The 71,637-nt window shown below is 43.5% G+C and overlaps 4 protein-coding genes across 9 annotated transcripts; 3 read left to right on the top strand and 1 right to left on the bottom strand.

Moving 5' to 3' along the window:
* Positions 1–13,448: 13,448 nt before the first annotated feature.
* calr.S (calreticulin homeolog S) lies at positions 13,449–22,390 on the top strand. Its single transcript, NM_001086627.1, is given in 10 exon segments — positions 13,449–13,582; positions 16,219–16,320; positions 16,468–16,671; positions 16,958–17,052; positions 17,943–18,152; positions 18,259–18,372; positions 19,653–19,796; positions 19,990–20,082; positions 21,014–21,854; positions 21,982–22,390. Coding segments are annotated over 9 exon segments (1,254 nt in total). The 5' UTR covers positions 13,449–13,488; the 3' UTR covers positions 21,212–21,854; positions 21,982–22,390.
* A 3,944-nt stretch (positions 22,391–26,334) lies between these two features.
* Positions 26,335–46,262, top strand: LOC108703483 (tetratricopeptide repeat protein 39A). Of its 3 annotated transcripts, XM_018239631.2 has the most exons (18): positions 26,339–26,712; positions 28,998–29,099; positions 29,542–29,673; positions 31,073–31,128; positions 32,371–32,438; positions 32,964–33,028; positions 33,797–33,896; positions 34,207–34,272; positions 34,373–34,481; positions 35,308–35,375; positions 36,405–36,464; positions 36,633–36,794; positions 37,521–37,612; positions 38,656–38,776; positions 41,443–41,554; positions 42,488–42,602; positions 45,455–45,571; positions 45,855–46,262. In XM_018239631.2, the coding sequence occupies exons 1-18, from the start codon at positions 26,684–26,686 to the stop codon at positions 45,973–45,975; spliced, it is 1,695 nt and encodes a 564-aa protein (XP_018095120.1). In that variant the 5' UTR covers positions 26,339–26,683; the 3' UTR covers positions 45,976–46,262. The 3 variants fall into 3 exon arrangements, with proteins under 3 accessions (XP_041444833.1, XP_041444834.1, XP_018095120.1); XM_041588899.1 differs by lacking the exons at positions 45,455–45,571; positions 45,855–46,262 and adding an exon at positions 43,576–44,153 and having other exon boundaries at positions 26,335–26,712; XM_041588900.1 differs by lacking the exon at positions 29,542–29,673 and having other exon boundaries at positions 26,337–26,712.
* A 745-nt stretch (positions 46,263–47,007) lies between these two features.
* Positions 47,008–50,242, bottom strand: LOC108703484 (growth arrest and DNA damage-inducible proteins-interacting protein 1). The gene is made up of 2 exons (XM_018239634.2): positions 49,819–50,242; positions 47,008–47,514 (listed from the first exon to the last, which is right to left on the bottom strand). Exons 1-2 carry the CDS (start codon positions 50,163–50,165, stop codon positions 47,220–47,222), a joined length of 642 nt encoding a protein of 213 aa, XP_018095123.1. The 5' UTR covers positions 50,166–50,242; the 3' UTR covers positions 47,008–47,219.
* A 128-nt stretch (positions 50,243–50,370) lies between these two features.
* dand5.S (DAN domain family member 5, BMP antagonist S homeolog) lies at positions 50,371–69,090 on the top strand. Of its 4 annotated transcripts, NM_001098726.1 has the most exon segments (4): positions 63,647–64,113; positions 65,803–67,013; positions 67,714–67,806; positions 68,293–69,090. In NM_001098726.1, coding segments are annotated over 2 exon segments (654 nt in total). In that variant the 5' UTR covers positions 63,647–63,744; the 3' UTR covers positions 66,088–67,013; positions 67,714–67,806; positions 68,293–69,090.
* Positions 69,091–71,637: the final 2,547 nt, after the last annotated feature.

The following is a 71,637-nucleotide window of genomic DNA, read 5'->3' as shown; positions in this document are numbered from 1 at the left end:
CCGTTTTGGCCATAAAAAAACCTGAAAATTCTAATTCGAAATTCAACCCTTGATAAATCTGCGCTTGAGAGTTATTGCTACTTTTTATTACTTATCTTTTTTTTCAGGCCCTCTCCTAGTCTCTGAAATTGCAAACTGAATAAAAAGCTAAATAACTGGAAAAACCACAAATTATAAAAAATGAAAACCAATTGCAAATTGTGTCAGAATATCCCTCTCTACATCATGATAAAACTTAATTTAAAGGTGAGCAAACCATAAGTAGCCTCTAGGCTGCAACCCCCACTAATAGCCCTACAATTTGGGACAATGAGGATTATAAAACGTTATGAAAGGTTATTTCTAAACATCAATAGGTGAAGGACAGGCTACCTACAGACCTTTGGACACTTTGATACTACAACTAAAGCACCTGGGGGGGCATAATCCAGAAGGTCATAGGTTGCCCATTTAACACAGATAAGGGATCCAGAAACCTTGGTTGGTCTGGGGGTCATTTGTCTGCTGCCATAGAAATAGATATATAGACACCAATTTTCTTAATTATATGTACCTGACATCTCACAAGCTGACCTGGATCTACCCGGCTACCCTGATGTGTGCCCCAAATGTAACCTAGACCAAGGTAACGATATGCACATCATTGGGGAATGTCCCAGGATTCAACAGTGCTGGGCAGAGATTCTGACTTTTACTGACACAACCAGGACCTCCATCAGAAATCACAGGGCCCCATACGACAACATTTCCTGGGCCCCCTGGGCTGCGCCCACCGCAAGCCCCACCTAGAGGTCCGCCCTCCCCACCCTACAGGTCCGCCCCACCACACAGTAAAAAAACAAAAAAAATATTGGTGGCTAGGGTTCCCACATGTTAATAAAAAATAAAAAGATATTGGTGGTCAGGGCCCCCCATAAAAAAAAACATTTGTGTCCAGGCCCCCCCCATTAAAAAATATTGGTGGCTAGGACCCCACATGAGAAAAAAAAATTGATGGCCAGGCCCCCCCACACATTATAAGAAAATTGGTGGCCAGGGCCCCTTAAACATCCATGCCTTCCAGAAGTTAGCAGCTCTCAGAAAGATGAGGGGCCCGACTAATCAAGTAAGTGTGGCGTGGCCGGGGCCCCCCTTACCCTCAGGGCCCCCTACAACTCTCCCCCCTGTCCCCCCCGATGGCTGCCCTGAACACAACCCTGGCACTTCCAAGGATACACTCTCTGGCACTTTGTCTGCTGGGGCACAGAGAAGAACTTTCCACTACAATTAGTAACAGGCTATGCAACCTTTTATCAAGCCTGGATTACTTCCCCCAACAACCCTGCATCTAAACCTCCCCCTGCACTCAAACTTAACACACAACTTTAGACAGAGCACCGCATTTGAAATAGCTTTTTTACTTAAAGGATGTGGGGCATTTCCCCAGGGGGCAGTTAGCCTGGGGGGAGGTCTAACTGGGGTGGTGGGTACACGTTTTTTTACAAATAGGTTGAATTCTCCTTTAAACGTATGATCCTCCACTACATGACCTACCAGGGAAGCCCATCTCCTACCTTTCTTCTTTCCTCCCCTTCTCTAAACCTCTGTCCTTCCTCTCTCTCCCCTTTCACTGTTTTGTGTCTTGCCTCTTTTGTATATAAATGTTCAAAAAAGCAATAAAGAGAATCTTTCAAAAAATAAATACTGAAAGGCACACCAAAAGGACAGGTCTGGACTGAGCTTCACAATAGGCTCTGCCACAGGTAGAGTTGCCACCATTTCTGGAAAAAAATACCGGCCTTCCTATATATTTATCTTTTTCCCCATTTATAACATTGGGATTAACCATCATTTTTACCAGCCAGGCTGGTAAAATAGCGACCAGGTGGCCACCCTAGCCACAGGCCCAGTAAGGAGTGTTTGTCTATTGCATCTTAGAGCAGCCCCTGTTGCAGATTGCCAATATGGGCTTGAGTCTAGATCAGTGTGGGATTTTAAAAGTTTTGGATTGAGTCTGCAAAAGCTATCACTATGCACCTTCCTAGCCAAATAGCTGAAGTTGCTACAACATTTTTATCATGGATTGTGCAACTTGAGGGTCGTTGCCCTTTGTATGGACCTCAGATCATTGCTGTTTGGAGAACTGAACTCAATTATGGAGACCAGGCTCATAGAGATCTTGATATGTAGTGGGAATACATACAAAGCATTTGATGAAACAATGCCCTGTACAGGATTTATAGGAAACATCCATTTTTAAGAAGTATAGTTGCGTAAAGAATCTGTATGTGCAAGAAGCTGAGGTCTGATAAGCCATTTAGCCAATAAGTGTTGCAGCCCCTAACAGTTTCCTGCAGGCCTCTAATCTCTATCCTTTGGTTTCCCACCTCCCGCTACATCTTAAGATCTTGCACACCCCGTGGCTTTTGTTGCAAAATGACAGTTGATGAAGAAGAGAAAAAAATGGTGTCCCATTGAGCAAGCTTTTTCTTTTCTGTGACTCTTGCCTTATTTGCACTGAGAGGTTAAGGTGCATATTCCGTCCAAGTGGGACAAGGAAATTCAGTCATATACTTCATGGTTATATGTGATCAGTCTATAAACAACATACAGTGGAGTAACAACTGGGGGAACAGAGGGTGCAAGTGCTGCACTGGGTGGGCCCAGCCAGAAATTCCCTGTTAGCCCTGCAGCACTGGTGGACTTGTAGTGGCAAGTCGATGGCACCGGGAGAGGTTGGCCTGGGGCAGTGGTGTGGCCTTATTATTGCTCATTTAGCCCCTAGGCCTGAAAGCCTTTATTTACACCACCATAAGAAATACAAACCAAATTAACTGAAAATCTTGCTTCTAATCTGTCCAAGTTTAATTACAGAGTGGAAATAATGGTTTGACTCCAGTGAAATATGTCGAATATAGTGGGTCCCAAAGCCCCCGCAGGAATAGGCTTCTTCCGAAAACACTGCGGTAGAAATTGTAACAATAAGCCGGATAAATATTAAGGTCTGAGCTGCTCATTACACAGTTCACTGGCCAGTTCATTCCTTTTTAATTTCTATTTTTCTAATGTGGGTTTGTTGATCCTACCTGAAAATCCTACCAGTTCTCATTTTTAAAGACCAAGTAAAGTAACAACAAAATAATAGTTTTGAACATCACCTGCGGTTTGACCCAGCACAACATTATGCTTAACTTATGGCTGTCCGGCTGTTGTAAAGTACAGGTATGAGACCTGTTGTACAGAATGCTCTGGTTCTGGGGTTTTCTGGATAACAGATCTTTCCGTAATTTGGATCTTCATACCTTAAGGGGCAGATGTATCAAGGGTCGAATATCGAGGGTTAATTATCCCTCGTTATTCGACTGCCGAATAAAAATCCTTCGACTTCGAATATAGAAGTCGAAGGATCTTGCGCAATTCGTTCGATCTAAATAATAATCATTCGATCGAACAATTAAATCCTTCAAATCTAACGATTCGAAGGATTATAATCCATTGATCGAAGGATTATCCTTCAATCATAAAATTGTTAGCAAGCCTATGGGGACCTCCCCCATAGGCTAACATTGGCCTCAGTAGGTCTTAGGTGGCGAACTAGGAGGTCGAAGAAATTTTTAAAGAGACAGTACTTCAACTATCGAATAGTCGAACGATTTTTAGTTTTAATCGTTCGATTCAAAGGTCGTAGTCGATGGTCGAAGTAGCCAAAAAAAAGCATTTGAAATTCGAACTATTTTTCCTCTATTCCTTCACTCGAACTTAGTGAATGGGCCCCTCAGTCTACTAGAAAATAATGTAAATATTAAATAAACCCAATAGGCTGGTTTTGCGTCCAATAAGGATTAATTATATCTTAGTTGGGATCAAGTACAAGCTCCTGGTTTTATTATTACAGATAAAAGGGAAATCATTTTTAAAAATTTGGATGTTTTGGACAAAATGGAGTCCATTGGAGATGGCCTTCCTGTAGTTCAGAGCTTTCTCGATAACAGGTTTCCTGATAACGGATCCCATACTTGTACAACTCTCAGCATCTCAGTAACAGCCCATGGCTGCATTAGGGCATCAGATATAAATTGTTTACATACCATGTCTATCAAACCAGCCTTGTTTCCTCCCCCCTTCTCTGTATCTTGGTTTGGGGGGTGCTGTTCTGTGTCTCAAGAGCTCACTGGAGTGAAAAAATGTCAGGGGACAGAGGGATCCCCAAATAAAAGGTGTTTGATTGGTAAAGCTTCGTACAAAGGGAATTAACCATTGAGCCTATAGTGATCGTCAGATTTTGCAGGACCCGGAGAGAGGAACAAATATTTGCAAAAGTTCTCAGGGAAGCAATGAATCCATATTTAATGCTTTTTTTTAATCCCCTTTAAATTGAGAACCAATACTGCAGAGCCACACCCCTGCATTTAGCACACACCCTTTTTGGGTGATCCCAATACACTTTATATCTTTATCATGTCACACTCAAAAGCTGGTCTGTGGGAATAAACAGAGCATTATTAGATAAGCCGTGCAGAAATACAAGAAGGCTGTTTTAGGTTAGTGCCCATAGCATACCTCCCAACTGTCCCGTTTTTCGCGGTACAGTCATAATTTTGACAACTCAACCCGCAGTCTTGGATTGTGTAAAGGAAACCGTTACTCACCGGCAGGGCTGGTCCTATCAAATGTGGGGCCCAATTGGGACCATGTTGGCGGGGCCCCTAGACAAAGTGTTGCTGGCTACTGACACACCAAGTATTTAGGAAAATAAGGGCATACAGGCACAAAATAGAAAGGAAAGGGGCAGACAAGGTAACATAATAGGGGCACACAGGGTAAGAGAGAGAGGGAGGAAATAGGAGAGTGGACTGGGCCAATTAGTTTGGGGCTGGGCCGATTCAGCTTGGGAGCAGGCTTGGTTGGATTGGGGGCAGGCAGGGCCTATCAAGGTTGGAGGAAAGCTGGGCCTATGAGAGTTGGGGGCAGGCTAGACCTATGGATTTGGGGATGGGCTGGACTCTCAAAGTTGGGGGCAGGCCAGGCAGCATCATGTGCTGAGGGAAATATTATCTGTGCTGCCCTGTGGTGCGGGGCCCCCCAGAGGTGCGGGGCCCAATTGGTCCAATTGGCCTAAGGCCGGCCCTGCTCACCGGCATGCTTCGGTCCAAGATGGCGGCACCCTGTTCCTCCATGTGGATCCTGCTGGTTGCAGCGTCTTCTTGTCCGCCGATTGGTCGCCAGCTTAGTAATGGACGCCGTCGTCAGAACAGGCGCCAGCATCTGAACGCCAGCGTCAGGACATCAACATCATGACGTCCAGTTTTTGGCGCCAAAACAGGCCTATTTAAAGGATCTTGAACACTGCAACATTGCCCAAGTATAGGTTTCACTTTGTGCATTCCTGGGTGCAGTGCCGGGCCACGCTGGGCAGCCCCGGCAGTCACGGCGCCTGTGCGCATGCGCGAATATGCGCTCGAGTGCGCATGCGCGAATTCCTGCCCATGCGCAGAAGCGATGAGAAGCGCGAAGAGAAAAGAAGGGAACCGGGCTTGGGGTAGGAGACAGAGAAGGTACGTGCCTGGCGCCCTCCCAGCTTTGCGCCCTAGGCACGTGCCTACTCTGCCTACCCCTAGTTCTGGCCCTGCCTGGGTGTGACTGGTATTGTTATATTGATTTCTATGTACCGACCTTTGCCTGATTACCGTTTTGACCCTATTCTGCCTAGATTGACCCCTTGCCTGAACTCTGACCATTCTATTGCTGAAAACCTCTTGTACCTTGAACTTTGTTTGCTTGAACTGCCTCCTCCTTGGTCCGCACTCCAACTGAGCCTACGGGCCTTTACAGATTGTTACTGGAATGTCCCGACTTTCTCTTTGATCTCCTGCACTGACCAGCCAGAAAAAGACACAAAGTTTCTAAAACTTAATTGGCTTTTGACAGAGAGCCGATAATACATGGCAGGTGCACTTACAGTAGATACTTTTGTAACAAATTAAGATAAGTAAAAAAGCAATTGTAACAATTTAAGATAAGCTTGCAGCTTAATGGGCAATTCACCTTCATTAGCAAAACTGTAATAACACATAAAAACCAGAAATGTGTTCAAACTTTCATAACCTGCCAAATTTTGTAAAATAAACATGAAGCTTTTGTGTGGTTTCTAAACATCAAACCCAAAGTTAGCCGTGGCTATTCAGCAATGATTTTGGGCAGGTCACCAAGGGAACATGACCAAGTGATGGCAAACATTTGCTCCTTGGGGCCCGTGCAAAATTGTCGGCACATGGGCACATTCATAGCCCTATGTCGTTTTTGGCTCAAGGGAATTTCCACTTGATTTAATCAATATCCCAATGAGCGCTGAACAGAAATTGATATTGGTGAGAAATGTCTTGGAAGTTGCAGTTTTTTCCCCCATACATTGCGCATACAGTTCTTTTTACCCTTCTTGTTCCCTAGTTTGCATATGCAAATTATGGTTTGATTCAGTTTGGGATTGGACTAAATCCATATAAAATATTCGGAATTCGACCAAATCCCTAAATAGTGGATTCAGTGCATCAGTGTTAGAGAGAGAGTTAAAGATACCATACAACTGTGACAGTATAGGTATTCCCCACACTAAGCACAATTCAGCAGGAACAGTCCCTAAGTTTGCTCATAGTCTGTACAGAGAGATCCCATAAAACTATGGTAGCATAGGTATTCCCTGTACTAAGCACAATTCAGCAGGAACAGTCCCTAAGTTTGCTCATAGTCTGTACAGAGAGATCCCATAAAACTATGGCAGCATAGGTATTCCCTGTACTAAGCACAATTCAGCAGGAACAGCTAAGTTTGCTCATAGTCTGTACAGAGAGATCCCATGAAACTATGGCAGCATAGGTATTCCCTGTACTAAGCACAATTCAGCAGGAACAGTCCCCTAAGTTTGCTCATAGTCTGTACAGAGAGATCCCATAAAACTATGGCAGCATAGGTATTCCCTGTACTAAGCACAATTCAGCAGGAACAGTCCCCTAAGTTTGCTCATAGTCTGTACAGAGAGATCCCATAAAACTATGGCAGCATAGGTATTCCCTGTACTAAGCACAATTCAGCAGGAACAGTCCCTAAGTTTGCTCATAGTCTGTACAGAGAGATCCCATAAAACTATGGCAGCATAGGTATTCCCCTGTACTAAGCACAATTCAGCAGGAACAGCCCCCTAAGTTTGCTCATTATCTGTACAGAGGCTCTCAACTATGATGCACACTTGGATGTTTTCCTTGAACACAGGGAAGATCAAAGAAAATTGTTCTTTTTTCTCTTCCAGCAGAAAAAACACCTGTGACATTGTTTTACTTTTACAGGCAGGAACAGCCCTTAGGGTTTCTCATAGGCTATATGTATATGCAGCATTGTGCAATACAACAATTCAAAAATAGAATATACTGTATGTATGTATATATATATATATATATATATATATATATATATATATATATATATATATATATATATATATATATATATATATATATATATATATATATATATACAGTTCCATTCAAGAATCAAGTGCTCTGCCACAGAGCTTACAATCTAACATCCAAACACATCTATACTCTATGTGTGCAGTATTTCTACATGTGTCAGATTAAAAAATTAAAATTAATTCTGATTCTGGATTAGGGGGGCTTGCTCACTACAAACTGAATTCTAGCAAAGGCAAACTAACACACTACAGTGCTAGTTAAATAAAATGGCAATTGGTGCAACCTAATGTCCCTTGAGGACCCAAACACAATTCCAGCCCAGTACCATATACTCCTTAGTTTGTGGCTTTATTTTGTCAGTAGCCCATGTTGGATGACACGGAGCAGCCTTGGGAAATACACTCCACATGTGAGTCAGTTGGTGAGTAGCAGAATATTACATTCAATTGGCTCCCATCCCACAGATCCTTTTTTGTCTTCCACACTCAAGATCTGATTTAAATAAATGACTGCAGAGGAGTTTACATACAGTATCCACTCACATGATGTGACCTTACCTGTATATCAATGGGATATGCTGGCAGAGCCCTATAGTAGATAAACACTGTAGCGTATTTCTCTTCCATTGTGTGGCACAGAATATGGCAATGGCACTGCCAAGAGAACTTGTTCCATCATAATCCAGACCTTTATATCATCCAAACCTCCTCATCCGGTAGCCAATGCCAGACCCAGACTACTTCTTGTTAAAATTCTATTTAAACTCATGCATGAGGCACATATTGATCTCTGTCCAACACCGAACACAGATTCAAATACGAAAATCGAAGTACCAGTGTGATTAGGAGATAAATATGCCCCAAAAGAAATGACACATAAGGTCCGTGTAGTCTACAAGCTGATTTGATTCTCTCTGGCCAGTGATCACATTGTAAGAGAAGCCTGTAGAGTAAAGGTGGCCATAGACGCACTGATAATATCGTGCGAACCAAAATTTTGTATGATATTCGGTGCGTGTATGGTGGGAGACGAGCCAACCGTTATCGGCAGAAGACTTGGATATTGGTCGGCTCATGGATTGGGCTGGCCAGAAAATTTCGATCGGGCGCCTTTGAAGGCACCAGAACATCGACCATTGTTAGTGCTGAATCATCAGTTCCAGGTAGAATTCTATTGTTTCTATATGTATATCTGACCATTCAGCTCTACACGTGTGTATTGAAACAAAAGATCTTTCCTGGAAACTTCTTTTTCCAGGAAAGATCATAATTTTAACATTTATGGCCACCTTAAGGATGGCATCTAAAGGCAGATCCAACTCTACTAAAGGGATTTATAAGCCTGTATGATTGTTAATTGATCCTCGGCTTCCAGAAACTGGTCAGGCAGTACACTGGTTTGTCCCCATATGTGGTGCAATAAGCTTCATCTTGAGGTGGCCATACACAGGCAGATTAAAGCTGCCGATATTGGTCCTTTAGACCAATTCAGAAGCTTATCTGCCCATGTGTGGGGGCTCCCGACGGGTCCTCCCGATCTATATCAGGCCAGATATCAATCAGTCAAGTTTGATTTTTTTTCTACGATCCTGGAGCGCATCAGCTAGTTGATGCAGTCCTGTGAACCCTTGGCGCCCATTGTAGCATTGTAATCCAATTCACCCGATATCACCCAGCCGTTCGTGGGCATATCGGGTTAAGATCCGCTCGTTTGACGACCTTGCCAAAAGAGCAGGTCTTATAGTGTATGGCCACCTTGGTGTGGAGGAGGCAAGTCAGCAGATAATATTGAACCTTGTAGAGCCAGCTTAAGGCCAATTATAGTGGAAAATAAAATAGCAGCATACAAGTCTCATTGCAAGTGGAGATAACCCATGAGATGTAGAGCGTAAGGCAAATGACATACTCGGGTGCACATTTTTGGACCATAGTCCTACCCCCTTGTGCACACTAAACACATCAGTGTTGTCTCAGCTGGAGGAGAAAGGGCCACAAACACCTTCAGACACACAATAGACAAGATGGGGGTGCGGCTTTGTTTATTCAACAGAGAGCAGAATGCAAAACACAGCAACACTAGTAGCAACTTACTGCACTGAAAACACATTTCTGAAACTGATCTACAGCATCTAAATAAATTGTAATTTGTCATTCCGTTTTGTTGTTACAGGTCCCTAAAGAACTTCCTACCCTTTTATTATTTTGGAAAGTGTCTGTGACACTCACATGCTCAGTGGGCTCTGATTGGCTGTTGAGAAGCTAAGCTTAGGGCTCGTCACTAATTATCCAGCAGAAAATGAGCTTCCCTGGCTGTAATATAAGCTGATGCTACAGGTTTGCTGATTATTCAATTCTGATGCTAATTGCACTGGTTTCTGTGCTGCCATGTAGTAATTATGTGTATTAATTACTAATCAGCCTTATATTGTGACATTTCTATTCTATGTGTACTGTATATTGTGAGTGGCTCCCTAAGCTCAGTAAGTGAGAGCAGCACAGAGCATGTGCAGTGAATCAGCAGAAAAAAAATGGGGAGCTACTGGGGCATCTTTGGAGACACAGATCTTTACTGCTAAAGGGCTGTGGTTGCCCAAAACATAATGTACAACATTTCTAGCTACTTCTTTAGTTAAGCTTTAGTTCTCCTTTAATATAAAATGGAACTACTTCCTGTAAGATTGCTTAGCCTGTAATGTAAGTTGGAGTGGCATAACTTGATGTTACTGGGCCCCACAGCAAAATAATTTGAGGGGCCCCCAAACTCTCAGAGGTTGTCCTGTTTTACCAATATATATCAAAATTACTCATTATGGGGCCCCTATACCTCCTGGGCCCCCCTGCAGCCGCAGGGTCTGCTTCCTCCAGGTCTGGACTCGGAATCAAAATAGGCCCAGGCATTCCAAGCAGACAGAGGCCCAAACAGCCCCCACCAGCCCAGTAAATACTGTAGTCACTTTTTATGGCAGTCCCTCTGGCATTTGCCAGAACCAACAGATTGCCAGTCCGGGCCTGGCTTCCTCTGTAGTTACTGGCAGGTTTCAAGCCAAATTGGGCTGGTTTTAAAAATTAGTAGTGGATTTTAAAAGTCCAAACCTGCAATATACGGATTTGGGCTACTTTTTAAAGTTGCCGGAGTTTGGGACTTTCAAAACCCGCTGAATTTTTGAATGTAAATTAAGCGTGCAAGCCTGCTGCTGGGGAGCAGTGAGCAGATCAGCACCTGCATGTGTGTATATATATATATATGTGTGTGTGTATATATATATATATGTGTGTGTGTAAATAAATACAGAAATCTATCCCAACTTACAGGGACATTGTAAAAATGCCCTCTTTAATTTATGGAAAATTCCAGACACTTAATTGATTTGATAACCTTATTGTTTTACTTTATACACTAATGCCCTTTTTTCAGTGTACAAATTAGGCTATTTTTGGGCTATTTTTAAAATGGCTTTTGGCTACTTTTTCGTTTTTTGATAGCCTTTGGCCGGTTTTAAAATATAAACCTGGCAACCCTGCAGGAGGAACAGCCAGTAAGGGGTTATGTAAGGGTAGGGTATGTGTGTAGGGAGGGAGTTATGGCTGTTGATCTGTTTACATAAGGTCCAGAGTCCATTGCTTAGAATTTGGGGCTTTTGCTTCAGGGCTGAGCCATTCAGAAAAGGGGCAGTACAAGACTGGACAAACAGAGGCTTAGAGAAGGGACATGGGCCAGGGGCAAATGGGCAGAAGGACTAGAAACTGCTATTCCTTGGGTCACTTTGAGCTATCCCCCCCCCAGTCCCAATTAAAATGGACCGACTCATGAAATGAGAGAAATTAAACCATCTGAGAATGTTGTTAAGCTACAGTCTGGCATTGGCGGCTACACTGCCTTGGTGCCGTGTCTTACTGCTCAGTCACCCTCACAGTCTGGTGGGCTCTAGGGTTGCCATCAGATGGCCAATATTAAAGGACCAGAAACATCAAAAACATTTTTTTAAAAAAGTTTGTTACTATACATCAAAAAATAAACACCAAGACAAATAAAACTTTGAAATTGCAAAGCCTTTATTAAGAAATAACTTATCGAAACTCCACTTCGGCTCCTGTTCAGAAAAGGTGACAGGGCGACCATCCATTGTGCGGCACTGGATTTCTCCTCCCTGGCTATATCTCCTTTTGTACTGACAGCATGTGAAGCGGCTGCACCTCCATGTAGGTGTTGTGTCGGAAGGGTGATCACATCAAACTCTATGGAGCAGTTGGAGTTCTTCTGGCACAGTTGTTCCCGGACGATCTTGGCCCCAATACTGATCTCACCGTTATCCTCCCGCATGGTGAGCAGACGGGAGCTGCAATGTTTGGAAACCGCTGTTCTAGAGCTAGAGAACAGAACGCATTTCCCTGAACCCCCTGAAATCGTGGCTTGCCCGAAATGTTCTCCAGCAGCCACTGCTTTTCTCATACACAAATTCTGCTTCAGCTCAGCACATTATTTTCAAAGGGGAGTATTAAGTAAATACAAGGGCCAGAATTCCCCCATACACTCCCAACAGACAGCTATTTATATCTGTGGACAGGGGATGTGTGCAATAGAGAAGCATGGCCCGATCTTCTGAATGGAGCCGAAGCCTCATATCCAAGCGCACAGACAAAGAGGAAGCATGTTGCCGACACTTTAGGGCAATGTCATACCGGCTGTTAGAGCCAGGAACCCAAATTCTGTTTGGTTCCGAACCACATTGCAGTGAGGCAGCTCCCCTCTGCAACATGCTTCCTCTTTGTCTGTCCGCTTGGATACTGGGCTTCTGCTCCATTCAGACGATCGGGCCATGCTTCTGTATTGCACACATCGCCTGTCAGATATAAATAGCTGTCTGTTGGGAGTGTATGGGGGGAATTCTTAGCCCCTGTATTTACTTAATATTCCACTTGGAAAAGCAGTGGCTGCTGGAGAACATTTCGGGCAAGCCGCGATTTCAGGGGGTTCAGGGAAATGCGTTCTGTTCTCTAGCTCTAGAACAGTGGGTTCCAAACATTGTAGCTCCCGTCTGCTCACCGTGCGGGAGGATAACGGTGAGATCAGTATTGGGGCCAAGATCGACCGGGAACAACTGTGCCAGAAGAACTCCAACTGCTCCATAGAGTTTGATGTGATCACCCTTCCGACGCAGCACCTACATGGAGGTGCAGCCGCTTCACATGCTGTCAGTACAACAGGAGAGATAACCAGGGAGGAGAAATCCAGCGCCGCACAATGGATGGTCGCCCTGTCGCCTTTTCTGAACAGGAGCGGAAGTGGAGTTTCAATAAGTTATTTCTTAATAAAGGCTTTGCAATTTCAAAGTTTTATTTGTCTTGGTGTTTATTTTTCGATGTATAGTAACGAATCTTTTAAAAAAAAATTTTTTGATGTTTCTGGCCCTTTAATAACAGGGGAAAAAGATAAATAAATAGGAAGGCCGGTATTTTTTTTCCAGGAAAGGTACAACTCTAGTGGGCTCAGGTAACAGAGCAACCTGTATATAAATAAATGTTAATAATAAGAAGAAGAACCTCAGTCAGAAGTCTTGTGTGAGGAGGAATTAGGGGCCAATCCCCTGGCTGTATAAATCATGTAATACACATAATACTGGGACTCTGCCTATAAGTATATCGCATACACAGAAACCGCATGAGGAAGTGTAATACAAACAATTAAAATGATACAGATATTTATTTAGTGCAACCTAACCAGGACCACGTGACCTGCAACAGATCACGTGTTCCTCCCTACAATTTTTTTTTCCCCGTCCAACCATCTCACGACTAGTAGGAGGCCCCTGCGTGTTGCACGGTCATTGGTCACCGGCCGGACCAATGAAAATCAGCCATCTGTGTGCCCTGAATGGCAGTGCGGCCGACCCAACCAGAAACGGACACCGGTGCGGCCCTGGCCAATGGAATTGAGGAGGGAGGGTGGGAGCGGCGTAGTTATATAAAAGCGATTGTCGCTGGTTGCGAGGTTCTTAGTGGTTCCCGGACGCTGTGCTTGACAGGTCTCCTGAAGGGGTATCATCATGGCGCGCGCTGCCCTTCTCGTCCTGCCGCTCCTCGCGGCTCTGTGCATCGCAGAACCCGCCGTCTACTTCAAGGAAGAGTTCACTGACGGAGGTATGGGGGGACTTAAAAGGCTGAATGTGATGATTACAGTCATTATGGGATAGTAATTCAACTGCAACTCCCTGCATGTTCCCCAAGGGACCTCCTATGGGAATAGATGATGTAGCTCCTCCTGGATCCTTGTCCTTAGGGATCTTCTACTAACACAGACCCCCTCATTGGCCAGGCGATCTCTCCCTATCACTGCTGCACTACAACTCCCACAATCCTCTCCTGTCTAAAGGGGCTAATAGAACTACTGATGGGTGGGAGGATTGGACACTGATCCCTTAGGCATTGGACAGATCGAAAGCTGCTGCTTTTCAGATCTTTCACTAATACATCTCATTGTTTCTGTCTTCTGTTCATTAAAGGGGAACTATCGCAGAAAATTACAATTTAATATAAGCTTCATCACACTGAAATAAGAAACTTTCTAAATACAATCAATTAAATATTCTGTACTGTTTCTGAAATAATCAAGTTTATCTTCACTATTCCTCTCTCAGCATCTGTTTCTCTTCATTCTGTCTTCATGCAGCAGTTGGGTGTCAGATATTCATTGACAGTTAGATCCAATATATCTTATAGGGGGGCTCCTTTTGCCTAGAAGATGTATTAGAGCTCACTCTATTAAACTCACCAGACATCATGTCTCTCTACATGCAGGATTTGTGCAAAAGGCGGTTATTTTGTTTGTACTGGAATCAGTTATTTGAGTGAACTCTAATACATCTGCTAGGAAATATGTACAAGATATATTGGATTATTCATGTGCCTTTTGCACAAATCCTGCATGTAGAGAGACATGATGTCTGGTGAGTTTAATAGAGTGAGCTCTAATACATCTTCTAGGCAAAAGGAGCCCCCCTATAAGATATATTGGATCTAACTGTCAGTGAATATCTGACACCCAACTGCTGCATGAAGAGAGAATGAAGAGAAACAGATGCTGAGAGAGGAATAGTGAAGATAAACTTGATTATTTCAGAAACAATGCAGAATTTTTAATTGATTATATTTAGAAAGTTTCTTTTTTTAGTATGATGAAGCTAATATTACATGTTTATTTCCACGACCGTTCCCCTTTAAGTTGGATCCCAGAGGCTTTTGGCATAATTATGGTTTGAGGTGAGGCTATGGTAGAAAACCCCTAGTTGCTAGAGGAGTATCTTGTGTAGTTGGCTGGGGGCGTCGGTTCTAGAGCTGGAAGCAGCGGTCTCCCTGCAATGATCAGAGCAGGGGATGCTGGGAACTGTAGTTTGTATATAAATTGTATTGATATAATGTATATTGTGGAGAGGGTGCTGTTGTACCTATAGGCACCCCATGACTGATAAAGAATGACGGCAAAGCAAGGGCACCCTGTGACTATTTAAACTTGCTCTGGTGCAGATCAGTAGGGTGGGTGTTCCTTGTCTTTAACTCTCGATTGTGTCACCAGTCACCTTGATTGTGTCCCCTGCAGACCAATCTAGTGGATCCCCTGCCATCTGTACAAATATAAGTTGGGCCAAACAGCTGGAGGAGGCGGGGCTCTATACCAACACGGGTCCTGGGTGTCAGTGTAGGGTGCTGGGTATAATGGCGCAACACTAATCCAATGCCGGGAGATAGTGGGAGAAGATTACTGGGCTGCACTATATGTTGGTGCTATAAAAATACATGCCGGGACATAGTGGATGCTTTAGGATCCTTCCTGGTGACTCTCCACGTATTTGCATCTTTAAAGCCGGCCCTGCAGATTGCTGGTTGTCTGCTGAACCTTCTGGAAGCAGCAGGGAGGAGGCGGAGCTGGGGGTTAATGGCTGGCTCTTCCCCCTCCTCCCGTCTGTACATAAGGAAAGAGAAAGCAGAGCAGGAGGGTGGTGACGGGGAATGCTGCATACCGTAGAACCCCCCCCCCCATTTGAGTGTTTTGGTTTTTTTTCAGGGGACCAAGAAAAAATTATGTAAAAACAATATAAGCACAGTAGTCTGTTTTATTTTGAAACACAATATTTACTGTGTTAATAACAAGGGTTAAAGGGGAAGGAAAGCTGTGGAGGAATTTTATTGCCAACAGATTAGCTGCAATAGTACAAGCTATAAAACATATATATATATATATATATATATATATATATATATATATATATATATATATATATATATATATAATTTTTTTTTTTTTTTTTTTTGATATGTAATATTAATTCTGTAGATTTTTTTGCCATATCTGAGTAAAAAGCTCTAGAAACTCTGTCTGTTTAGGATAGCAGCTGCGGTATTAGCTTGGTGTGACATCACTTCCTGCCTGAGTGTCTCCCTGCTCACTCATAGCTCTGGGCTCAGATTACAGCAGGGAAGGGAGGGAGAGAGGAGCAAACTGAGCATGCTCAAGCCCTAGCCCTGGAGGTTTAAGCTGAAAACAGTTAGTCTGATACAGAAGCCCATGAGTACACAATAGAAGGAAAGAAATGCTGTTTTTCTTTTGACAGAGGACTCAGAGCAGCATTACTTTGAGGGGTTACTGGTGTATTTATATAGATCTTTCTGATAAGGCTTACTTAGTTTTAACATTAACGTCTCCTTTAAGCATTGCAGCGTTAATGTTACACTATGGGGGGCATGTGGACTTTAACAACTCGTATGTTTTTCTCGATCAGATGGCTGGACGCAGCGCTGGGTAGAATCAAAGCACAAAACTGACTATGGAAAGTTCAAGTTAAGTGCCGGGAAGTTCTACGGAGACTCCGAGAAGGACAAAGGTGAGTGCGCCCTCTGCTGGCGGGTGAGTGTATTGCTCACTTTGTTCTTATGTAGATGGTGGGGAGGCTTTACTGTGTTCTTTTGTATTCAATTCTATATATATATATATATATATATATATATATATATATTCCCCCCTTGCCCAGGTCTCCAGACAAGCCAGGACGCCCGCTTCTATGCCATGTCTTCTCGCTTTGACTCCTTCTCCAACAAAGATCAGACCCTGGTCGTTCAGTTTTCAGTGAAGCACGAGCAGAACATCGACTGTGGCGGTGGATACGTGAAGCTTTTCCCTGCAGCCCTGGAACAGACTGAAATGCACGGAGAATCCGAGTACAACATCATGTTCGGTACGTGTGTCTCGTGGTGAACTTGGAACCAGATAAGGAACGTTTAGGCACGTTAAAGGGACACTGTCATGGGAAAACATGTTGTTTTTCAAAACACATCAGTTAATAGAGCTGCTCCAGCAGAATTCTGCACTGAAATCCATTTCTCAAAAGAGAAAACAGGTTTTTTGTTTGTTTTTTTACATTTAATTTTAAAATCTGACATAGGGCTAGACATATTGTCAGTTTCCCAGCTGTCCTTTAGGGGTTAGTGCTATTAACGGAATTTCTTTTCTTTTCTGCACAGGCCCTGACATCTGCGGCCCCCCCACAAAGAAGGTGCATGTTATCTTCCAGTACAAGAAGAAGAACCTTCAGATCAACAAGGATATCCGCTGCAAGGTGAGTGCAAATGCCGACCTGGACATAACACTTTACAACTTTTAAATGCAGCAATTATAGATAATTTTTTTTTTTTAACTGGGAAACTGCCTGTTTTTGGCAGCTTTAATCTGCCTGTGTATGGCACTTTATCTAAGGAGTATACGTTGCATACAACACTTAAAGGGATACTGTTGTGGGAAAACATGTTGTGTTTTTTTTTTTTTTTTAAACACATCAGTTAATAGTGCTGCTCCAGCAGAATTCTGCACTGAAATCCATTTCTCAAAAGAGCAAACAGATTTTTTTTTTATATTAAATTTTGAATTCTGACATGGGGCTAGACATATTGTCAGTTTCTCAGCTGCCCCCAGTCATGTGACTTGTGCTCTGATAAACTTCAGTCACTCTTTACTGCTGTACTGCAAGTTGGAGTGATATCACCCCCTCCCCCCCCCCAGCAGCCAAACAAAAGAACAATGGGAAGGTAACCAGATAACAGCTCCCTAACACAAGATAACAGCTGCCTGGTAGATCTAAGAACAACACTCAATAGTAAAATCCAGGTCCCACTGAGACACATTCAGTTACATTGAGTAGGAGAAACAACAGCCTGCCAGAAAGCAGTTCCATTCTAAAGTGCTGGCTCTTTCTGAAATCACATGACCAGGCAAAATGACCTGAGATGCACCTACACACCAATATTACAACTAAATACACTTGCTGGTTCAGGAATGTAATTTTATTTTGTAGAGTGAATTATTTGCAGTGTAAACAGTGTCATTTAGAAATAAAAATTGCGACCAAATCCCTTTAAGCTTCAGTTGAAAAGGGAAAGCCAAAACATTTTCCCCCCCTGTAATTAACATGGTTGACCTGTGCACTGAGCAAGCCTGTGATTTCCACCCTAGGATGATTCTTTCACCCACTTGTACACCTTGATTGTGCGGCCAGACAACACGTATGAAGTGAAGATCGACAACAGCAAGGTGGAATCTGGCAGCCTGGAAGATGACTGGGATTTCCTGCCCCCCAAGAAGATTAAGGACCCCGAGGCCAAGAAGCCGGATGAGTGGGACGAGCGCCCCAAGATCGATGACCCAGAAGACAAAAAGCCAGAGGTCAGTCAGTCTCTCGGTGTGACTCACATTATACAGGCAGCTGGTACTGATCAGTTTGGTTGTAGAATCTCTAATCTTAAGCGTCGTGTTTCTTTTTGGGTGTCAGGATTGGGAAAAACCTGAACACATTCCAGACCCCGATGCTGTGAAGCCTGAAGACTGGGATGAGGAGATGGATGGCGAGTGGGAGCCCCCTGTTATACAGAACCCAGAGTACAAGGTAACCATTTACAGGCAGCAGCTAGATTGTGCCTCGTACTGATTGGCTTGCACCATTGTGTGGCTCTGCAGTGAGATATAATGAATAAAGTACCCCCTTTTGTAAAATATAAGGATATTCTAAGTCACCGAGGAGTTCCATGAACATATGAAAGCACATGGGCGAGTGCTCTTTTTACAGGTCTTGGACCTATTTATTAAATGCAATTTCCAATTGGTCATGTAACAGTGACATCACTAAGCACAGATTTTAACCAGTGACATCACTAAGCCCCGGTTTTTACCAGTGACATCACTAAGCCCCGGTTTTTACCAGTGACATCACTAAGCCCCGGTTTTTACCAGTGACATCGCTAAGCCCTGATTTTAACCAGTGACATCGCTAAGCCCCGATTTTAACCATTGACATCGCTAAGCCCCGATTTTAACCATTGACATCGCTAAGCCCCGATTTTAACCATTGACATCGCTAAGCCCCGATTTTAACCATTGACATCGCTAAGCCCCGATTTTAACCAGTGACATCGCTAAGCCCCGATTTTAACCAGTGACATCGCTAAGCCCCGATTTTAACCAGTGACATCGCTAAGCCCCGATTTTAACCAGTGACATCGCTGAGCCCCGATTTTAACCATTGACATCGCTGAGCCCCGATTTTAACCATTGACATCGCTAAGCCCCGATTTTAACCATTGACATCGCTAAGCCCCGATTTTAACCATTGACATCGCTAAGCCCCGATTTTAACCAGTGACATTACTAAGCACCGATTTTTACCAGTGACATCCCTAAACACCGATTTTTAACCCATGACATCACTAGGCACTGTTTACAAGAATATAATTTGTAAAATATTCAAGGCTTTTGTATAACACCCAAAAGCCATAAATTTCCTGTAAGTGATATCCTTATAAACGGCTTAGTGATGTCATAAGCTATAAAGGAGCTTAGTGATGTCATTTTTGTCACATGACTCACTAAAACTAGTGTATAAAGTGCCCCTTGTTGAAAAATTTGAGCATATTAGAAGTAATTTTGGAGTTCCATTACTTGCATAAAAGTACTCTGCCTTCAGCCTTGTGCTTTTATATGATCATGGAATCCCTCTGTGACGTGTAATATCCTTATATTATACAATAAGGGGCACTTTATTCATGTATATTAGGTCTGCTGTGGTTTGGTCCCTGGATCTTTCGTTTATTCTATATATTCCATTCCCAGTGAGAATGAACATTATGTGACATTTGTGTTGATTGTGTGACTCTTATTTTAAATTGCCAGGGAGAATGGAAACCCCGTCAGATTGATAACCCAGATTACAAAGGAAAGTGGATCCATCCAGAGATTGATAACCCAGAATACACCCCTGATGATACTCTGTACAGCTATGACAGCTTCGGAGTGCTCGGCCTGGACTTGTGGCAGGTAACTGAATGGCTTCCAATGGGATCCAGTTCTGTAGCTCACTCTGCTCTATCTAGACTCTGGGGAATCCAGATTTAGCCAGGGGTATTGTATATCTTGTGTGAACGAACTCCTAGATTTAGCTGGAGAATAGGGAACGGGTCTAGTCCTGTGCAACTTGCTACTTTCCTCACAACTTTCTTTGCTCCGGCAGGTGAAATCTGGCACCATTTTTGACAACTTCCTGATGACCAACGATGAGAAACATGCAGAAGAATATGGAAACGAAACCTGGGGGGTTACAAAGGTATGGGCTGTTCCATTTTAAAGGAGAACTAAAGCCTGACTAAAGAAGTAGCTAGAAATGTTGTACATTATGTTTTGTGCTTCTGTACCAGCCCAAGGCAACCACAGCCCTTTAGCAGTAAAGATCTGTGTCTCCAAAGATGCCCCAGTAGCTCCCCATCTTCTTTTCTGCTGATTCACTGCACATGCTCTGTGCTGCTGTCACTTACTGAGCTTAGGGACACACTCACAATATACAGTACACATAGAATAGAAATGTCACAATATAAGGCTGATTAGTAATTAATACACATAATTACTACATGGCAGCACAGAAACCAGTGCAATTAGCATCAGAATGGAATAATCAGCAAACCTGTAGCATCAGCTTATATTACAGCCAGGGAAGCTCATTTTCTGCTGGATAATTAGTGACGAGCCCTAAGCTTAGCTTCTCAACAGCCAATCAGAGCCCACTGAGCATGTGAGTGTCACAGACACTTTCCAAGATGGTGACCCCCTGTGACAAGTTTGAAGTCCTGGATCATTGCTGCTATTGACAAGCTCAAACTTTAGCCTCGTGCAATAAGTTCACTATATAAAATGACATTTTAGCCACATTCATTTTAAGGGTTTAATTCTCCTCTAAGGGTCAGAATGCTGCACCAATCACCATTTTATTTCACTGGCACTGTAGTGTTAGTTTGCCTTTGCTCCATTTGTAGTGAACAAGTCCCCATTATCCAGAATGAGAATTATTTTTGGTTAGAACATCTCAACTTAACCCCATCCGAGCCACACTTCTCCTTATCTGATTATAGGGGCCCGTCTCTACTTTGTGATATCAGACAGCAGCTGGTACTGGTTGCCAATAAGCTGTTGCCATGGCACAAAAGTGGTTTTGGCTTTGGATAGTGCCACCAATTTACCATTCTCATCCCTTTTCCCAACAGGAAGCAGAAAAGAAAATGAAGGAACAGCAGGATGAGGAGGATCGCAAGAAACAGGAAGAAGAAGAGAAGACGAGGAAGGAGGAAGAGCCACAGGAAGAGGAAGATGAGGACGATGATGATGAGGAGGAAAAAGAGGAAGAGAAGGAAGAAGAAGAGGAGGAAGATGAAGAAGAAACACCTCTTAAAGATGAGCTTTAAAACCATGGCAGCTTGTAGCTGTCGCCCCAATCTGGCGCTCTCCCCTTCCCTGGGCTTTCATATCTTAGATAGGAGAGGGGAAATGGGATCTTTCTGTCTCTATGAGACTCAAATTTATATATATTTTTTACGGTTTTTGTTTTAACCCTTTATAGGAAGATGGGCAGTCAAATCGCCCGTCCCCTTTCCCCCCATCTCCTCTCTCCTCCACCTTTTGGTCTGTCCCATCAAGTCTCCGATCTCGTCTCATGATCCTTTTCCTCAGTTCCACCACTGCAGTAATTCTTTTGCCTTCCTCAATCGGGAAAGATCCCTTGTGCTGAAAGCCACGCCCATAGATCTGGTCTGGCCAGTTAAAATTCATGTCCGATTGTCCAAGTACTATCTGGAAATAGCAAGGTTCTGGCTAGCCAATTACGTTTTAAGGTTCCTCCTGTAATGCAGTATCAAACAAATCAGTGTTCATCTTTTAAAAGAAATAAATAAATGATTAAAATGTGGCCACTCATGTGTTAAGAGCCCAGCAAGTCTTCTCTGTGTGGCGTTGGTTGCCTGGTGAGGAAGTGTTGGTTTTAATAGTTGCTCTGGGGGCGGCGGCGTCTGTCGTTCTGGGGGCGGCGGCGTCTGTCGCTCTGGGGGCGGCGGCGTCTGTCGCTCTGGGGGCGGCGTCGTCGTCTAGCGCTCTAGTCTATACTGATGGCTACATATGTCCTTCATTTTCCTATTAAGGTACCACAATGCTGCATTTGTAGCTGATAACTTGGGTTAGTTTGGGTGAAACGGGTGTATTACTTTTTATTTTGAGATTGCTTACAGTGGTAAATCCAAGCCTGCAGACGCAGAAGTACCACTCCCAGCTCTTTGGTTAGTACAACAATAGCCAATGGCTCACAGGCTTGATATCTTCCTTATAGTGTTTGATTACTTTGCTAAACCTGCAGGTTATTACACAGAACAGCCGCGGCCCCTCAATCTGCATTTCAGACAAGTGTTATTCTGCCAGTGTTCCCTTTTAGTGTTGAGGGGGGTTCATTCCTTTTATAAAGACCACTGTCCTCCAATCCCAGTTTGATTTACGCCTCTAATTTATATTGTGGCAGGGCTCATCACTGGAGCCTCAATGGCTTTTGTTTTGGAATGTACAGATGTTAAATTTCTAATTAAATATGTTCGTGTCCACTTTGCTTGTCTGTTTTAGTTCTTTTTGTGTTGGGGGGAGATTTGGGGTGAGTGCTTATTTGTATAATGATAGGGCTTGTGCCAATGCCAAAAATATATATATATATAAATAGGTACTTAAAGGGATACTGTTATGGGAAAAAAAAAATTTTTCAAAATAATAGTGCTGCTCCAGCAGAATTCTGCACTGAAATCCATTTCTCAAAAGAGCAAACAGATTTTTTTATATTCAATTTTGAAATCTGACATGGGGCTAGACATATTGTCAATTTCCCAGCTGCCCCAAGTCATGTGACTTGTGCCTGCACTTTAGGAGAGAAATGCTTTCTGGCAGGCTGCTGTTTTTCCTTCTCAATGTAACTGAATGTGTCTCAGTGGGACCTGGATTTTACTATTGAGTGTTGTTCTTAGATCTACCAGGCAGCTGTTATCTTGTGTTAGGGAGCTGCTATCTGGTTACCTTCCCATTGTTCTTTTGTTTGGCTGCTGGGGGGGGGGGTGATATCACTCTTACTTGCAGTACAGCAGTAAAGAGTGATTGAAGTTTATCAGAGCACAAGTCACATGACTTGGGGCAGCTGGGAAAGTGACAATATGTCTAGCCCCATGTCAGATTTCAAAATTGAATACAGTATAAAAAAATCTGTTTGCTCTTTTGAGAAATGGATTCCAGTGCAGAATGAATTCAGCAATATAACGTAAAGTTAACTTAACCAGTACCCGATAGCAGCCAATCAGATGTCTTGTCTCATTATTTGAACAGCTGATTTAATAATGAAGGTGAGTGACGGGATTTCGGGACTGTAATACGCATTTAAAGTCACACACTGGTCTGCGTGATTCCCATGTGACTGAGAAGTTGGCAGTTGAAGCTAGAAACTGCCGCAGGCTATTGGGTAAATGTGCCAAAGTGGCATCTCCTCTAAACTGTGTCACACGCAGGAACCTCTTTCTGTGGTTTTTCCCTTTATTTATTGTAAAGAACTAGTTAGCTGCCGTGTGACCTTTATAACCCAACCCTAACGAGTGCAGGGATTTCTTACAGACAATATCCAGTTTCCAGACATGTCATGTGTTTCCAGTGTTCTGCAGTTTGCTTTCCTCTGACTGGCGTAGCTTTCTGATCCTAATGCTGCAGCCGTCCAATGAAAATGAATAGAAAACCGCACAATAACTGCATACAAGTGTAACAGCGCCTCCATTAGAAATCACAGGGGCCCGTACAACAACATTTTCAGACCCTGGCCCCTGAGCCCCACCCCAGATCCCACCCACATCACAGTTAAAAGACCACACATCAGCAATAAAAAAGGTAACACCCCCACATACAAGTTATAAAAAGCTATTGATGTTCAGGGCCCCCTCATAAAACTGTGGTGCTAGGGCCCCTCCTAAAAGTTTTTCTTAAAAAAAAATTGATAGTCAGGGCCCTCCGACAAGTTAAAAAAAAAATAATTGGTGACCAGGGCCCCCCTATAAGTTAAAAAAAAAAAACACTGGCACCAGGGCCCTCCATAAAAGTTTTTTTAAAAAAAAAAAAAAACATTGGTGCCAGGGCCCCCTTTACAAGTAAAAAAAAAATTGGAGCCCCAGAGAATATGTTTTAAAAAAAACATTAGCACCAGGGGCCCCCTTACAAGTTAAAAAAATATTAGGGCCCCAAAGAATGTTTAAAAAAACATTGGTGGCAGTGATCTATAGAATATTAAAATAATACATTGGTTGCCAGGGGAAAAAAAACCACACATTGGTGCTCAGTAGAATATAATTTGTGGCTTCAGGACTTCAACTTCGCCAATTCAGGACTTAAATTTCGGCTGTTTTCATGATTTCGGGTCTTTCTGCAGATTCAGGACTTAAATTTCGGCTGTTTTCATGACTTCAGGTCTTTTTTCCGCTTTGGGACTTCGGCTTCGGGTATTTTTGTGGCTTCGGGTCTTTTCGCTGATTTGGGACTTCGTCTGTTTGGCTTTTCGGCACTTCTACATTTCGGCTGTTTGGGATGTCAGAAGGAGGCGGCACTGTCAAGGGGGGCCAGGCTCTTTCGAAAAGTTCAGCACTGCCTGGGCCCCCTTTAGGTCCGGTACACTTGTGCCCCCTGATGGCAGCCCTGCCCATAGGATAGGGGTTTCCTAGGCCCCTGCAATGCTGAGACTTGTATATTAGTTATTATATATATATACAGTAATTTAGTATAATTAATCTCCCAATAGACTGTGATAGCAGCAACCTCAACATGATTCTCTGCGCAGTCTGTTATTGCACCTGTTCAACAGGTAATACCTGAAAACAATGTCCGCTACAATGGACTATCCTTTATAAAAGGTAAATTAACCCCAGGTGATTTTTTTTTTAATAGGACAATGGGGCCATGGGGTGTAACAATTGCAGAAGCAGATCCTGGTGGGCCCGGACCATGAGGTCTGATCCCCTATAGCTGTTACAATTCCCCACCCCCATAGCCGCTCTTTTACCTACCGCAGCACCCATAAAAGGTGTCCCATGGGCAGGGAATAAAGGGTTAGTCCAACTAACTCCCCAGTGAATCCGGTTTGGGGAGTTAGTAAACAGAGAAGTGGGAAAAAAAAGAATAAAGGGAAAGTGAACTATTTATTTTTAGTTTCTCTATAAAGGACAAGTAAAGCTGTGTCGGCATCTACAGACATAATGCATGAAAGGTCATTTCTGGTCATTTTTGGGATGGGTTGTTCTTACAGAGCAGTGAGTTCTTCAGTGTGATGATACACATCAGAGCCCCAAACACCCCCTCCTTCACGACCCCAGTCCTCCAACTTTAGCCCAAATTACCCAGTTCCCTCCCCACTCCTGACTGATGCAAGAAATGCAGGTATAGTGGGACTTCAACTCCCAGAATCCATCACTTCACAATGGAACAAGGAGGGATTGCTTGATACTGTGAGCCTAAGGAGGGTGGGGAAATGCTCTCAGTGAGCCCTCAGACTGTCTTGGCTTCTTCTTGATGTAACAAAATGCATTTATATGTATGTATATTTATATGCATGTGACGCCACTTTTCTACATAATCCCAACTGAATGAGCCTCATGATATAAAGGGGGAATATTTGCCCATTACGGGTAGGGGAGGGGTGAGAAATTTCCCAAAAACTCCCAAAGCTAATTTCAAATGAGTTATTTATTATTCAAAGTAAATCATGAGTTGTGACTGTTTTGTTGTTTTCTCAAGCTTATTGCAAATACTGAATGTCATTATATACAGCAGCCTGCTCTATAAATATACTCTCCATAATACTCAGTCCCATTATACAGAGAGGAGAGATCATTATCAGGGTATAGATACTCAGTCCCATTATACGGAGAGGGGAGATCATTATCAGGGTATAGATACTCAGTCCCATTATACAGAGAGGGGAGATCATTATCAGGTATAGATACTCAGTCCCATTATACAGAGAGGGGAGATCATTATCAGGTATAGATACTCAGTCCTATTATACAGAGAGGGAGAGATCATTATCAGGTATAGATACTCAGTCCCATTATACAGAGAGGGGAGATCATTATCAGGGTATAGATACTCAGTCCCATTATACAGAGAGGGGAGATCATTATCAGGTATAGATACTCAGTCCATATACAGAGAGGGGAGATCATTATCAGGGTATAGATACTCAGTCCCATTATACAGAGAGGGGAGATCATTATCAGGGTATAGATACTCAGTCCCATTATACAGAGAGGGGAGATCATTATCAGGTATAGATACTCAGTCCCATTATACAGAGAGGGGGAGATCATTATCAGGTATAGATACTCAGTCCCATTATACAGAGAGGGGAGATCATTATCAGGTATAGATACTCAGTCCCATTATACAGAGAGGGGAGATCATTATCAGGGTATAGATACTCAGTCCCATTATACAGAGAGGGGAGATCATTATCAGGGTATAGATACTCAGTCCCATTATACAGAGAGGGGAGATCATAATCAGGGTATAGATACTCAGTCCCATTATGTTTGCTTATTTTATTTAGCACTATGTCTAAGTTTCAGAACTACAAATCCCATAATCCCTGCTTGGTTGCAGCAATTTGCCTGGCCAACCCTCCGCCCAGTGTTTCTATGACTGTGGCATTTCTTTGTGGGGGCGTGGCACCATTCTACCTGCATTCCCCACGTGTCTGTGGGCGGTGCCCAAACCTGTACGGTCTTGTTTAGCTGCTAGTTCTGGGCGTGGTCTTGTTGCCCCTCCCTCCTTGACAGGTGTCAGTGGGCGGGGCATTTTACTTTGCCAGACGCTGTAGCAGCAACATGAGTGGGGAGCCGCATTCTGGGCACAGGTAAGTCGTGGGCAGTGCCAGCCGGGTCTGGAGTGGGAATCAAAATAGATCCTGGCATTTCAGGGACCCAGAGACCCAAACAGCCCCCAACAGATACTGTATTGACTGTCTATGGCCCATTACAGCAGCCCCAGAATCCACAGATTGGCAGCCCGGGCCCGGTGCCAGCTGCTCATCCTTTCATTGGGTGGGCTCTCATGTAGGTGGGGGGTAATACCTGACTCCCCCAAACCTGTAAGTGCTGCTTTTGGGACCAGCAGGAGACAGTGGGGGAGGCACATTGTTAGGGACAGGTTCCCTGGATACCTTTCTAAAGCTTCTGTAACATTCAGTTACTCGGCTCCTTTGCTGGTTACACTTCCCAGCGTCCTCTATTGGGGGTGATGGGAGTTGCAGTTCCCCACCAGCCAAAAGTGAGAGCTCACATTCCCCCCAGAGATCGGCAGGGTAACTCTACCCCTCGCTTTCATTCAGCAGCATCTTCCCTCAAAACCTTTCTGTCTGACCCTCTCCAATTATATTAGAACTACATCTCCCACAATCCTCCCTCTCCTCCTCTACATTTCCCAACACCCCCTGCTGCTTGTGGGAATTATAGTTCAGCAGCAACTGCACAGCCAATGCCTTTGTATCCCTGGTGTATATGTTTTTATCTTTTCCCTATTTCTGTGAATTTGGCCAAATTCTGCGAGTTTTTCCCGTACTGTCTTTATCTTCCCTCACTATTTACTTTCTGTCCAAACGCCCATCCCTGCCATGACTACTCCTTAACTGATTTTCTTGTCTAATGTTTATTAATGGAGCCTGAACCATGTGCCCAGATTCCCACCTTGTACCAACAGTTTATACAATTCCTCCTCAAACATTTATAGATCACACATTAACCTGGGGACAGTGTCAGCTTTGTGCTTTATACTGAGCTGGGAATTCCTAATACGATCAATATTCACAAATCTTATAGACATTATTGTGTGAGAAGCTGTTTTTAAAGAACTGAATTTTTTAGCAAGTGCCTTACTGTCCAATGTTAAAACTTCTTACAATGATTCTGGGTTTTAATTATAATATTATAGTTATGTATTTTAGTATAGCTCAGTTAAACCAGTCTCCTGGGGGTATAAAAGAGTTTGTTAATAATTCATCTGATACTCTATTTCCCTATTCTACTTTACTCCACCTTTTCTAAATACAATACTCTAGCAGACAGGCTGATATCGAAATCATTTACTCATTTCTAATGAATCAATTAATTTACACTACAAAAATGTATTAGCTAGAAGTAATAAGTAATATAGGGACAATAAGGCCCTCGGGGGTGGGGTTAGTGGAATAAAGAGTTACAGGGACAATAAGGGGCTCAGGGGTGGGGTTAGTGGAATAAGGAGTTACAGGGACAATAAGGGGCTCAGGGGAGGGGTTAGTGGAATAAGGAGTTACAGGGACAATAAGGGGCTCAGGGGAGGGGTTAGTGGAATAAGGAGTTACAGGGACAATAAGGGGCTCAGGGGAGGGGTTAGTGGAATAAGGAGTTACAGGGAAAATAAGGGACTCAGGGGTGGGGTTAGTGGAATAAGGAGTTACAGGGACAATAAGGAGCTCAGGGGTGGGGTTAGTGTAATAAGGAGTTACAGGGACAATAAGGGGCTCAGGGGTGGGGTTAGTGGAATAAGGAGTTACAGGGACAATAAGGGGCTCAGGGGAGGGGTTAGTGGAATAAGGAGTTACAGGGACAATAAGGGGCTCAGGGGTGGGGTTAGTGGAATAAGGAGTTACAGGGACAATAAGGGGCTCAGGGGAGGGGGTAGTGGAATAAGGAGTTACAGGGGCAATAAGGGGCTCAGGGGAGGGGTTAGTGGAATAAGGAGTTACAGGGGCAATAAGGGGCTCAGGGGAGGGGTTACTGGAATAAGGAGTTACAGGGACAATAAGGGGCTCAGGGGTGGGGTTAGTGGAATAAGGAGTTACAGGGACAATAAGGGGCTCAGGGGAGGGGTTAGTGGAATAAGGAGTTACAGGGACAATAAGGGGCTCAGGGGTGGGGTTAGTGGAATAAGGAGTTACAGGGACAATAAGGGGCTCAGGGGAGGGGTTAGTGGAATAAGGAGTTACAGGGACAATAAGGGGCTCAGGGGAGGGGTTAGTGGAATAAGGAGTTACAGGGGCAATAAGGGGCTCAGGGGAGGGGTTAGTGGAATAAGGAGTTACAGGGACAATAAGGGGCTCAGGGGTGGGCTTACTGGACCCCCATTATTAGGCAATAACCCAAATGTATTGTGTTCTTGCAGGCCCGCGCTGGATCTCTCCCAGGATCTCAGTGACTGTATGGAAGCTTTAAATCTCTTTTTGATGAACCAGTTTAATGAGAGTCTGGCTCTTTTGCAACCAAGGTAAGAAAATCACATTTGTCTTAAAGGGAATTATTTGCAGTTGTACAGTTTGTACATGGCATTGGCAACCCATAACACTGGCTTTAAATTTTAAATTCCTCATCATTTGTGCTGGTTGTCGCATAGTAAGTGAACTATGAGACATGGAGTCTGTCCCTCCCACTGCAGGGTGATACAGTGACACAGACAGGAGGGAACTATGAGACATGGAGTCTGTCCCTCCCACTGCAGGGTGATACAGTGACACAGACAGGAGGGAACTATGGGACATGAGTCTGTCCCTCCCACTGCAGGGTGATACAGTGACACAGACAGGAGGGAACTATGGGACATGAGTCTGTCCCTCCCACTGCAGGGTGATACAGTGACACAGACAGGAGGGAACTATGGGACATGGGGCGAGTGGGCAATATGATTGAGTCTGTTACTTTTCCTTCCCTAGAGCTACAGAGAGCCTGTACCACAGCCTGGTCTATGCCACTATACTAGAGATGCAAGCTATGATGACATTTGAGCATGATGACATCATCAGTGCAGGACAGACCATGAAGAAGGCACAGGAAATATGTCAGAGGTAGATGAGAAGGAACACAGAGAAATTCTTTTCGAGTTTGTATATTATTTGCCTTAGAATCCCAGTGCAGTATACATTAGTTCATGGTTCTAGCTAGGGATGTACAGAATCCACTATTTTGGGATTCGGCCCGAAAATGGGGCGGGAGTGGGCGGAGGCGGGATGGGAAGTAGGTCGGGAGGGTTGGGAGGATGATTTGTTTGCAGGGGGCCCGGTGCACTCTAGTTACGTCACCATAGGTGGAGGGTGATGTTTTTGTTTGGGGAGGCTAAAAGTGGCCATACATGGGTTGATTTATGTGCTGTGCAATTGATTGCCCCACAGTCTGTATGGTTAATCAAATCATAATTTTGCTATAAATAATGATGATTCGTTTTGTTTATGTATAAAGAAGTAAGAATACCTACAGTGCACATGTCAGGCCACGTACAACTATGCTCCATTTATCTACCAGCAGAGTCATAACTTAGCAACACATTAAGGCCACTTAGGAAGAAGGAAAAGGCATCTCAGCGAGACGTCTTTGCTTGAAGACTAATGGCACATGATTTTGGTGATAAAATCCATTCTTTTGCTTGTGTGATGTCACACATTTCACTTTATTTTGACAACAGAGGCAGAGAAAGCTCTTTGTGTACAATGAGCCTAACGGTTACACAGGATACCATAGGCCTAGTGGGTTAAATAGATTACCAGCAGTAGGCCCAAACATTTCCAAGTACACAGAGGCTAGGGCTAGGGCTTGAGCATGCTCAGTTTGCTCCTCTCTCCCTCCCTCCTCCCCTCTCTGCTGTAATCTGAGCCCAGAGCTATGAGTGAGCAGAGAGAGACTCAGGCAGGAAGTGATGTCACACCAAGCTAATATGGCAGCTGCTATCCTAAACAAACAGAGAGAGCTTCTAGAGCTGTTTACTCAGCTATGGTAAAGCATGCTTCAGAATAAATATAATGTTACAGCTTGCACTATTGTGGCTAATCTGTTGGCAATAAACTGCTTTGGTAGCTTTCCTTCTCCTTTAAAGGGGTTCATACGTTGGGCTTCCTGATTGCATCGCCTTACATGGCCTACATTCCACCTGCTTTTTCATGTACCTGCCCTACTCAGTCTCTCATTTAAAGGCACATCTCCCACATTCATTCTTTTCTGTCTGGACTCCTAACTGTGCTTTGCTTCTCTACACTGCCCCCCCCCATGCTTCTTCTATACACATTGCAGCAGTCTGTCTGTCCGTTTCTCTGTGTGACTGCCCCATGAACTAAAAGGCAAATTAACCCTGAAACAATAATCACAAAAGAACACCAACTAGCCGCCATTCAGGTGATTAGTATCACACGTGTAGACCTAGGGAGATGCCTAGGAGTTAATACTGTATTCAAAACATTACATTTTATTTTACAGGTTTAGGAAGAAATCTTCCTTAATCAATAAATTTGGAGCAGATGCCTTTACAGAAGGTAAGGTGCTACTGTATAGAGGTGATCAGTGGTGTTTATGAATGTAAATACTATGTATATACAGGGTCATACTGGGGGGCCCGGGGGCCCACTGGGGCTACCGCCCCAGGGCCCCCCTCTGGCTACCAGCGACGCACGTGCACATATTTTTGTTTTGCTGCAACCTCTGCCAAAAGGGGTCGCGGCATTAAGAAGCAGATGTGGGTGCAGACCTGGGCCGGCAGGGTCCACGAGAGCAGGTCCCAGTCCGACCCCGTGTACATACCTCCCAACTGTGCCGTTTTTTGCGGGACAAACCCGATTTAGACAGCTCAACCTGCAGTCTCGGATTGTTACTGAAATCTATGATCTCCTGCATTGAACAGTCAGAAAAGGATACAAAGTTTCTAAAACGTAATTGGCTTTTGGCAGAGAGCCCAGAATATGTGGCAGGTGCACTTAGATACTTTTGTAACAATTTAAGATAAGCAAAGATGCAATTGTAACAATTTAAGATAAGCAAAGAAGCAATCGTAACAATTTAAGATAAGCAAAGAAATAATTGTAACAATTTAAGAGAACCAGGTCTCTTGAGGAAACTGTGACTTGCAGCTTAAAGGGCAATTCACCTTCATTCGCAAACCTGTAATAAGACATAAAAACCACAGAAATGTGTTCAAACTTTCATAACCTGCCAAATTTTGTAAAATGAAAAAAATAAAATGATGGATTGCACACTCTAGCGCAAAACAATAAAAAGGTTTTTTTTATTACATCAAAAAGAAAGTTACAAAAATAGTACCAAAATAAATATCAGAAGCTCAACGCGTTTCAACCAAAGGGGTCTTCCTCAGGGGCAATCATAATGAAGGCAGACCTTGTTCTTTTTATTTTTTATTTTGATTGCCCCTGAGGAAGACCCCTTTGCTTGAAACGCGTTGAGCTTCTGATATTTATTTTGGTACTATTTTTGTAACTTTCCTTTTGATGTAATAAAAAAACCTTTTTTTTGTTTTGAGGTAGAGTGTGAAATCCATCGATTTATTAGTCTTGGAGACTCGTGCGGGGAGCCTCCTCTGGATCTGCACCTCACATTTATTTACTGGGTGTGCGCCTCCTAACCCCATATTTCTCAATTATGGGCATGGGAAATCTTTTTGTCCCTCTTTCTATTTCCAAAATGTTGGGTCTGACTGTTTGCGGCACCTTGTTACTGAGGCTCTAGGCTTGAGTGTCTCTGGATTAATGTCTCTTTCCTCACAGTGGAGTTACACGCAGAGGTTTGCTATGCCGAGTGTCTCCTGCAGAGGGCAGCTCTCACTTTCTTGCAGGTGGGTGGCAAAGTCTCAGTCACGGGTATGTCTCACGGCTTGTCTCTATTGTCAGTAGGGATGCACCAAATCCAGGATTCAGTTTGGGATTCGGGCCTTTTCAGCAGGATTCGGATTCAGCCGAATCCTTGTGCCTGGCCGAACGGAATATGAATTTGCATATGCAAATTAGGGCGGGGAGGGAAATCACATGACTTTTCATAATTTTGCATATGCAAATTTGGATTTGGTTTGGTATTCGGGCGAATCTTTTACAAAGGATTTGGGGATTTGGACGAATTACAAATAGTGGATTCGGTGCCTCCCTAATTGTCAGACCCTGCACTTACATAATGTAATGATCTGCATGTCTGATATACAATAATCTCAGTGGCAAATTAGTCTTCCCTCCATAAATACACTGTATATTTTTATATCTCCCATAGGTTTTGTGGCAACACGTAGTGGGGAGGGCATTGATGTAGTAATAAACAGCGACCAATCAGCAAGGGGCTTTCATTATTCCTATTTCTGTTGCTTCTGCAGGATGAGAATATGATCAGCTTTATTAAGGGTGGCATGAAAGTGCGGAACAGCTACTTGATCTATCGGTAAGAGATGTGCACACTGCTGACGCTCAATTTACTTAAAGTATAATTCAACCCTAAAGTAAAAAAAACCCCCTACCCTACATAGACCCCCTCCCTCCAGCCCGGGCAAATGCCCCTAACTCTTTACTTACCCTTCGGTGCAGATTTCTGTCTAGAGGAGTTCACGGGCGCCATCTTCAGCCGCTTCGTTAATCTTCGGAATGAGACCGTTGCGTCTGCATTTTTCGAGAGTTTCGCCGCATTCGCAGTTGTTGCGAAGCAATAAATTGCCGCCACGCTGGTCTCATTCCGAAGAGAAGAAGATGGCGCACGTGAACTCCAATGCCTGAATCTGCACCGAGGGGTAAGTAAAACGTTAGGGGCATTTGCCCCGGATAACACTTAGGCTGGAGGGAGGGGGACTATGTAGGGTAGGGGGTTCAGAATATAAAATATGAAATTTTTAGGATTAAGTTCTCCTTTAAGAATAAGTATTTTGGTTTTATCTCCTCCTATGAAGACAATGGCACATCGGACAGTGCTCATAATTGCCCCTTCATTGACCTGATGGTAATTGTCTGGATCTCACTTACCCTTCATGTTGATTGAGGAGGAGTTCTGAGTGCTTTGCCCACCTGAACCAGCCATTGCCCCTTATGCCGTTGCCCTAATACTTGTTAGAGTGATACAGCGGGTTTATTACTTTCTACTGGCTCTGTGTGGTGCAGCTGTGCATGCTGGTATATAAGGGCTTAGCTCTATCCAATTCCCTCTTTCTTTCTGTTGCAGAGATCTGAACACTTTACTGCAGTCTAATGCCTTCCAGAAAGGGGCATCACATGTTCATCTAGAAGGCGGAGTCTCTCTGGGCACTGGAGCTTTCAACCTGGTCAGTCGGATGCTCTACAGAACTAGGGTCACATGTTAGGAATGAACATCCTTTATTGGTCCCTTGAGGGTCATAGTAGGGAGGGGAGGAGGGAGGGGGACAGAAGAGCAAACTGAGCATGCTCAAGCCCTAGCCCTGGAGTTTAAGCTGAAAACAGGAAGTCTGATACAGAAGCCCATGAGTACACAATAGAAGGAAAGAAATGTGCTGTTTCTTTTGACAGAGGACTCAGAGCAGCATTACTTTGAGGGCTTACTGGTGTATTTATAGACCTTTAAATGTGTTTCCTTGTTTTTTCCCCCTTGCACAGACTCTATCACTCTTCCCTCCGCGGATCCTTAAGTTATTGGAGTTTGCTGGGTTTTCAGGGGATAAGGTACAATATATAATCATCTCTTCTTTCCTTTTATCTGTTATTTCTTCCTGTTGTGTATTCTGAGCTGTCCTCCCTTTCTTATTCACTTATTTATCCACAGGATTATGGCCTGTCCCGACTCCATGAAGGTGCTGCGTCCTGGAACCTGCGCTCCCTGCTCTGCACAATGTTACTTCTCTGTTACTATTCCTTCCTCAGCTTTATCCTAGGTGAGACGTGCTGCCATACTGTCTACTATCTCCCTCCTGTCTGTGTCACTGTATCACCCTGCAGTGGGAGGGACAGACTCATGTCCCATAGTTCCCTCCTGTCTGTCACTGTATCACCCTGCAGTGGGAGGGACAGACTCATGTCCCATAGTTCCCTCCTGTCTGTGTCACTGTATCACCCTGCAGTGGGAGGGACAGACTCATGTCCCATAGTTCCCTCCTGTCTGTGTCACTGTATCACCCTGCAGTGGGAGGGACAGACTCATGTCCCATAGTTCCCTCCTGTCTGTCACTGTATCACCCTGCAGTGGGAGGGACAGACTCATGTCCCATAGTTCCCTCCTGTCTGTGTCACTGTATCACCCTGCAGTGGGAGGGACAGACTCATGTCCCATAGTTCCCTCCTGTCTGTGTCACTGTATCACCCTGCAGTGGGAGGGACAGACTCATGTCCCATAGTTCCCTCCTGTCTGTGTCACTGTATCACCCTGCAGTGGGAGGGACAGACTCATGTCCCATAGTTCCCTCCTGTCTGTGTCACTGTATCACCCTGCAGTGGGAGGGACAGACTCATGTCCCATAGTTCCCTCCTGTCTGTGTCACTGTATCACCCTGCAGTGGGAGGGACAGACTCATGTCCCATAGTTCCCTCCTGTCTGTGTCACTGTATCACCCTGCAGTGGGAGGGACAGACTCATGTCCCATAGTTCCCTCCTGTCTGTGTCACTGTATCACCCTGCAGTGGGAGGGACAGACTCTGTGTCTCTATCACTGTATCACTGGGTTTGTCTGTGGATAAATCACAATCTCTCCACCTTTGCCACAGGGACGGGTGAAGTTAGTGTCACAGAAGCTGAGGACCTCCTTCGGCCATACATAAGTCGTTATCCCAAGGTAAGGAGATTGCTTTATATGCTAACTAGATATTTCTTGGCTTGTGATTGGATAGACAACTGTGATTTTGGGGGGCTTAGCCAGTGTCGGACTGGCCCACCGGGGCACTAGGAAAACTCCCGGGGGGCCCAGGTGTCAGTGGGCCCTCATGCTGCTAAACATTTGGCTTATTTCATGGTCATTCCCTATTTCTATGAGAACAAAGAGACTAAATAGATGGAATAATAGATTCTAGTATGTAAAGAAAAGAGACTGGAGAATAGAGGTTGAGTGAGGAGAGGGAGAATAATAGTTCTAAGAGTGGACCCCTGGTCTAAGATTAATTGGTGGGCCCCTGGTCAAAGGTTTTTTGGTGGGCCCCTGGTGTCCCAGTCCAACACTGGGCTTCAGGGCCGCCATCAGGTGGGGACAAGTGTCCCGGGCCCGCACTGGGCCCCCCTTGAGATCGCCGAAGCTTTGCGGCCATTTTTGAAGCCCCGAACAGCCGAAACGCAGAAGTGGCGAAAAGCCAAACAGACGAAGTTCCAAAGCCGCAAAAAAGATCCGAAGTCACTAAAGGAGTCCTGAAGTCAAGAGTTCAATTCTACTGAAAACCAATTTGTGTTTTTTTTTAATCCCCTTCCCACCAATGTATTATTTTAATATTCTATGGGCCCCTGCCACCAATGTTTTTTTTCAAAAAATGTTTTGGGGCCCTAATATTTTTTAACTTGTAAGGGGGGCCCTGGCACCAATGTTTTTTTTTTAAAAAATAAAACAAAACTTTATGGGGGGCCCTGATGCCAATGTTTTGGGTTTTTTTTACTTATAAGGGGGCCCTGACCATCAATAGCTTTTTATAACTTGTGTGTAACTTTTTTAGCGCTGATGTCTGTGATGTGCAGTGGGCGGGATCTGGGGTGGGGCTTGGGTGCCAGGGTGGGTGGGAAAATTTTGTTGTACGGGGCCCCGTGATTTGTAATGGCGGCCCTGCTGGGCTTAGACATGTAACTGTTGTGCTGTCATTGGTTTTTTCTGTTCCCCTCACAGAGCGCAATCTTTCTGTTCTTTGCTGGGAGGATAGAGGAGCTTAAAGGCAACATTGATGAGGTGAGGGTTATTTAGCTGAACCCTTTGCCGTTCCTCTGAACGATCTTTCTGTTCTCCAAGTTTGATATATGTGTTGTCTTGTCTTTTAAGGGGCCCAATATTCATTGCTATGGCTTCTAATATTCCTCTTGTCATTACCCCTCACTCTCCCTGGTGTCCATTTCTCAGGCAATCCGTTGGTTTGAGGAGGGCTGCTCAGCGCAACAGGCCTGGAAGCAGTTCCATCACATGTGCTACTGGGAGCTGATGTGGTGTTATGCCTATAAAGGGCTCTGGAAGGTGGCTTATTTCTATGCTGATCTGCTGAGCAAAGAGAACCGCTGGTCTAAGGTATGTGCTGAAATTCAACTTGTGCCTTCACATGGTTCCTTAAAGGGACTCTCTCATGATTTTTATGGTGTCTTATTTCTAAATGACACTGTTTACACTGCAAATAATTCACTCTACAATATAAAATTTCATTCCTGAACCAGCAAGTGTATTTAGTTGTAATATTGGTGTGTAGGTGCATCTCAGGTCATTTTGCCTGGTCATGTGCTTTCAGAAAGAGTCAGCACTTTAGGATGGAACTGCTTTCTGGCAGGCTGTTGTTTCTCCTACTCAATGTAACTGAATGTGTCTCAGTGGGACCTGGATTTTACTATTGAGTGCTGTTCTTAGATCTACCAGGCAGTTGTTATCTTGTGTTAGGGAGCTGCTATCTAGTTACCTTCTCATTAGGCTGCTGGGTGGGGGGGAAGGGAGGAGGTGAGATCACTCCAACTTGCATTACAGCAGTAAAGAGTGATTGAAGTTTACCAGAGGAGAAGTCACATGACTGAGGTTACCTGGGAAAATGATAATATGTCTAGCCCAATGTCAGATTTCAAAATTAAATATAAAAAAATCTGTTTGCGCTTTTGAGAAACTGATTTCAGTGCAGAATTCTGCTGAAAAACATTTTTTCCCATGATAGTATCACTTTAAGCCTCTGCTTTGTTAGCCACTTTTATACTCCCCCCCTCTCCAGCACCATCTTGTCTTTCCTTGGTATAATGATTATCCCTCTCTGCCCAGGCCATGTATGTCTATATGAAGGCGGCTTTTCTGAGCATGTTACCACCTGACGAGCCACGGCCTTTTGGAGAGAACGAGGTGGAGTTGTTCAGGTAAGTCAACCAATCGCCGGGTAGCCAGAGCCTTTAAAGGATAAGTAAACCATTAAAATAAGTGAATGTAAAATTGACGAGGGGGCTATTCAAAACACTTTTGTAATTTACATTCATTATTTATTTTCTTTTTATTCCAAGATATTAAAGGAGAAGGAAACCCCCTGGGTGCAAAACCCCTCCCCCCTCCCCTGTGCTGCCCCCTCCTTCCTCCCCCCTGGCCTACCTGTCCCCCTGGGCAAATGCCCCTAACTTGTTACTCACCCCTCTGCGCAGGTCCTGTCCACGGAGTTCACAGTCGCCATCTTCTCCCAGGCGCGTCTTCTTCCTGCTTTGACTGGCGCATGCGCAGTAGGAACATTTACCGGTATGGCTCTACTGCGCATGCGCAGAATGTCACAAAGTTTTCCTTCTGCTTAGGAAAGATGTGAGAAAGGTTTCTAATCCTTTTCCTAAGCAGAAGAACATCAGAGCAGCCTCTTTCTTTCTCCTGACAACTTCCTTGACTACTTGATGGTCAGAATGGTGGGAAACTGACCAGCAGGTGGCGCTATTGTAACAAAATTCATTCTTTTAACAGCACATGTATCCCTTAATATCTTGTAATAAAAACAAAATAATTAGTGAATGTACATTGCAAAATTTATTAGAATACTACAATCATCAATTTTACATTTACTTATTTTAAAGGTTTGCTTATCCTTTAATCTATAGGAGTACTTATGCCATAGAAGGGCGAGGGTTTATATCAGAGATCCATAACTCAAAATGGGAACAGCAGGGGAATGCTAGGCAGCAAAAGACTGATTGGCTGTACATACACCCCTGTCTGACACATTCATTCTGTGATGGACCTCAGGAGAGGTTGGCAATAGCCCAAGTGTCTGGGTTGTGGGAGGAGAGTGGGGAATCCTTGAAAACAATGGGCACATGTCAGGGGATTGGCAGTGGGGGTAACAAAGACTTGAAGGTGCGCAGGGCAGGAAGAATTCAGATTTAAATACATGATATAATAATATGAGGCTATCTGGGTGTTTTGGCAGGCTTGTGCCCTCCTTAAAGCAGAAAATCGCTGGAAAATCTCCTCCCACGGAAAAATTTGCCATCAGGAAAGCGAGAAGGTACCAAGCCAAGGAGCCAGTGGCGTTACCTGTCCCTGCACTGGTAAGACTCTGATACACCAGAACTTCAGATCTCAATCATTATAGCAGCAGGTGCTTCTGTAGGCCTAGGGCACGCCAGGAAAAATGCTTGAGCCATTATTTTATAACGGGTGCAAATTTGCTCAGTGGAGTAAGCAGCTAGCTTTGATCAGAGGATAACGGGCCATACACAGGCTGCAGTCAATGCATTCAGTCCAGTATCCAGGTGAAGATTGGGTGGTTGCACCCAGGGCCGCCGTTAGAAATCACAGGGCCCCGTACAGGGCCGGACTGGGAGTAAAAAGCAGCCCGGGCAAAAAAATTAAAGCAGTCCACATGTAAACACGCAATGATCTTGTGCTCATCAACTCATATTGGGCTAAAACTGCAAAAAAGTATGTGCATAAAGAGCTGCCTTTCTCACTTAAAGTGTAATTAATGTAAAATATGTTAAAGATTCTGCAGCCTGAACCTTTATGTGGTCACAGAACCCCTCAGTGACTTCAGTAAGGGGGTACATTATACCTTATAATATATGAGTGATATTTCCCTGTATAACTCAGCCTGCAGCCTTGTGCCTTTATATGGTCACAGAACAACCCTCGTTGACTTCTTTTCGGGAAGTTCAATGACACTAAGGTTTGGCAGCCAGTAAACCTAGGTACTTGAGGGTGTTCACCTTCTTAATTATCTTGCGAACGGCCCACTTGAACTAAATATAAAGGGGCCCCTCTGGCATTTGCCTGAACTGACAGATTGCGAGTCCGGGCCTGGAGGGTAGAGAGACTAGGGTGGGTAGAGAGACTAGGGTGGGTAGAGAGACTAGGGTGGGTAGAGAGTCTAGGGAGGGTAGAGAGACTAGGGTGGGTAGAGAGTCTAGGGAGGGTAGAGAGACTAGGGTGGGTAGAGAGTGTAGGGGGGGTAGAGAGACTAGGGAGGGTAGAGAGTCTAAGAAGAGTAGAGAGTCTAGGGTGGGTAGAGAGTCTAAGAAGAGTAGAGAGTCTAGGGTGGGTAGAGAGACTAGGGAGGGTAGAGAGTCTAAGAAGAGTAGAGAGTCTAGGGTGGGTAGAGAGACTAGGGAGGGTAGAGAGTCTAGGGAGGGTAGAGAGACTGGCAGTGCTATGGGCAGAGATTGGCACATATATTTGGTACCTGTAGGTGAGGGGCAGCTGTTGGCAGTGTTGGCAATATTGTCCCTCAGATCAGGGGGCAGAATCCCCTCTCTCTCCCATAGGAAGTCCTGCACTAACTGATGGGCACAATCCAAACACAGAGGAGACACGTCATCAGCTGACAGTTACACATCGGCACTTACCGCTAATTACTCAAACAGCAGCACCTCACTGGGAGTGTCGGACTGGGGGGCCCGGGGCCCTCCACACTGTGCCCCGCCCCCCCCCCAACAAGAAACGATACCGCCTCCACCCCCTCCATGTGCACGCGGACGCGCGCGCTGGTAAGTAGAAGAGGGAGACAGTGCAGGAGCAGGTCCAGGGTCCTAGTAAACAGAGTGCCGCCGTCCCGCCGATATCTTCTGTACACCCTTCATGCATATGCGCACATGCACGCTGGTGAGTTTTCGGAAGAGGGAGTGCAGGAATGGGTCCAGTCTCAAACTTTTGAGTACTGAGTACTAATGAGTACCTCCTGTATCCCCTCCGCATGCGCGCGTACACGCGTGCATGCACACTTGCAAGTTTTTGATATGGAAGAGGGAGCACAGGCCCACTAGAACTAAATATAAAGCGGCCTCTCGGGCATTTGCCCGAACGGACAGATTGCCAGTCCGGGCCTGGCCCCGTACAACAAAATTTCTGGGCCCCGCCCACTCCACAGTTAAAAGACCACACAGACATCAGCGCTATAAAAGTTATAAAAAGCTATTAGGAACCAGGGGCCACCTATAAAAAATATATTGGCGCCAGGCCGCCCCCATAAAAGTTTTTTTTTTTTTTTTTAAAAAAAAGCATTGGTGCCAAGGCCCCCGTTACAAGTTAAAAAAAATTGGGGCCCAAAAGAATATTTTTTTAAAAAAACATTGGTGGCAGGGGCCTAAAGAGCATTAAAATAATACATTGGTGGTCAGGGGATTTAAAAAAATTAGAGGAATTGACCTTGTGGCTTCAGGACTTCAACTTCACCTCCTTACGTGACTTTGAGTCTCTTCACCACTTCAGGACTTAAATTTTGGCTGTTTTCGTGACTTTGGGTTCTTTTCGCCGCTTCGGGACTTCGGCTTCAGCTGTTTTCGTGACTTTGGGTATTTTCACCGCTTCCGGACTTCAATTTCGGTTATTTTCGTGACTTCGGGTCTTTTCGCCACTTCGGGACTTCGGCTGTTTGCGTAACTTCGGGTCTTTTTGCTGCTTCAGAACTTCGGCTATTTTCGTGGCTTCGGGTCTTTTCACTGCTTTGGGACTTCGGCTTTTCGGCACTTCCGAATTTCGGTGTTCAAGACTTCTGAAGGAGACGGCACGGCTTCGGAGCTGTTAAGGGGGGCCCGGCTCTTTCGAAAAGTTCAGGACTGCCGGGTCCCCCTTCAGGCCCGGGACACTTGTACCCCCTGCCCACACCTGATGGCGGCCCTGGTTGCACCCTTTCTTGCAGTGCAAATAGGAAGTTACATATTCTGTTGTTTTTTTGAGCTAATGTTGCCATTGTATCAGCTTTATTCTTCCTATCGCACAGGAAATGATGTATTTATGGAATGGGTACTCCGTTCTGGGGAAGGACAGCCGGCTGACCGAAGAGACCCTGACTATCCTTAGTAACGCCCAGTCCAAGCTGAGCCAGGAACAAGGTACAATTTCCAATATGGACAGAGGAGTCTGGGAACATGATTTCACTGACTGGTGACAAAAAATCGTTACCATAGAAAAAAAAACAAAAACCCAAAGACAAATTAAACTCTTAAATCGCTAAGTCTTTATTAAGAAATAACTTACCGAAACTCTGCTTGCGCTCCTCTTCAGAAAAGATGATCCATCGTGCGGCGCTCAATTTCTCCTGCTTTCCTTATAGGAGATAACCAGGGAGGAGCCAATTAAAATGGCTAATATCCAATCTAATGTGTCTGACATGAAAATTCGAAACGTATTCGACTAATCAAATTTTTCTCCCGAAAAAAAAAAACCTCGAATGTCAGGAAGGCTATTAACATCTCCAAATGGCTCAACGGACCTCTGCCATTGGCTTGTACATGAACTCGGCAGGTTTTAGGCGGCGAATATTCGAATTAGGACCGCTTCCATGGCCGAGGTGTGATAAATCTCACATTCTAATAGGGGAGATTAGAATTGTGAATTTGTGAATTTTGAAACTCGAAAATTCGAATTTACTATTCTGGGATTTTGCTCTGGCATTTAGCAGCGGCTGATTACTAAAAAACATTTATACCAAACATATTTTCTCATTATTGTGCCCCTCTCTGCTCTGCATTAACTCCATGTGCCAATTTCACGTGGTGCCATCATATTCAAGTGCCTTTGGCTCGGGGTGAGCCATGTTTAGCTGCTTCTTTTCTGACCCCCAAGACCTGGTTTGTGGTCTTTGCATCTTGTTGCCCAGCACTACATTGGGTCATAGGGAAACATGGCTCCACCTAGTGTCGATGCAGGTGGGGAGCAGGGCCAATGCAGACTCCTCAATGTTGGAGCCGTTGTTTGTAGTAATAAAAAATATTCTGTGCCAGCTTCAGCTTCTCCTCACCGATCTTGCGTTTCTCTGACTGCAGCCTCCGAGTTTCTTTATGATGATATTTGCTCCATTCTGCTGCTGAAAGGACTGTGCCTGAAGCACCGAGGACGACTGGAAGAGGCTGAGCAGTGCTTCACTCAAATACACCACAGGTGAGGAGGCTGGAGCTTCAGCTGTAAGGGAAAGGGCAGGAGTAAAGGGCAAGTGGGTGTCTCAAAACTGTTCCATTCCTCAAATCATCAGAACAGTTAAACGAGAGTGTTACATACAACTCCTAGTTTTCCATTTATGCATGGAATTAAAGTGACACAATGACAGTAATGTGTTTATTGGGTTAAAGGATAAGTAAACTATTAAAACAAGTGAATGTAAAACGGATGAGGGGGCTATTCTAAGCACTTTTGTCATTTACATTCATTATTTATATTCTTTTTATTACAAGATATTAAGAGATACATGTGCTGTTAATATGAATGAATTTTGTTACAACAGCGCCACCTGCTGGTCAGTTTCCCACCAGTCTGACCACCAAGTAGTCAAGGAAGTTGTCAGGAGAAAGAAAGAGGCTGCTCTGATGTTCTTCTGCTTAGGAAAAGAATTAGAAACCTTTCTCACATCTTTCCTACACAAACGGGGGGTTGTGGGAGCACTCCTAAGGCTAAGTAAAATGTATTAAAGTGCTACTGACTTGGCCAAATTAATCAGTGACAGCAAACAAGAAACGGATCCGCACACACGCTATTATCAGCAGTTGGGGGGACACCCCTCTTTATTATATCACCTCGTGATCAACGGAGAAACCAGCACCACCAACGCAGTGAGAGGAAAGGCGAGTGTGCGGTAGGAACATTTATTACAAATTAATCAGTGCACATCCCCATAGCCCCTGTCTAAGTAATCAACGAACAGATGAGGCCGTGATCCGACGGGATTTTTAGTCCCGTCCGATCAACATCTGGCCGACTTTCGGCCAGATATCTATCGGGGAATCCCGTCGGAGAGCCCCATACACGGGCCAATAAGCTGCCGACTCGGTCGTGTATGGCCACCTTTAGAGTGCTAGTAAACAGAGAGGCATCATTACTAAAATGTGATTTTCTCCCACCCTAAGTTTTTTTTCTCTAGGATTGACAAGCCATTACAAGTATTAAAACTGAGAATCTGTGGAGAGTGGCGGCAATGCAGGTCCTATATGGTGGTTGGCAGGCCCTGGAACTTTGTGGGGGCAACTACTGGGAATCCACCTGGCACTGATCCTGCTTTCCGGCCTTGTGGGTAAACCAGGCAAAGTCCATTCTAATTTCAACCACTAAGGTGCTTACTTGCACTGGTTTTGCTTTTGGGTCAAGGAGTCACCTACAGGAGAAGCCCCTTACTACTATGGTAACTGGTGGTTGGGCCTGGCCATTTGCAACGGTGCAAAGTGTGTTATCCCTTAAATGGGAATGCCGATCTATTGTGCAATGGTGCAGCGGCAATGCGGAGCCCCATGTGATGCTTGTCAGGCCCTGGAACTGTACTTGCTTGTATAGTAGAATCAGCTCCCAGACTTTGTCAATTTGTGGGTCCTGGTGCACGTACCCTGACTGGTCACCTTCCAATCCTTTCACAAGTATTGATTGAAGTACAGCACCACAAGTCTTTTCTATAGATAAAAATGCCTTTATTGGAACACTGGCAGGACCTGGATAAGCAACGTTTCAGGCTACACAGAGTCAAAAAGGAATTGTCGCTTATCCAGCTCCTGCCAGTGTTCCAATAAAGGCATTTTTATCTATAGAAAAGACTTGTGGTTCTGTACTTCAATCAATACAGGCCCTGGAACTGTAGTGACCACTGGGAATCCACCTGGCACTGAATTTTGCTTTCAGGCCTCGTGGCTAAACCAGGTGAAGCCTATTTTAATGGCAACCACTGAGGGGCTCACTGGTTTTTGCTTCCAGGTCAGGGAGTTTCCCTACAGGAGAAGCCCATACGTGTGTATTATGACAACTGGTGATAGGCCTGCCCATTTCAATGGTGCCAAGTGTGTTATCCTTTAAATGAAGAATGATTTGGGGGCTCGTATTTTTTATTGGAAAATGATTCACTGAGATTTTTTAATAAATATGACCTCCCCTTTATTTTCCAAAACTAATTTATGTTGTCTGAGTGGTTATTTTGATTACTGTCGTGTGGCAATGTTTGCTCATGTGGATTTTAGCTTTGGGTCAAAGGAGGCAGATTACACACTACAGACCTCATTGTGCCTCTCTGTATAGTAGCATTAGTTGAACGAAAAGTCTGCTGAACCTTGGTTTCAGTCTGAAGGCTAGATCCTCCCCCGCTGCTAACTTGCAGCTTTTAAGAGAGAACCCCTGTCTTTGTGATCACATGCACTTGCATATATGCTGAATTATTTAGACAGGGGCCCAGGGAATGCGCACTGATTAATTTGCCAAAGTCAGTAGCACTTCCTTTATACTTTAATACATTTTTACTTCGCCTTAGGAGTGCTCCCACAACCCCCGATTGTGTTTCCCGTCTTTCCTAAGCAGAAGAACATCAGAGCAGCCTCTTTCTTTCTCCTGACAACTTCCTTGACTACTTGCTGGTCAGACTGGTGGGAAACTGACCAGCAGGTAGCGCTGTTGTAACAAAATTCATTCATATTAACAGTATATGTATCCCTTAATATCTTGGAATGAAAAGAAAATAAATAATGAATGTAAATTACAAAAGTGCTTAGAATGGCCTCATCAATTTTACATTCACTTATTTTAAAGGTTTACTTATCCTTTAAAGGATCAGAGCCACAGTCCTGATATCCGAGCAGTGGATTTAAGATAGTACAGTCATAGAAGAAATTCCAAAGGCACACAGGACTAATTGCAAGTAAAATTGCCTTGCGTGTTTAATGTGGAGTGGAACGTTTTGGGGTCACGCCCCTTTATCAAGCTAGGACAGTCCCCTGTATCCAGACATGAGTGGAGCCTGTGCTAATCCCAGGGCTGTCTCTTTGCAGTGAGAAGAAGATTAGATTTGATCATTACCTGGTACCCAACGCTCTGCTGGAGCTCAGCCTACTGTATATGCAACAGCAAAGAGGAGAGGACGCCATTGCACTCCTGCGCCGCGCCAAGTAAGTGACGCGTCTGTACCACGTAATCTACGGGTAGGAAAAATAGCAGTTTTATGCTACCTCTGTTGGCAGAGTCGGATCTCTTGCATGGGAGAGACCCCTCGCTGTAAAGTTTACAGAAAATCTGATTTTTATTTTTCCAGATTTTTACACAATGTACAAAGATTAGTGGGCGTTTGGGCTTTCAGATTTCTTTAATGCTCCACCATGGTGAGAGTTATAGTTTTGCAATATAACAAGAGCTACAGGGTGCCCCACACTTACTGTACTATGTCTTTTCCAGGAATGATTATAAGAATTACTCCATGGAGTCACGGACCCTGTTCAGGATCCACGCGGCTCTGTCCAAACTGAAAGCTGCAGAGTCGGAGGAGAACAGCACAGACGGCGCCAGTCCTTCCTAATGAGCCCGTGTTGTTTATGGATCAAACTGAACTGTAGCGATTGATGGTCTCTGGAGAGCAGAACACACTGCATTGTGGGACACTGGGGCTTCCGTATGATGTCAGACAACATGCTGCTCTGTACTATGACACGCACAGCACACTGGGCTCAATAATCCTACAGAGATCTCCATGTTTTCCCAGAATCCCTTTTAACTGAGTTTGCATTCAATACCTACAGAGATGCACCTCTACTGCTTGTTAATAGCATTGTGTGTAAATTCAATAAATTGTACAGTTTTGATTAATATGGGCTTTATAGTGGAACACCGTCTAAAACTTTGTCACACAGACAGGAGGAGCTATGGGACATGAGTCTGTCCCTCCCACTGCAGGGTGATACAGTGACACAGACAGGAGGGAACTATGGGACATGAGTCTGTCCCTCCCACTGCAGGGTGATACAGTGACACAGACAGGAGGGAACTATGGGACATGAGTCTGTCCCTCCCACTGCAGGGTGATACAGTGACACAGACAGGAGGGAACTATGGGACATGAGTCTGTCCCTCCCACTGCAGGGTGATACAGTGACACAGACAGGAGGGAACTATGGGACATGAGTCTGTCCCTCCCACTGCAGGGTGATACAGTGACACAGACAGGAGGGAACTATGGGACATGAGTCTGTCCCTCCCACTGCAGGGTGATACAGTGACACAGACAGGAGGGAACTATGGGACATGAGTTTGTCCCTCCCACTGCAGGGTGATACAGTGACACAGACAGGAGGGAACTATGGGACATGAGTCTGTCCCTCCCACTGCAGGGTGATACAGTGACACAGACAGAAGGGAACTATGGGACATCCTTTCTTCAGAGGGTCTGTGCCACACTAGGGATAAACTATATAATTAGTGTATTATTTAAAGAACATGGCGCTGAGGGGTAAGGGAACACAAAGTTAGTGGGATCACAGGAGCAGAGTTACCCCAGTTCTTACCCTTTCCTTGAAGTTTATACATAAGAAATGCAATACAAACACACAGGGAATATTCTGTACAGATATTTATTAGAAAATAAAGTCCACTACTAACATACTGAGGGCCCGACCGGTCCTATCCCAGGGACCAATACATTTATCCTGCCGCAGTGGGGATCTTGGTAGGGGCCACGCCCCATTCACAGTCCAGTTAGTGACAAGCACTGCTAGAGAGGAGACCTTGCTGGACCAATCAGGACACTGCATGGGCTCCAGTTCAGCTTCAGGGATTTCCTACAACAGGAGAAGTAGGTGCTGATGCCAGAGCCTCCTCCTTTAGTCTCCGTGCCAGCGCTTTCTGTTTCTTCTTCTCCTCCTTTTCCAGTTCCTTCACCATCTCTAGGAACTTGGGGCTCCGGTGATCCACGTTGACACCAAACTTTTCACGAGCGATTGCCACGAGTCTCTCCTTGCGATTCTTCTCGTCGCGCTGTTTCTGCTTCACCTCCCGCTTCTCCCTGCGCCAGTCGGACACCATCTTGGGCATCTTGGCCAGGTTGGCAGCAACAATTCGCTCCCTTTTGAAGGGGGAGGGGAGGAAATTGGTTAGAAGGTTATTAGACATAAAGTGACCAACATACATGTAGAAGACAACAGATGAAGAACTTCTTAAAGGGGAACTAAAAAATCTTGTGGTTTGTTTATACTGAAAAATACTCATATGAAATAGGTTCTAGTCACCCATAGAGGATCAGCATTTACCGAGTGTTGCTTTATACCAGGAGTGCCCATACTTTACTAATGTGAGTCCTACTTTTAGTGACGTTGTCCCATTATGATCTACACACAATAAAGCATTGTTAGCATTTTGTTCCATGGAAAATATTACTTAAATATCATATTGATTTATGAGAGAATTTATATTGCTATATTAAACAAACAACTATTTCTAATGCAACCTTAACATTAAATTATCTGAATGAAAATAATGAAACAGGAGAGCAACTTAGAGAAGCTGTTTGTTGACAGTGTCTTGAGATTTACTAATCACCAACTAAAGGTCTACTGGTAGATCCCAATCTACCTTTTGGGCACCCCTGCTTTATACTATACTACACTGTACTCTACTACTACTACTACTACACTATTATACTACAGACTATACACTATTCTATATTACACTACTATACACTTTGCTATACTACAGTACAGACTTTGCTATATAACACACAATACTACACTACTATACTATACTATAGGATCATTATATACAGGGGGAGGGAAGTCTGTGCAACAGCTGCACTTATTTGAGTTTCACTAGCTGCCCCCACACACCCAGGAAATGATCAAAAGTATCAGCGAGTGTATCAGCGAGTGTATCAGTGAGTGTATCAGTGAGTGTACAGGTATCAGCGCGTGTACAAGCGTCAGCGAGGGTATCAGCGAGTGTATCAGCGAGTGTATCAGCAAGTATACAAGCGTCAGCGAGTGTACCAGCGTCAGCGAGTGTACCAGCGTCAGTGAGTGTGTCAGCGAGTGTACCAGCGTCAGCGAGTGTATCAGTGAGTGTATCAGCGAGTGTACAGGTGTCAGCGAGTGTGTCAGTGAGTGTATCAGCGAGTGTACAAGTGTCAGTGAGTGTACAAGTATCAGCAAGTGTACAAGTGTCAGCGAGTGCATCAGCGAGTGCGTCAGCGCGTGTACAAGCGTCAGTGAGTGTGTCAGTGTCAGCGAGTGTACAAGTATCAGTGAGTGTAAGTGTGGCAGGTGCTGGAGAGCTTGGTGCGAGTGCCAGGCCTATTTCAGTTCAAAATTATGTTCCTGGCCAACAATTCACTCATATAAAGTGCAGACTAAGGAAGCAGCAAATGAAGGGACTCATTACAGTTACTAAACGCTTCGTTTAGTAACTGTCCCTTGGGCACAACTAGCCAAAGGGTCTATCCAAAAGCTGCCTGACCCCCCCCCCCCTCATAGCCAGTCTGGTCCCTGAATGACCCGCCTTATCCCTGTACCTGAGATCTGCCCCTTCTGCAAATAAAGTCACTTCCAATGCCCATGTTCCCTGGGCGGGTTTTTCAGCCTTGAATAAGTCAATAGCGAGTTATTATATGTCCCCATGTCCAACACAGCAGCACAGCATGACAACATAGTGTTACACAACTCCACCACCCTGCATGAGCTGAATGGGCCCCTTAATTCCATCCAATCACGGTCTTGCGCATGATGAAAGTTTGTCCAATCACAGCACTGATTATGTTCACACCTCATTTCCACTGATCTTAATGTTAGATGTAAATGTCAGAACCAAACAAACGCAAGTCAGAAGTCGCTTCACCTTTAAGTGAATTTAAAGTAGATTAGAGAATGGCCAATTCTAAGCAATTTTTTCAATTGGTCATTTTTTTTTTATGATTTGTCTTCTTCTTCTGACTCTTTCCAGTTTTCAAAAGGGGGGTCGCTGACCCCATCTAAAAACAAACGCTCTGTAAGGCTACTAATGTTTTGTTATTGTTACTTTTTATTACTGATCCTTTTATTCAGTCCCTCTTCTATTCATATTCCAGTCTCCTATTTCAATTGGTGCATTGTTACTAGGGGAATTTGGACCCTAGCGACCAGACTGCTGAAACTGCAGACCGGAGAGCTGCTGAATTAAAAGCTAAATAACACAAAACCCACAAATAATAAAAAATATCACCCTGTACATCCTACTAACAGTTAATTTAAAGGTGAAGGACCCCTTTAATCAATCTGGCTTGTGCTACATTGGCTCAGGAGTCAGAAGCAGCAGTGCAGAGAACACGGTTATTGGATGTAGTTCCCGTTTAGAGACAACAGTAAGGGGAAGTGTCCCTCCTATAACACAGCGAGTCACTCACTTCTCCTGCTGTTTCCGCTTCATCTCCAGCTCATTGGCCTCCACATTGTCCAGCATTTGCCTCAGACTTGGGTACCACTCCCTCTCCTCCTCTTCTATCTCCCGCAACTTCTGGGGACTCGGCCATAGACCCTCCGGCCTCACCCCCGAGATGTCCCCGTGCCTGCCGTACAGCTTGGCCTCGTACTTCGCTCCTTTCTGCCATTTCTTGGTCTCAGGGTCACTCGGGTCCGGCCTGTACACCCCACCAAGACCCCAAACCCTCGGCCTCGCGTGATAACTAGCGGCGGGCACGGACAAGGTCAAATGCCGCAATCGTACACAGCACCGATACAAGGGCGCCGCCATCTTGAAAAACCTGCGGGGTCCTGAGAGTGTGGCGGAAGCGCGTGCGTTCCAAATCTAAAGAGACTGCAGGTTTAGGTGTCTGTATCGATGCCGGTGTTATTATACCTTTGCAGCGCGTTAATAATACGTGTCTATAGCGATGCCTGTCAAATGATCACACATCTCATTCTCTAGGGATTTAATTGGTGTTTAACTCAGCTGATACTTGTATTAATTAGGTGATAAATTTGGGAGGGGGGTAATGGGTTGTTCCCAGAAAAGAAAATTGGGTGAGTTCCCCACTACAGGTGGCTTTTTGTGGGGGGATTAATTCCGGACTTTCTATGAAACAAAATAGCAGCTTTCCTACATGTTTGTCCCCGTTAATAGGTTGTCATGAAGCATAATTTAATATATAAGGATGTTAAAGTTTCCTTCATTCGCTAAATGTTATTCATTGTGTGGCCTAAGTTTAGGGCAGAGACTAGGGTTGTCACCTTTTCTGGAAAAAATACCGGCCTTCCTATATATTTATCTTTATTCCCTATTAATAACATTGGGATCACTGACCTTCCTATAGATTTATCTTTATTCCCTATTAATAACATTGGGATCACTGGCCTTCCTATATATTTATCTTTATTCCCTATTAATAACATTGGGATCACTGACCTTATATATATTTATCTTTATTCCCTATTAATAACATTGGGATCACTGACCTTCCTATATATTTATCTTTATTCCCTATTAATAACATTGGGATCATATCACTGACCTTCCTATATATTTATCTTTATTCCCTATTAATAACATTGGGATCACTGACCTTCCTATATATTTATCTTTATTCCCTATTAATAACATTGGGATCACTGACCTTCCTATATATTTATCTTTATTCCCTATTAATAACATTGGGATCACTGACCTATATATTTATCTTTATTCCCTATTAATAACATTGGGATCACTGACCTTCCTATATATTTATCTTTATTCCCTATTAATAACATTGGGATCACAGACCTTCCTATATATTTCTCTTTATTCCCTATTAATAACATTGGGATCACAGACCTTCCTATATATTTCTCTTTATTCCCTATTAATAACATTGGGATCACAGACCTTCCTATATATTTCTCTTTATTCCCTATTAATAACATTGGGATCACTGACCTTCCTATATATTTCTCTTTATTCCCTATTAATAACATTGGGATCACTGACCTTCCTATATATTTCTCTTTATTCCCTATTAATAACATTGGGATCACTGACCTTCCTATATATTTATCTTTATTCCCTATTAATAACATTGGGATCAACCATCATCTTTACTGCATCGGGCCAGTAAAATATTGGCCAGGTGGCAACCCTACTGGAGACAAATCGCCTGTTCTTCAGACGACTAATCTCCCCGAACTGTCTCCCTGCCAGCTAGAATCGAATTTGCCGGCGGGTAGGGTTGCCACCTTTTCTGGAAAAAAATACTGTCCTTCCTATACATTTATCTTTTTTTCCCTATTAATATCATTGGGATCAGCCATCATTTTTACTGGCCAGGGCGGTAAAATACCAGCCAGGTGGCAACCCTACTGGCAGAATGGCACAGAGACCACTTTGTTTTCCGACGTTGCGTCATGAGGAAACTTCAGGCGACTTCGGGAAACTAATTGCTCAGAGTGCCACCCCGCCGGCGATTTAGATTGTAGCCGGCGGGGAGGCAGTTTGCCGAGATTAGTCACCCGAAGAAGAGGTGATTTGTCGCCTAATCTCCCCGAATCTCCATGTGTGTCTCTACCCTTAACCATCCCACCTGCCTTTTATTTAGAGCCTTTGTAGCATTTGCCTTTCTGGAGAAAAGGGAAAACTTTACATTTATGGAACCACTAAAGACTTAAAGGGGTTGTTCACCTTTAAATTAACTGTTCGTATGACATAGAGAGGGATATTTTGAGACAATTTGCAATTGGTTTTTATTACTTGTAGTAGTTATAGTCTTTTAGCTTTTTTTATTCAGCAGCTCTCTAGTTTGCAGTTTCAGTAATCCGGTTGCTTTTACCCTAGAACCCATGACTTGATTTGAATAAGAAATAGGAATAGGAGACAGCTGAACAGAAGAAAGATGAGTAATAAGTAGAAATAAAAATACGTTTGTAGCCTTACAGAGCATTTGTTTTTAGGAAACATTTGAAAGCTGGAAAAAGTCAGAAGGAGGCAAATAATAAAAAAAAAAAAAAAAGGCAGACCAATTGAGAAGTTGCTTAGAATTGGCCATTCTATAACATACTAAAAGTAACTTGAAGGGGAACCACCCCTTTAAGTTTAGAAATGTGGTGTGTGGGTTTGGCAGTGCAGCGCAGCTGGGGGCAAAATAGTGTATTAAAGGAACAGTAACATCGAAAAATTGGAAGTGCACTAAAGTAATGAAAATATAATATATTGTTGTGTTGCACTGGTAAAACTGGTGTGTTTGCTTCGAAGATACAACTATAGTTTATCTAAACAAGCTGCTGTGTAGCCATGGGGGCAGCCATTCAAGCTTGAAAAAATTAGTAAAGGCACAGGATACACACAGATAAGCTCTGTAGTATACAATGGGATTCTTCAGAATTTATCTACTGTGTATCCTGTGCATAAATGGCTGCCCCCATGGCTACACAGCAGCTTGTTTATATAAACTATAGTAGTACTTATCTGTTATCTACTGTGTATCCTGTGCTTGAATGGCTGCCCCCATGGCTACACAGCAGCTTGTTTATATAAACTATAGTAGTACTTATCTATTATCTACTGTGTATCCTGTGCTTGAATGGCTGCCCCCATGGCTACACAGCAGCTTGTTTATATAAACTATAGTAGTACTTATCTGTTATCTACTGTGTATCCTGTGCTTGAATGGCTGCCCCCATGGCTACACAGCAGCTTGTTTATATAAACTATAGTAGTACTTATCTGTTATCTACTGTGTATCCTGTGCTTGAATGGCTGCCCCCATGGCTACACAGCAGCTTGTTTATATAAACTATAGTAGTACTTATCTGTTATCTACTGTGTATCCTGTGCTTGAATGGCTGCCCCCATGGCTACACAGCAGCTTGTTTATATAAACTATAGTAGTACTTATCTATTATCTACTGTGTATCCTGTGCTTGAATGGCTGCCCCCATGGCTACACAGCAGCTTGTTTATATAAACTATAGTAGTACTTATCTGTTATCTACTGTGTATCCTGTGCTTGAATGGCTGCCCCCATGGCTACACAGCAGCTTGTTTATATAAACTATAGTAGTACTTATCTGTTATCTACTGTGTATCCTGTGCTTGAATGGCTGCCCCCATGGCTACACAGCAGCTTGTTTATATAAACTATAGTAGTACTTATCTGTTATCTACTGTGTATCCTGTGCTTGAATGGCTGCCCCCATGGCTACACAGCAGCTTGTTTATATAAACTATAGTAGTACTTATCTGTTATCTACTGTGTATCCTGTGCTTGAATGGCTGCCCCCATGGCTACACAGCAGCTTGTTTATATAAACTATAGTAGAGTTTCTATAACCAACACACTGGTTATACCAGTGCAGGGCAACACTACGTTATATTGTACTTTCTATTAAAATTGTAATTTTTTTTTTGGTGTTACTGTTCCTTTTAAAGGAATGGTGCACATTTTAAGTTAACTCTTAGTATGTTTAGAATGGCTAATTCTAATTCTACATTCCTCATACACCCTCCCCTGTGAGTGTTTTGTAATAGGAAGGGATATGTGTGATGTGATTACATTAAAGGCATGGGTGTTCCAAAGATATTTCTGTGGCAGAACTAAAGAGAGAACTGACCCTGTGGCTGCAGGAATAGAGATGTCGCGAACTGTTCGCCGGCGAACTTGTTCGCGCGAACATCGGGTGTTCGCGCTCGCCGGAAGTTCGCGAACGTCGCGCGACGTTCGCCATTTTGGGTTCGCCATTGTTGGCGCTTTTTTTTGCCCTCTCACCCCAGACCAGCAGGTACATGGCAGCCAATCAGGAAGCTCTCCCCTGGACCACTCCCCTTCCCTATAAAAACCGAAGCCCTGCAGCGTTTTTTCACTCTGCCTGTGTGTGCTGAAGAGATAGTGTAGGGAGAGAGCTGCTGCCTGTTAGTGATTTCAGGGACAGTTGAAAGTTTGCTGGCTAGTAATCGTTTTGATACTGCTCTGTTATTGGAGGGACAGAAGTCTGCAGGGGTTTGAGGGACATTTTAGCTTAGGTAGCTTTGCTGGCTAGTAATCTACCTTCTACTGCAGTGCTCTGTATGTAGCTGCAGTGGGCAGCTGTCCTGCTTCTGATCTCATCTGCTGACTGCTGCAATAACAGGCAGATTTTTCAGATACATTTTTGCCCTTGATCCCCCTCTGGCATGCCACTGTCCAGGTCGTTGCACCCTTTAAACAACTTTAAAATCATTTTTCTGGCCAGAAATGTCTTTTCTAGATGTTAAAGTTCGCCTTCCCATTGAAGTCTATGGGGTTCGCGAACCGTTCGCGAACCGCTCGCATTTTTGCGCAAGTTCGCGAATATGTTCGCGAACTTTTTTTCCGACGTTCGCTACATCCCTATGCAGGAATAAAGAGACCCTAATTGATAAACATGTTAAATAAATACTGTTAAAACAAGTCGACCTCTAGACATTTTTGGGGCCTGAGAACAATTTGCTGTGGGGCCCATCAAGATCTAATTACACCGCTGATTCCTCTAGTGAGGAATATAAACTGGTATCTAGTTGCTTGGGTCCCACATAACCTAGCAACAGGGCAATAATGTGAATGGCATGCTAGAAGGTAGTCATGAGTGGGTTGTATAGGAAGTTAAGTAGTGAAATACTAATAACTAGGAATCTCAATCTGGTTGCTAGGCATTGCTAACCCAGCACCATTTTAAATGTCTAGTTCATTTTTTTAAATAGTTTTTGAATTATTCTGACTCCTTCTTCTGACTCTTTCCAGCGTTCAAATGGGGGTCACTGACCCCATCTATAAAACAAATGCTCTGTAAGGCTACACATTTATTGTTATTGCTACTTTCCATTCCAGTCTCTTATTTAAATCCGTGCATAGTTGCTAGGGTCATTTGGATCCTAGCAACCAGATTACCACAATGGCAAACTGGAGAGATGGTGAATAAAACCATAAAATATCTGTACATCCTAGTCTTTGCTGGGGAAGATCTGACTACTGGTGTGTGTGTATGTGTGTATGTGTATATGTATGTATATATGTATATGTATATGTATATATGTATATATGTATATATATATATATATATATATATATATATATATATATATATATGTGTATATATGTATATATGTATATATGTATATATATATATGTGTATATGTATATATGTGTATATGTATATATGTGTATATATGTATATATATATGTGTATATGTATATATGTATATATGTATATATGTATATATATATGTATATATATATATATATATATATATATGTATATATGTATGTATATGTGTATATATATATATATATATATATAGTAAAGAATGGACCCGCACTCCAATGTTCTTAGTGAAAAAAATTTTGTGTTTTATTCACAATGCATATCCAACGTTTCGGTCCACGTTGGGACCTTTCTCAAGGATAAATGGCATTTTCACAAACAGTGCTTAAATCCCTTTAGAATTGGCGCCAAGTATGACGTCATAGGATGGAAAAACCCCAAGTTAAACATTCAGAACATTCGTATTGTGGAAAATACAAAAAGTGTAATACATACAATTCACCACTGGGTGTCACCGTAGTGTCGATGGTGGTAGTGTTCAATTGAAACAAAAGTGTCCATTAAAAAGTGTCCATTCATAAAGTATTCATGAACAATCTGTAAAATTATACAAATGTATTACTTTGTTGTTTGTTTCAGGCAAATGCAAAAAAGACATTATATGTATCAACTCATATTTAATCATATTCAATAAAGTATTTTATGCAACATAAATCAGCTACAAAGTGCTTTCATGTATTTTCTATATATATAAATTGCCTTATGTTTTGCTTGCCTATGCACGATGGTAACAGGGGATACCTATCTATTCGAGGAAACAGTTAAGCAACAATTGCCCATTAAGGCCTTTTGGTGTCACGCATTCGAGTTCATGTATCCAAAAGGCTTCTCTTTGCAGGAGTACCTTATTGCTATCACCCCCTCTTGTCCTAGCCGGTACATGTTCGATTGGCATGCATCTGAATGCTGCAGGGCTGTGTTTTGCCTCTGCCCAGTGTCGGGCTACTAGCTGCTGGGCAATATCCTGTTTTTTACCCATTGCTTTAATTTCCCTTTCAGGGTCTAGTGCGGCCCTAATACTTGCTCTATGCATGCCAATTCTTTCTTTGAGCATTCTAACTGTCTTCCCACAGTAGATTAGCCCACAGGGACATTTGATTATGTACACCACTAGTGTGGTTGTGCATGTCATCCTATGTCTGATGCTGTATCTTTTCCCTGTGCGTGGGTGCAAAAATTCATTACCCAAGATAAGGCTACTGCACATGACACATCCTGAGCACTTATATACACCTGGTCGAGGTGAGAGGAAATGTTGTGTGCTAGGGCTGGTATACTTATCCAACGGATCTGAGGGGCTTAAAATCTCTTTTAGAGAACTCCCTCTCCGGTAACTGAATTTGGGTCTATGTGGTAATTTTTTGCCCAACATATCCTCACTTTTGACCAGTTCCCAATGCTTTAGCACACATTCACGCGTAAATCTGGAACTTTCACCATATTGACACACATAATACATGTCATTTTCAACGCTCTGTCTGTTAGTAGTACTGGTCTGTCGTAGAACTTCATCTCGATCTAGGCTCAATGCCCACTCTTTTGTGCTCTCAATCAGAGTATTAGGATAACCCCTTAGCAGGAATTTTTTGCACATTTTATCTATATCCTCCACCCTCTTGTCCTCCTCACTGTCGATCCGTATTACCCTCAGTAGCTGGGATTTTGGCAATGAATCTAACAGGTGCCTGGGGTGGTTACTCTGGTAATGCACCAGAGTGTTCCTGTCTGTGGGTTTTACATATATGCTAGTTTGCAAGGTGTTATTAACCTTATATATTTTTACATCCAAAAACTCTATATGATCATTATTGTGATTTAAGGTCAACTTAACTGGGTTAGTCAGATTATTCAAATATGCAACCCAGCTTTCAAGTAGTTCCACGGAACCCGTCCATACAAAGAATATATCGTCGATATAGCGCCTGTAAAAGGCGCCATATCTCCTGAATAGCTCATGACCTAAGACACATTCATTCTCATACACATGCATGAACGCATTAGCATACGCAGGTGCCACTTTTGATCCCATTGCTGTCCCTGTGCGCTGCAGAAAAAACTGCTTCTCAAACCTAAAGTAGTTTTTATACAGGATGAACCGCAACAGGGATAGGATAAACTCACATGGGGGTCCAGTATAGTGCTCATTATCTGTAATCAGTCTGCGTACTGACTCAATTCCCTGTTCATGTGGTATGCACGTGTATAAGCTTTGTACATCCATTGTAACTAGGGTTAGCTCTGATGTGGGTAAATCTATACTCCTCACAACCTTCAGAAAATCATTTGTATCTTTCAGATAGCTGCCTATCTGCTGTACACACGGCTGGAGGTGATAGTCTACAAATTCAGCTATTTTTTCGTTAAGCGAGCCATTGGAAGATATTATAGGTCTTCCCGGAGGTGCAACTAAATTTTTGTGTACTTTTGGCAAAGTGTAAATAACCGGTCTGACAGGAAATCTCGGCAAAAAATAATCAAACATGGCTTTAGAAATATATCCTTCATTAAGTCCAGTTTCCAAGATATTTTTCAATTCATCATGAAATGTATTAGTGGGATCATGAGTCAATTTTTCGTAATTCATTTCATCAGTAAGCTGTGACATCAATTCATCTTTGTAATACTTGTAGTCAAGCACTACTATCCCACCACCTTTGTCAGCCTTTCTAATGATTATTTCTTTATTCATTTTTAGGGATTTCAATGCATTTCTATGCTCAAATGATAGGTTTCCTCTGCTCACTTTTTTTGTTTTATACCAAGCCGACATTTCCATATCCAGCATACGGTTAAAAGTCTTAATTGAGGGATTGGTGCTAATGGGGTCAAAGTCACTTTTAAGTTTGAAGCGCCTAGCAGTCTCATTGTTCACATACATGGTAGGTAATGCCCCTTTAGTAGTCATATTATCAGTCAGTTCTATCCGCTCCTCGTGTTGTAGGGAGTTACAGTTCAACTCCCTTAGCCCCTTGTCCTGCTCAAAACGCTCCTTAAGGCGCAGCTGCCTTGAAAACTTATAATTGTCTATAGTATGAGTAAAAGGGGTTAAACTCACCGAGGGGACGAATCCTAGTCCTTTCTGTAGTACAGTCTTCTCAGCTGCTGTTAGACGATAAGCCGATAAATTGAAGATCATATCTTCCTCTTGTGCTTTAGGGTCTGTTGTGAGCGTGTTGTAACCGGTGCTGCTGTGGCCGGTCCTCTTGCCCCTGCGGGACGGATTGGCGCACGCGCAGACCTGCATACAGGAGAGACGGCAGTGGAACCGGCAGCAGGACATCAGACAGCGGAAGCGGAAGGAGCAGATCCGGATCACCACAGGACAGTTCAGCGCAACCGCCAGCACCATCTTCAGCCCCTTTTTTAGGGGAACATTCACAAGGGCAGAGCGAAGGGCTCCAGCGGCACAACAGCGCAGGAAAGCCACCCGCAGGGGCAAGAGGACCGGCCACAGCAGCACCGGTTACAACACGCTCACAACAGACCCTAAAGCACAAGAGGAAGATATGATCTTCAATTTATCGGCTTATCGTCTAACAGCAGCTGAGAAGACTGTACTACAGAAAGGACTAGGATTCGTCCCCTCGGTGAGTTTAACCCCTTTTACTCATACTATAGACAATTATAAGTTTTCAAGGCAGCTGCGCCTTAAGGAGCGTTTTGAGCAGGACAAGGGGCTAAGGGAGTTGAACTGTAACTCCCTACAACACGAGGAGCGGATAGAACTGACTGATAATATGACTACTAAAGGGGCATTACCTACCATGTATGTGAACAATGAGACTGCTAGGCGCTTCAAACTTAAAAGTGACTTTGACCCCATTAGCACCAATCCCTCAATTAAGACTTTTAACCGTATGCTGGATATGGAAATGTCGGCTTGGTATAAAACAAAAAAGTGAGCAGAGGAAACCTATCATTTGAGCATAGAAATGCATTGAAATCCCTAAAAATGAATAAAGAAATAATCATTAGAAAGGCTGACAAAGGTGGTGGGATAGTAGTGCTTGACTACAAGTATTACAAAGATGAATTGATGTCACAGCTTACTGATGAAATGAATTACGAAAAATTGACTCATGATCCCACTAATACATTTCATGATGAATTGAAAAATATCTTGGAAACTGGACTTAATGAAGGATATATTTCTAAAGCCATGTTTGATTATTTTTTGCCAAGATTTCCTGTCAGACCGGTTATTTACACTTTGCCAAAAGTACACAAAAATTTAGTTGCACCTCCGGGAAGACCTATAATATCTTCCAATGGCTCGCTTAACGAAAAAATAGCTGAATTTGTAGACTATCACCTCCAGCCGTGTGTACAGCAGATAGGCAGCTATCTGAAAGATACAAATGATTTTCTGAAGGTTGTGAGGAGTATAGATTTACCCACATCAGAGCTAACCCTAGTTACAATGGATGTACAAAGCTTATACACGTGCATACCACATGAACAGGGAATTGAGTCAGTACGCAGACTGATTACAGATAATGAGCACTATACTGGACCCCCATGTGAGTTTATCCTATCCCTGTTGCGGTTCATCCTGTATAAAAACTACTTTAGGTTTGAGAAGCAGTTTTTTCTGCAGCGCACAGGGACAGCAATGGGATCAAAAGTGGCACCTGCGTATGCTAATGCGTTCATGCATGTGTATGAGAATGAATGTGTCTTAGGTCATGAGCTATTCAGGAGATATGGCGCCTTTTACAGGCGCTATATCGACGATATATTCTTTGTATGGACGGGTTCCGTGGAACTACTTGAAAGCTGGGTTGCATATTTGAATAATCTGACTAACCCAGTTAAGTTGACCTTAAATCACAATAATGATCATATAGAGTTTTTGGATGTAAAAATATATAAGGTTAATAACACCTTGCAAACTAGCATATATGTAAAACCCACAGACAGGAACACTCTGGTGCATTACCAGAGTAACCACCCCAGGCACCTGTTAGATTCATTGCCAAAATCCCAGCTACTGAGGGTAATACGGATCGACAGTGAGGAGGACAAGAGGGTGGAGGATATAGATAAAATGTGCAAAAAATTCCTGCTAAGGGGTTATCCTAATACTCTGATTGAGAGCACAAAAGAGTGGGCATTGAGCCTAGATCGAGATGAAGTTCTACGACAGACCAGTACTACTAACAGACAGAGCGTTGAAAATGACATGTATTATGTGTGTCAATATGGTGAAAGTTCCAGATTTACGCGTGAATGTGTGCTAAAGCATTGGGAACTGGTCAAAAGTGAGGATATGTTGGGCAAAAAATTACCACATAGACCCAAATTCAGTTACCGGAGAGGGAGTTCTCTAAAAGAGATTTTAAGCCCCTCAGATCCGTTGGATAAGTATACCAGCCCTAGCACACAACATTTCCTCTCACCTCGACCAGGTGTATATAAGTGCTCAGGATGTGTCATGTGCAGTAGCCTTATCTTGGGTAATGAATTTTTGCACCCACGCACAGGGAAAAGATACAGCATCAGACATAGGATGACATGCACAACCACACTAGTGGTGTACATAATCAAATGTCCCTGTGGGCTAATCTACTGTGGGAAGACAGTTAGAATGCTCAAAGAAAGAATTGGCATGCATAGAGCAAGTATTAGGGCCGCACTAGACCCTGAAAGGGAAATTAAAGCAATGGGTAAAAAACAGGATATTGCCCAGCAGCTAGTAGCCCGACACTGGGCAGAGGCAAAACACAGCCCTGCAGCATTCAGATGCATGCCAATCGAACATGTACCGGCTAGGACAAGAGGGGGTGATAGCAATAAGGTACTCCTGCAAAGAGAAGCCTTTTGGATACATGAACTCGAATGCGTGACACCAAAAGGCCTTAATGGGCAATTGTTGCTTAACTGTTTCCTCGAATAGATAGGTATCCCCTGTTACCATCGTGCATAGGCAAGCAAAACATAAGGCAATTTATATATATAGAAAATACATGAAAGCACTTTGTAGCTGATTTATGTTGCATAAAATACTTTATTGAATATGATTAAATATGAGTTGATACATATAATGTCTTTTTTGCATTTGCCTGAAACAAACAACAAAGTAATACATTTGTATAATTTTACAGATTGTTCATGAATACTTTATGAATGGACACTTTTTAATGGACACTTTTGTTTCAATTGAACACTACCACCATCGACACTACGGTGACACCCAGTGGTGAATTGTATGTATTACACTTTTTGTATTTTCCACAATACGAATGTTCTGAATGTTTAACTTGGGGTTTTTCCATCCTATGACGTCATACTTGGCGCCAATTCTAAAGGGATTTAAGCACTGTTTGTGAAAATGCCATTTATCCTTGAGAAAGGTCCCAACGTGGACCGAAACGTTGGATATGCATTGTGAATAAAACACAAAAATTTTTTCACTAAGAACATTGGAGTGCGGGTCCATTCTTTACTACATATGCAAAAAACTTGACCAACGCACCCATCATCTAAGAAATCCGGTAAGAGTGCGCTCACCACAATTGACTTTATATATATATATATATATATATGTATATATGTATGTATATGTATGTATATATATATGTATATAGTGAGAACTAATTTATGCATAGGCTGAAAGCAGTGCCGGCAGTTATACGGTTTCCAAAAACTGTTATTCTATGGGTCTCCCAATTATATAAAATCCTTATCAAGCAGGGAACAAGTGGTGCTTTAAAATGGTTTCATGTCAGTGGTTATTTTTAGGGGTGAGAGGGAAGGGCCCATAAGGGCGGCGTCTTTGCTTCTGTCACCTTCCCCCTGTCAACAGAAACTGTCACCTGCCCCAGGGCTGGAAATACACAAACATTTGCACTGTGTCCCCCGATTGCTGCACTTGCTTCTTGGACTTTTCAGCTTAAAGGGGAACAATCATGAAAATGTAATATAAGCTTCTTCAAACTGAAATAAAAAAACTTTCCAAATACAATCCATTAAATATTCTGCATTGTTTCCTGAAATAATCAAGTTTATATTCACTATTCCTCTCTCAGCATCTGTTTCTCTTCATTCTCTCTTCATGCAGCAGTTGGGTGTCAGATATTCATTGACAGTTAGATCCAATATATCTTATAGGGGGGGATTCCTTTCCTAGAAGATGTATTAGAGCTCACTCTATTAAAATAACCAGACATCATGTCTCTCTACATGCAGGATTTGTGCAAAATGCAGTTATTTTGTCAAATGAATGATCCAATATATCTTTTATAGGGGGTTTCCTTTCCTAGCAGATGAATTAGAGCTCACTCAAATAACTGATTCCAGTACAAACAAAATCTAACAACATAACTGCCTTTTGCACAAATCCTGCATGTAGAGAGACATCATGTCTGGTGATCTTAATAGAGTGAGCTCTAATACATCTGCTAGGAAAGGAAGCCCCCCTATAAGATATATTGAATCTAACTGTCAATGATTAGCTGACACCCAACTGCTGCATGAAGAGAGAATGATGAGAAACAGATGCTGAGAGAGGGATAGTGAATATGAACTTGATAAAGAAAGTTTCCTATTTCAGTATGCTGAAGCTTATATTGCATTTTCATTTTCGTGATAGTTCCTCCATCATTCGATCACCTACCCAGAAACCTCCTTACACAAGAATGCCGTTTTCTGTACAGCCCTTTCTGCACTGCTGGTTCTGCCTCTTGCTACACTCTCTAGCAGAAAGACAGCCTTGTATGTTTTCCTTACAGGTTTTGTCATCCAGAATTACTATTGTATATTTGGGTTTATATCATATGTAGCTAGAATATGATTTGTGTGCACATAAGGAGTAAAGGGATAAGTAGCACAGCTGCAGTGTTGGTGCAGTTCCAGCAGAGGGCGCCGTTGTGTAGGTTATATCCCAATTGCAGAGGCCGTGTCACCTGTTCTTGTATGAAACTCAAACAGAGAGGCCCCTGAGACAAAACCAAAGTTCCTGCTTCTGTTTAGGAGTCAAATGGGGAGTTTGTTCCCTTCCTTTTGCCCTCCTTACAGCTGATGGGGCCAAGGAAGGTGCTAGATTTCTCTCTTGGTTGGGTCTTGCTTGGTTTTGGTCCACAACTCCCTGCCCCTTGTGGATTTGGGTATATAAAGCCGTCTGTCTTGTCCCTTTCTAACTACAGAAACCAGCGACTCTGGGTCAATCTTGACCCTCCAGCCAGACGACAGGGGACCGACAAACCCCCAGACCCCAAACCCTAATAAGGAGGATTGTGTAAGAAGACATGCTGTTGTTCCAGGCCACCAGCCTATTGGCCCTTCTCTGTTTCACGGTCAGGGCATTTCCCTTTATGGAAGAAGAAGGGTCGGCTTCGTTTGCCCAGAATGTGCTCCACAGCAGATCCTTCCCAGTCTCCCACCATGGAGCTTTCATGGACCTGCCGCTATTCAGACAGAACAGGAGGAAAATATCCCAGAATTTCATCCTGCACTCAGATCCCAGAGAGCACATGGATGAGGAGGCGCTGAGGAGAAAACTGGTGTGGGAGAGCGCCATCCGCAGGGACAAGATGAGATCCCAACCAGACCAGGTGCTGCCCATTGGGCAAGATGCTCTGAAACGCTCCAGATGCCATGCCTTGCCTTTCATACAGGTAAATTGTCCTCTGCTCTTGGGCCTCTCTCTGTGTATTATGGGAGGTGTCCTGAAGTGTGCGTATTAGTGGGAAGAAAGGGGTAAGTGTGTATTTGTGGGATTAGAACTGTAGGTGCCCCTGATGTGAAGTAGTTTGAAGGGAGTGAGTGCCACATATGTGCTAGGCCAAATTGGCTTAAAGGATAAGTAAAGCTTTAAAATAAGTGAATGTAAAATTGATGAGGGTGCTATTCTTAGCACTTTTGTAATTTACATTGATTATTTATTTTCCTTTAATTCCAAGATATTAAGAGATACATGTGCTGTTAATAGGAATGAATTTTATTACAACAGCGCCACCTGCTGGTCAGTTTCCCACCAGTCTGACCACCAAGTAGTCAAGGAAGTTGTCAGGAGAAAGACAAGAGAAAGACCAGTCTGACTACTTGGTGGTCAGACTGGTGGGAAACTGACCAGCAGGTGGCGCTGTTTTAACAAAATTCATTCATATTAACAGTACATGTATCTCTTAATATCTTGGAATTAAAGGAAAATAAATAATCAATGTAAATTACAAAAGTGCTAGAATAGCCCCCTCATCAATTTTACATTCACTTATATTAAAGGTTTACTTATCCTTGGTTTGCCCCATGATATGATGCCGATAGAACTATTGTTCTGCTAGGCTACAATTGTATTGTTACTTTTTCATCCTTATCTTTCTATGTTGGCCCTCTACTATTCATATTCCCATTTCTCATTCAAACCAGTGCCTGGTTGCTAGGATAAGACCCTAGCAACCAGCTGCTCAAATACCAAACAGCTGCTGACCAAAAAGCTAAATATCTTAAAAACCATAAAAACTGAAGTCCAATTGCAAATTGTCTCAGAATTTTATTTAATGGAGAACTAAAGCTTCACTAAAGATATAGGTAGAAATGTTGTTCATGAGGTTTTGTGATTCTGTACCAGCCCAAGGCAACCACAGCCCTTTAGCAGTAAAGATCTGTGTCTCCAAAGATGCCCCAGTAGCTCCCCATCTTCTTTTCTGCTGATTCACTGCACATGCTCTGTGCTGCTGTCACTTACTGAGCTTAGGGGCCCACTCACAATATACAGTACACATAGAATAGAAATGTCACAATATAAGGCTGATTAGTAATTAATACACATAATTACTACATGGCAGCACAGAAACCAGTGCAATCAGAATTGAATAATCAGCAAACCTGTAGCATCAGCTTATATTACAGCCAGGGAAGCTCATTTTCTGCTGGATAATTAGTGACGAGCCCTAAGCTTAGCTTCTCAACAGCCAATCAGAGCCCACTGAGCATGTGAGTGTCACTGACACTTTCCAAGATGGTGACCCCCTGTGACAAGTTTGAAGTCCTGGATCATTGCTGCTATTGACAAGCTGAAACTTTAGCCTCGTGCAATAAGTTCACTATATAAAATATGCCATTTTTAGCCACAATCATTTTTAGGGTTTAGTTATGCTTTAAAGGCGAACTACCCATTTAAAGGGGGGCCAGTGTAGACCTTGCCTGATGGGGTATCACTTGGGCAGGCAGAGGGGCTCCTAATATTGCAACGTAGTAGCAGCCACAGCTATTGCTAGAAGTGGACTCTGGCCTCAGCAGATTTGCGTTATTGAGAGACTGATGCTGTTCCACAGAGCTTACACTTTTATTCTCTCCTCTTACAGAATGTGTTCAGGAAGAACTGCTTCCCAGTGCGCCTCCCTAACAAGTTCTGCTTTGGCCAGTGCAACTCCTTCTATGTGCCTGGTTGGCCTGCCGGACTCTCCCAGCCCTGTACGTCCTGCGCCCCCAGTCGATCCCGGCGCATTTCGCTGCCGTTACGCTGTCGTTCCGGTCACCTTGCTTGGCAAGAGGTGGAGCTGGTGGAAGAGTGCGAGTGCGAAACCCGCTACGACAGGAATACGGTGGAGCCAGCTGGCAGCGGAGAGGACTACCTGCCCGTTTCATAGGCCCAAACCGCTCTACATGTGCCCAAATGGACCAAACTATGTGACCCGGGGCCTTGGCGCTCCCAGTAACTTCACCCTTTGACAGGCGTCCCTTTGCCAAAGCAGGGGAAGTGCCAACGACTTGACGACTTTATTTAAGAATGAACAGTTCTGACCGACGGCTGATTTATACGCTTGTCTAGATTCCCAGAATCCCTAGGGGGAAAGCCTGTGACGAAGCTCCCGCTTTATTGGGAGGGTGTGAGTAATGATTCAACATGGCGGAATTCTGCCTCTTATTGTACCCGGGAGACTGGTCTCCTGCCATATTGTGCTGTGTATAAGGGCTGTGCCCGTCCTGCTCATCTTTTATACAAGTGATGCTTTTATTGGTAGTTATTATGCATTGTCTGTGCCAGTCCTGTTGTCAATTCAACTTTCCAGACCGCGTCTATAAGTGTCATGGTTATTGATGGCGTTGGTTTTGCCTTTCTGCACTACTAGTTCTGACTCTTAAAATAATGTAGGTTCTTGTCCAGGTCAGTTGATCCGCTGGCTGCTGCATTGTTTTAGGAGTCTGAGCCAGCAGTGCAGAGAATATAAACAGACATGGCTTCCAATAGCAGTGACTTTTACCTAGAACCAGTGGAAATGAGGAATGGATATTGGGAAGTCTTATTCCTGATTTTAAGCAGAGTTTCCCTTTAACCTCTACCACATATAAACCTTCAGCTGTAATTGCTCCCCTTATTTATTTATTCCTGCTATAAAATGCCCCTCCTACAGCGATTGTTCTCAGAGAGATGCCTCTGATTGGATGGGTGCACTGTATCTAGTGTTCTGATTGGATGGGTGCACTGTATCTAGTGTTCTGATTGGATGTGTGCACTGTATCTAGTGTTCTGATTGGATGGGGGCACTGTATCTAGTGTTCTGATTGGATGGGTGCACTGTATCTAGTGTTCTGATTGGATGGGGGCACTGTATCTAGTTTCGATTGGATGGGGGCACTGTATCTAGATCTTCTATTGGATGGGGGCACTGTATCTAATGTTCTGATTGGACTGGGGGGGCACTGTATCTAAAGCTGTTCCTGATTGTGGGGCACTGTATCTAAGTGTTCTGATTGGATGGGGGCACTGTATCTAGTGTTCTTGATTGGATGGGGGCACTGTATCTAGTGTTCTGATTGGATGGGTGCACTGTATCTAGTGTTCTGATTGGATGGGGGCACTGTATCTAATGTTCTGATTGGATGGGGGCACTGTATCTAGTGTTCTGATTGGATGGGGGCACTGTATCTGTGTTATGGATGGGGGCACTGTATCTAGTGTTCTGATTGGATGGAGGCACTGTATCTAGTGTTCTGATTGGATGGGGGCACTGTATCTAGTGTTCTGATTGGATGGGGGCACTATCTAGTGTTCTGATTGGATGGGTGCACTGCATCTAGTGTTCTGATTGGATGGGGGCACTGTATCTAGTGTTCTGATTGGATGTGGGCACTGTATCTAGTGTTCTGATTGGATGGGGGCACTGTATCTGTGTTATGGATGGGGGCACTGTATCTAGTGTTCTGATTGGATGGGGGCACTGTATCTGTGTTATGGATGGGGGCACTGTATCTAGTGTTCTGATTGGATGGAGGCACTGTATCTAGTGTTCTGATTGGATGGGGGCACTGTATCTAGTGTTCTGATTGGATGGGGGCACTGTATCTAGTGTTCTGATTGGATGGGTGCACTGCATCTAGTGTTCTGATTGGATGGGGGCACTGTATCTAGTGTTCTGATTGGATGTGGGCACTGTATCTAGTGTTCTGATTGGATGGGGGCACTGTATCTAGTGTTCTGATTGGATGGGGGCACTGTATCTAATGTTCTGATTGGATGGGGGCACTGTATCTAGTGTTCTGATTGGATGGGGGCACTGTATCTGTGTTATGGATGGGGGCACTGTATCTAGTGTTCTGATTGGATGGAGGCACTGTATCTAGTGTTCTGATTGGATGGGGGCACTGTATCTAGTGTTCTGATTGGATGGAGGCACTGTATCTAGTGTTCTGATTGGATGGGTGCACTGCATCTAGTGTTCTGATTGGATGGGGGCACTGTATCTAGTGTTCTGATTGGATGTGGGCACTGTATCTAGTGTTCTGATTGGATGGGGGCACTGTATCTGTGTTATGGATGGGGGCACTGTATCTAGTGTTCTGATTGGATGGAGGCACTATATCTAGTGTTTTGGTTGGATGAAGGCGTTGTATCTGTGCTCTGGCACATAATGTGTTAAGTCTGGGTTACATTCAGTCACCCATTGATATTTTACAGCTCCCCCCCCCCCTCGTCCCTGCAGAGAAACTTTAAACGGAAAATCTATGCAAAGGCCCCCTGGCCATTTAATTCTGTATTTAAAGGGAAACTGACTTTACTTCAGCTAGGGCCCTAGTTTGCTCTAATAAAAGCTTCCCGTTTTAGGGTTGCCAGTTCAGTCCCAGGCATGTACATGTACAAGATTCACTTAGGGCATTGATAAGATGCAAGCTGCATGGCTGCACAGAAACCAGTACGTGCTGCGTGCATCCAAATGAAACGCTAATTAGCCCTGTGTGTCAATTAGGTGCCGACCATTGTATCCCGTCCCTTCATTCCGGGTGAACCTGAACTGCTCTGTCTTGGCAACTGCTAATCACTTGTACTACAACTCCCAGCATCCCCTGGCAGGCATGTTGAGAGTCTAAGTGGGCAGTTGCTGCAGAGCCCTGGCAGATTATTGGAGAACATGAGGATGTTTGAAGCCACCAAGGAGTTCTGGGACCTTTTATATAATCCTGCGACTCCTCGGTGACCGTCATTAGTCATGTGACCAACTGGGTGCCACGTGGCAAAGCCAAACCTTTTAGGAGTTCAGCAAACGTCTCTCTAATGTACATAATGTTTGTAAATATTTTTGGTACCATTTCAGATGTTTTCTGGTTTCATGCCATCTTTTTTTAAAAATTAAAATTCTCTTTTTTTACATATATATCTGTTATTTTTATTCAATAGAAACCTCACTCCTATTGTTCTGGCGAGTGAATAAACGACATAAGACTTTTTAAACGACAAACCCTGTGACTAGACATTGGTTTTCTTATATGTAAATGCCCACGGCTAAACACCCCAATTTTTAGGGGTACAGGGAGCTTCTGCTTGTAGTGCAACACCCCACATTCTCCACCCATCAAGCAGAGAACAGGGGCCCCAGCGATGCAGGGGGACCAGGGGCCTCATCTGAGGGCATAACAATTATATTTTTAGATATATCTAGATAAATAGATAAATATTGTCCAGAATGCTCTGGACCTGGGGTTTTCCAAATAAGGGATCTTTCCATAATTTGGATCTTCACACCTTAAGTCTACTAGAAAATCATGTAAACATTAAATAAACCCAATAGGCTGGTTTTGCTTCCAATAAGGATTAATTATATCTTAGTTGGGATCAAGAACAAAATAATAATTTATTATTATTATTATTATTATTATTATTATTATTATTATTACAGTAGAACCCCCATTTTAAGTTTTTCAGGGGACCAGACAAAAATGGTGTAAAATCAGGGAAACGTATTATGCATAATATATAGGTGGGACCACAAAACAACAATGTAAAATGAGGGAAAACTTAAAATCAGGGGATGTAAAATTGAGGTTTGACTGATATTATAAAGATAAAGTAAATCATTTTTAAATATTTGAATTATTTGGTTAAAATGGGAGACGGCTTTACCACGGATCCATTACCTGTACCCATAGGGTTGCCTACTGGTTGGTATTTTACTGGCCTGGCCGGTAAAAATGATGGTTGATCTCAATGTTATTAATAGGGAATAAAGATAAATATATAGGAATGTCAGTGATATGATCCCAATGTTATTAATAGGGAATAAAGATAAATATATAGGAAGGCCGGTGATCCCAATGTTATTAATAGGGAATAAAGATAAATATATAGGAAGGTCAGTGATCCCAATGTTATTAATAGGGAATAAAGATAAATATATAGGAAGGTCAGTGATCCCAATGTTATTAATAGGGAATAAAGATAAATATATAGGAAGGTCAGTGATCCCAATGTTATTAATAGGGAATAAAGATAAATATATAGGAAGGTCAGTGATCCCAATGTTATTAATAGGGAATAAAGATAAATATATAGGAAGGTCAGTGATCCCAATGTTATTAATAGGGAATAAAGATAAATATATAGGAAGGTCAGTGATCCCAATGTTATTAATAGGAATAAAGATAAATATATAGGAAGGTCAGTGATCCCAATGTTATTAATAGGGAATAAAGATAAATATATAGGAAGGTCTGTATTTTTTTTCCAGAAAAGGTGGCACCCCTAGTACCCCACCATAATGTATACAAAGCACAGGCACATTACTGGGCGAGCGTCTCTCACACAAGCACTTGCTGCTAATTCCAAACTCCTAATGATTCAGGGTCACGGTCGGACTTGGCTGGCAGGATCCGGGAAAAAAACCTGGTGGGCCCCGCGGGCCCAGACCCATTGCCCAGATCGGCTGCCCCCCCCACAAAGAAATATGCGGCGTCATGAGCACAGATGGTGATCCACAAATGCACAGGCCCCCGGAGTTTGTGCATGCACATTGGGGCCCCAAAGGTTTTTAACCTGGTGGGGCCCCAGTGATCCAGTTCAGGGTACAGGGAGCTTCTATTTCTGATGAGGCACCCACATTCTACAGTCTACAAATAGAGCCAGTGTCCAAAAAGGTGGTGAGGGCCCTGGATGATGGCAGTGGATTAGGGGCCCTGTTTTATGAGTTGCACAAATTATGTATACATGGTAGGCATGCATTGACTTCAATATTTTGGGATTTGGCTGAACCCAGAGCTGAATATGGAAGTTAGCACCAGGAGGCAAGAGAACCACACATGTAGTCAAAACCATTTTCACTTGTGTGTGACATAAAGTCACGTGGTTATGAGGTTTTGGATCCGATTTGGCCTAATCCAGAACCGAAAGCTGGATCATTGCATCCCTAATACATGGGACCTGCAGTCCTCTAGCTATTGCTCATCCTCAACTACTTGTACTACTACAGCATGGCATGTGCACCCGGCCCTGGTATAGCATGGTGCGTATACGGGTAGTGCCAGCCATAGGCATTTGCACCCAGCCCTGGTATAGCATGGCGCGTATACGGGTAGTTGAGAAGAAAGGAGACCTTATCCTGGCGGGGACTGAGTCCTCATAGGTAATCTGCCCATCGGTAGAGCAACAAGATCCGCTCTGGCTGCGGTGAAATAATCATCAAGGAATGAGGTAGTTGTGTGGCTCAACCGGTTCCAAGTATAATGCGGGTACGAACCATTGAATTAAAACATATATGGCTGTTCCCCTGCCCGCTATTTTGCTATTTTTAAGCGCGTATACATGTAGTGCCAGCCACGGGCATTTATACCCAGACCAGGCAATAGTCCCGCTCTGCCACAGCCATAGAAGGTAGAGCCCAGGCGGAGACCATGCTCTTGTTCTTTCCTCGAATTCACTTGTGAAGATG

This window comes from Xenopus laevis, chromosome 3S, assembly GCF_017654675.1.
Source record: "Xenopus laevis strain J_2021 chromosome 3S, Xenopus_laevis_v10.1, whole genome shotgun sequence".
NCBI lineage: Eukaryota > Metazoa > Chordata > Amphibia > Anura > Pipidae > Xenopus > Xenopus laevis.
Note: the sequence above shows the minus strand (reverse complement) of the source record. Positions and strands in the feature narration are given on the sequence as shown.

Excerpts from the sequence above, each read along its gene's own strand:
- LOC108703483 (XM_018239631.2), top strand. The coding sequence starts at position 26,684 with ATGAGTGGGGAGCCGCATTCTGGGCACAG. Across the intron at positions 34,482-35,307 it reads CTTCCTCAGCTTTATCCTAG|GGACGGGTGAAGTTAGTGTC; the intron begins GTGAGACGTGCT and ends CCTTTGCCACAG. Across the intron at positions 37,613-38,655 it reads AACGAGGTGGAGTTGTTCAG|GCTTGTGCCCTCCTTAAAGC; the intron begins GTAAGTCAACCA and ends GTGTTTTGGCAG.
- LOC108703484 (XM_018239634.2), bottom strand. The coding sequence starts at position 50,165 with ATGGCGGCGCCCTTGTATCGGTGCTGTGTACGATTGCGGCATTTGACC. Across the intron at positions 47,515-49,818 it reads AAGCGGAAACAGCAGGAGAA|GGAGCGAATTGTTGCTGCCA; the intron begins GTGAGTGACTCG and ends CCCCTTCAAAAG.
- dand5.S (XM_041587710.1), top strand. The coding sequence starts at position 63,745 with ATGCTGTTGTTCCAGGCCACCAGCCTATTGGCCCTTCTCTGTTTCACG. Across the intron at positions 64,114-65,802 it reads ATGCCTTGCCTTTCATACAG|AATGTGTTCAGGAAGAACTG; the intron begins GTAAATTGTCCT and ends CTCCTCTTACAG.